This window comes from Mixophyes fleayi, chromosome 2 (assembly GCF_038048845.1).
Source record: "Mixophyes fleayi isolate aMixFle1 chromosome 2, aMixFle1.hap1, whole genome shotgun sequence".
NCBI lineage: Eukaryota > Metazoa > Chordata > Amphibia > Anura > Limnodynastidae > Mixophyes > Mixophyes fleayi.
In genome coordinates this window covers 37,344,080-37,413,068 of record NC_134403.1, presented here as the reverse complement: position 1 = coordinate 37,413,068, position 68,989 = coordinate 37,344,080, and the positions used below count along the sequence as shown (strand labels likewise).

At 40.0% G+C, this 68,989-nt stretch overlaps 2 protein-coding genes across 4 annotated transcripts; both read left to right on the top strand.

Moving 5' to 3' along the window:
* Positions 1–13,568: 13,568 nt before the first annotated feature.
* Positions 13,569–34,094, top strand: KBTBD3 (kelch repeat and BTB domain containing 3). Of its 3 annotated transcripts, none has more exons than XM_075198815.1 (4): positions 13,569–13,687; positions 27,028–27,144; positions 28,559–28,615; positions 31,172–34,094. In XM_075198815.1, exon 4 carries the CDS (start codon positions 31,176–31,178, stop codon positions 32,772–32,774), a length of 1,599 nt encoding a protein of 532 aa, XP_075054916.1. In that variant the 5' UTR covers positions 13,569–13,687; positions 27,028–27,144; positions 28,559–28,615; positions 31,172–31,175; the 3' UTR covers positions 32,775–34,094. The 3 variants fall into 3 exon arrangements, with proteins under 3 accessions (XP_075054916.1, XP_075054915.1, XP_075054917.1); XM_075198814.1 differs by having other exon boundaries at positions 28,559–28,806; XM_075198816.1 differs by lacking the exons at positions 27,028–27,144; positions 28,559–28,615.
* On the top strand, positions 17,128–20,057 carry LOC142140069 (uncharacterized). The gene is made up of 2 exons (XM_075197930.1): positions 17,128–18,062; positions 19,223–20,057. The coding sequence occupies exons 1-2, from the start codon at positions 17,366–17,368 to the stop codon at positions 19,999–20,001; spliced, it is 1,476 nt and encodes a 491-aa protein (XP_075054031.1). The 5' UTR covers positions 17,128–17,365; the 3' UTR covers positions 20,002–20,057.
* Positions 34,095–68,989: the final 34,895 nt, after the last annotated feature.

Below are 68,989 nucleotides of genomic sequence, written 5' to 3'. Positions count from 1 at the left end.
CTGGGGGTGCCACCTAAACTTTAAATTTTAACATTATAGAGAAGGAAAGAGAGAAAGTTGTATTGTAGGTGCACTAATACTTTCTAATGATCGTATTTTATTTATAAAATATAACTTTTATTAGTGTTGGTTAAAATGAAGCGAAATATATATTAAAAGGAATAAAAATACTCGCTATCTGTTTGTATATTCTCTGTTAATGTTTGGACTTATGCTGATCAAAATGGTAGTAGCATCACAGTAGTTAGTTTAGCAAGTATGCTTGTTGTTCATGGCCACTCCTTAATACCATTCCCTTAGTATTAGGTTAAGCTGTAGCGCTGCTTATAAATGCCAAATGTAATAATTAGCAAATAGGATTTGATAATCTTAGAGGAAATGCATAATACGGGGAGTGTATTGCTAACTACCTATGAATACCACCGAACTAGCTCTGGGTATATCGGGGTATAATTGCAGCTGCCAATTAAAGAGAAATCAGATAGACAGATAGCGAGGACGCCGACGCGCATTTCGCTGTGGTCTGCTTTGTCCAAGGCAAGCCTAAACGTAATTGCTCAGATGAAATGATGTATAAAGAACAATCACGCATTTACATTGAAAGATTTAAAGAAAGGTGTTACCCATATCAGGTTATTTCAGATGCTCTAAGTAAAACTGATGACATAGAAAGGAAAGATATGCTAACTCATAAAAATAATAATAGGAAGGAAAGAAAAGATATTGTCCCATTTATCACTGAGTTTAGCAGGGACGAAAAAAAGGTAAAATCCGTCCTGAATAAGCATTGGAAACTTATCCTTATGGAACCAGTTTTGGGATCGGTAGTTCAAAAAAAAAACGATATTGTTTTTAAGAAAACAAAAATCTGAAATCATTTCTAGCACCAAGACTTCTTAAAAAGAATAAGGATACCAATGTAACTTTTTTAGATACTATCAGAAAAGGTTCTTTTAGATGCAATAATTGCAATATGTGTAGATTATTATCCCCTACAAATAGAACATTTATGGACTCCTCACATCAAAAGGAATTTAAAATTAAAGATAGAATTGATTGTAAAACAACTTCAGTTATATATCTACTAGAGTGCCCTTGTGGCAAGATGTATATAGGGAAAACTAAAAGGGCCCTTAAATTACGTCTCCATGTGAGGGCCATTACAAATAAGTCTGAGTTGCATACTGTATCTAGACATTTTTTGTCGTGTCATAATGCCTGATCCAGGTGGTCTAAGGTTCAAGGGAATTAAGCACGTGGTGTTGGGTGCACGAGGGGGAGATTTGGCTAATAAACTCAGTAATAGAGAGATGTATTGGGTTTATCGTCTTGATACTTTGGCCCCAAGAGGCCTAAATGAAGCTTTTGAAATAACTTCATTTTTATTATTATTTATTATTATTTTTTATTTATAGGGCGCTACTAAGTGTCTGTAGCGCCGTACAGGGACAAACGAAATTACAATACGAGGAGAGACAGCACAGTACATTAAACAATAAGCACAATAACTCTGAGAGCTCAAAGCACAGCTAGGGGTGGGGGAAGGGAGAGGGGAAGGTCCGCATACGACAGAGCCCAAGAAGGAAGGCACGGATGACAGGGAGACCCCCAGGGGGGAGAGGAGGAAGTGAGAGGGCACAGGGGGGGGGGGAAGAGAGTCCAAGAGGAGGAGGGAAAGGTAGCTGGAGAGCAGAGTAAAAGTGGTGAAGACAGGAGGAGAGAGTGACCCTGCTCAAAGGAGCGTACAATCTAAGGGGTGGGGTAGGCAGACAAAGAGACACAGGGGAGAGAAGGAAGAACAGAGGATAAGGATAAGGGAAGGGGAATGAAGGAGGAAGAGGCATAAGAAAGGTAGGTAATTAGAAATTCATTTCTGATTTAATCTGATGTATGATGTGTCATTAACTATATTTCCTTTTGTTGTAGGCTACATCTGCAATCTAGATAGTTGGTGCATTGTATGATGTTATTACAAGTATTCCATTCAAATCGAGCACCATTTGTATTAGGGAGCTGTCTTACTTTTGTGGTTAGGTGGTGAGAATTTGTTATGTAGGGAGTTGATCTCTGTACTAGTTAGACTTAGGGCCATTTCAGATTTGTTTCATATATGGACTCTTCATTATCATATAGATATATGTCAAGATACTAAGATATTTTTTGGTGTTCACTCATGCTCCTATGAGGAGTAATTAAAAGTTAGTGTCACGGGCACTAGTTGTACCACTGAATATATACGTGAGGAAGGACACGAGGAGATAAATGCTATGCAGAGTCTACACGGGTACACTGAACTTGATCCCACGTTGAACTGCACACAATGATAATAATGAATGAACAGCACTGCACAGATAAACAAAGTCACTCAAATAGTCCAGCAAAAGGAAACACAGTCAATAATAGCAATAGTCTCAGAGGATGGAAACTCCGGAGGAGAACAACTTAGTCCAGATGGATATGCAATACACCAGCACAGTCAATGAGAAGTATGCATACCGTGGTTCAGATGAGCAGGCTGTTAGAGATAGCTGCAGGGATACCTGAGCGGCCGGGAACAGACGAGATGAGAAGTCCTTGCAGAATGGAAGCGGCAGGTAGGTGCAGCGCACCTGTAGGTAGGCCAGCAAGGATGACAAATACTCAGGAAGCAGTAGTATATTGAATAGAACAGCAGGAGACCACAGTAATCTGTAACTGTAGATACACGGAGGCAGCGGATAGGAATCAGCTGCTGAAGACACTAGGAACACGAGGAATAGAAGTGGTCTGGAAACCACAAACGGCAAACAGGAATCAGCATAAGCTGAACACACGAGCAGGCACTGGAACACCTTCAGAGACTCATGAGGAATGAGACTCCAAGATCAGGCAACGTGGTATTGACCACAGGTGCTTAATATAGGGAGTGTTGCCTGATCAGCCAATTAAGTTAAAGGAACAGAACTGAAGGTTAAAAGGGACTGCACATGCGCAGTACCTCATAATAATGGACGGACACGGTTCCTAGCTACCTTAGAAGTAGCACTCACAGTCCGGTGAGTGACAGTACCCCCCCTTTTAAAGGTGGGCACAGAACACCTGGAACCGGGTTTGTCCAGAAATTTGGTATAGAACTTTTTCAAGAGAGCTGGAGCGTTGAGATCTTCAGCTTTGATCCATGAACGCTCCTCAGGACCAAAGCCTTTCCAATGCACGAGGAAACGAAGAACTCCTCGCAAAATTTTAGCATCCAAAACCTGAGTAATCTCAAAGTCTTCCTCCTGATGAACTTGAAGTGGCCGTGGTGCTGAAGGAGGGACCGAGAAACGGTTGATGATGAGAGGTTTGAGCAAGGAAACATGGAAGGCGTTGGAAATACGAAGACTCTTGGGAAGTAAAAGTTTGAAGCAAACTGGATTTATAACTTGAATGATCCTATATGGACCAATAAAACGGGGGAGCAAATTTCATGGATGGAACCTTCAAACGAATATTCTTAGTAGTTAGCCACACCCGGTCTCCGACTTTCAATGGTGGAATAGCCCGTCTCTTTTTGTCCGCAAAAGACTTATATCTGGCAGATGTCTTCTTTAAACAGGTTTTTACCTGAACCCAAATATTTTTGAAGGTTTGACACAAAGTCTCAACAGCAGGAACTTGGGTGGGTGGGAGGGCAGGAAATTCCGGGAAAGACGGATGGTGACCGTAAACCACAAAGAATGGAGTTTTAGATGATGACTCATGGTACATGTTGTTATGAGCAAATTCAGCCCAAGGAAGTAATTCTACCCAGTTGTCTTGATTGGCTGACGAGAACATCCTTAAGAAAGTCTCAAGATCTTGGTTGACTCTTTCAGTTTGTCCGTTCGATTGGGGATGGTAGGAAGATGAGAGTGCCAATCGTATGCCCAAGGTCTTGCAAAGGGCCCGCCAGAATCTGGAAACGAATTGTACTCCTCTATCTGACACGATCTCGGACGGACATCCATGGATACGGAAAATTTCTCTAATGAAATGTTCAGCCAGGGTAGAAGAAGAAGGTAAACCAGACAAGGGAACGAAATCTTCGAAAATCTATCCACCACTACCCAAATGGTGTTGCAATTCTTACTAGGAGGAAGCTCAGTAACAAAGTCCATACTAATATGGGTCCAAGGCTTAGATGGAATGGGTAGTGGCTGAAGCAACCCCGCTGGAGTTCTGCGGGGGGTCTTGAACTGGGAGCATAAATCGCATGCCGCGATAAACTCTTTGACATCTCTCCTCATAGAAGGCCACCAATAACTTCGAGAGAGGATTTCAAAGGTCTTGCGTTCACCAGCGTGTCCAGAGAAACGAGAAGAGTGAAACCATGAAAGGATTTTTTTCCTAAGAGCAGGAGGCACGAGGGTCTTCCCAAATGGTAGCACTTTAGTGGAAGAAGCAGCCAGAGAAACACATTTGGGGTCTAAAATAAGGTGGTTAGGATTCTCTTCAACGTCTGAGGACGCCACGAAAGCTCGAGATAGAGCGTCTGCTTTTTTATTCTTTGCAGCTGGTTTGAAGGTTATGATTAGATCAAAACGGGAAAAGAAAAGAGACCATCTTGCCTGACTAGGATTTAAACATTGAGCAGACTGTAGGTATGACAAATTTTTATGATCCGTAAAAATTGTCACCGGATGACGAGCTCCCTCTAACAAATATCTCCACTCCTCCAATGCTACTTTAATAGCCAGCAACTCCTTGTCCCCGATGGTGTAAGTCTTCTCCGCAGGCAGAAGACCCGAGAGTAAAAGGCACAAGGATGGAATTTTTGTTGCTCCGATTTCTGGGAGAGAATGGCTCCTAAACCAACATTAGAGGCGTCTACTTCTAGGAAGAAGGGAAGCGTCACATCAGGCTGTCGAAGGATGGGAGCAGAGGAGAAGGACTCTTTAAGAAATTGAAAGGCTTGGAGAGCCTCAGATGACCATTGCTTAGTATTGGCCCCTTTGCGAGTTAGAGCCACAATGGGGGATGCAATTGAAGAGAAGTCTTGAATGAAGCGTCTATAGTAGTTGGCGAAGCCTAAAAAACGCTGAATGGCACGAAGAGTAGTTGGCTGAGGCCAAAGTAACACAGCATTCACCTTTTCTGGATCCATTTGTAGACCAACGCCGGAAACAATATAACCCAAAAATGGAATCTGGGGCAACTCAAATGAACATTTTTCTAATTTACAGAATAATGAATTTTTCCGGAGTCTGGAAAGAACTTCGGCCACTTGTTGGTGATGTGAAGGCAGGTCTTGGGAAAAGATGAGTATGTCGTCCAGATATACTACGACACATACATATAACAAGTCCCGAAAGATCTCATTAATGAAGCCCTGGAAAACAGCAGGGGCATTACATAACCCGAAGGGCATTACTAAGTATTCATAATGCCCATCTCTGGTGTTAAAAGCTGTTTTCCATTCGTCACCGGACCTGATTCTAATCAAATTGTAGGCACCACGAAGATCCAACTTAGTAAAAATCCGGGCTCCCTTGATCCGATCAAACAACTCAGTAATCAGAGGAATGGGATACCGATTTTTGATAGTGATAGCATTAAGTCCACGAAAATCTATGCAGGGGCGTAATGATCCATCTTTCTTCTTCACGAAAAAGAACCCAGCTCCAGCGGGAGAAGTAGAAGGTCGAATAAATCCTCGCTGGAGATTCTCTTGGATGTATTCAGCAGTAGCCTGAGTCTCAGGTAATGAAAGTGGATAAACACGACCCCTAGGTGGAATCTTGCCAGGTAACAGGTCAATCGGACAATCCCATGAACGATGAGGGGGAAGACGTTCAGACTGAGCTTTATCAAAGACGTCGGCAAATGAAGCAAACTGAGGAGGAAGTCCCGGTGAGGAAGGTGAAATGGAGGTTTGCTGTATTCTACGAGGAACAACACGAGAAAGACAATGTTGGTGACATTCAGGTCCCCAAGACGTAACTTGAGGAGTGCGCCAGTCAATCTGGGGAGAATGACATTGAAGCCATGGAAGGCCTAAAACAATCGGACTTGTAGTAACAGGAAGGATTAAAAACGAAATTTCTTCTCGGTGTAGAACACCAATCTGAAGGGTCACTGAAGACGTACTTTGGGTGATGAGACCGTTGATAATACGTGATCCATCGATAGCCGTCACCGTAATAGGAGTCTTCAGGGTAATCACTGGTAGGGACCATTAATTTACAAGGGATTCAGAAATGAAATTTCCCGCAGCTCCTGAATCAATTAGAGCTTGGGACTCAAAAGACTTAGTAGCAAATGAAATGGTAACGTCAAATGCACAGATTTTTGATTTCCTAGAAGATGGAGAGGACTCCAGGGACCCTAACTTCACCTCTCCAGAACTAGTTAGGGCCTGGCATTTCCCGATTTTTTGGGGCATGACTGGAGCATATGTGTGGCATTAGCACAATAGATACAAAGTCTATTCTTAATTCTTCGATTCCTCTCTGCAGAGGTTAGTTTGGAACGTCCAATCTCCATCGGTATTACTGGAGGTGAAGCAGGACGAATTTGAGAAGTGGGACGAAGAGATGTTTTAGCTGAAGTAGTTCTCTCAGAGTCCCTCTCACGAAATCTGAGATCCACACGATGACAAAGAGAAATCAAATCTTCTAAAGACGTAGGGAGTTCTTGAGTAGTCAGTGCATCTTTAATTTTGTCCGAGAGCCCCTGCCAGAAGGCGGCAATTAACGCTTCAGTGTTCCACTGAAGCTCAGAGGCTAAGATCCTAAATTGAATGACGTACTGTCCTACTGTACGTGAACCCTGTCGTAAACGTAGAATGCTGGAGGCAGCGGAAATAACACGACCTGGTTCATCGAATACCTTACGAAACATGGAAATAAATTTGGCACTATCCTGTAACAACGGATCATTTCTTTCCCACAGAGGGGAAGCCCATGCGAGAGCTTGTCCGGAGAATAATGAGATGAGATAGGCCACTCTGGAACGATGAGTCGAAAAGTTTTGAGGTTGGAGCTCAAAATGTACTGAGCATTGGTTGAGGAAACCTCTATATGTTTTGGGATCTCCATCATACTTTGATGGAGTTGGCAGGTGAAGCGTGGAAGCCGTAGACACCTGGGATGACACTGGGGAAACGGAGGAAAGCACAGGAGCATCAACAGAAGGTGTAATATTCTGCCCAGAAGACTAACGTCTGGTAACATTGTAGTAATAGTTGTTGACGAACATCCTGTTGTTCCACACGGGTGACCAGATGCTGCAGCATCTCTTTAGCTGTGGGTTCCGAATCTGGGTCTGTCATGGCCTGATCTTACTGTCACGGGCACTAGGAGTCTTTACCCAGTATCACCCGCTGATGGTCTTATCAGAGCAGTAGAGTTGGTATATGATACTCTGATGGCAGGGTGATAATGGAACTGGAAACAGCAGATGGTTAGAGAATGCTCAGAAAGTCTATGACTAGCAGCACTGGTAAACAATAGGTAACTGAACACGAGGATCTGGATGGACAAGGACACGTGAGGGTAGTCAGTGGTCTGCGCACGGCAAGTTGTACCACTGCTATAGTGAGAAGAATGTCCAGGAGTAATAAGGAGGTGGAAGTCAGCGGTCTGCGTATAGCAAGTTGTACCGCTGTCTGTAGTGAAGGAATGGAATCCAGGTGAAGGTAACGGGGAAGTCAGTGGTCTGCGAGTAGCAAGTTGTACCACTGCTTATGTGAGAGGATATATGCAACTGGTGACACAGGGAAACAGGAATCAGTGGTCTGCCTCTAGCAAGTTGTACCACTGAATATATATGTGAGGAAGGACACGAGGAGATAAATGCTATGCAGAGTCTACACGGGTACACTGAACTTGATCCCACGTTGAACTGCACACAATGATAATAATGAATGAACAGCACTGCACAGATAAACAAAGTCACTCAAATAGTCCAGCAAAAGGAAACACAGTCAATAATAGCAATAGTCTCAGAGGATGGAAACTCCGGAGGAGAACAACTCAGTCCAGATGGATATGCAATACACCAGCACAGTCAATGAGAAGTATGCATACCGTGGTTCAGATGAGCAGGCTGTTAGAGATAGCTGCAGGGATACCTGAGCGGCCGGGAACAGACGAGATGAGAAGTCCTTGCAGAATGGAAGCGGCAGGTAGGTGCAGCGCACTGTAGGTAGGCCAGCAAGGATGACAAATACTCAGGAAGCAGTAGTATATTGAATAGAACAGCAGGAGATCACGGGAGAGTTGAAGCGATGTAGCAAAGCTGGAAGCCGAGGAGCGTAGACTCGATGCAACAGGCAAGTTGACACAAATGGACACACTGTAGAAGCAGTAGGCAGCGGGTCAGCTGACGGCAGGTAGAATGCAGACTGGAGCGCTGAGACGAGCAGACTCTGTAGACACGCTGAAGTAGCGAACAGGAATCAGCTGCTGGAGTCACGATGAAACACAGGAGAGTTTGCAGTAATCTGTAACTGTAGATACACGGAGGCAGCGGATAGGAATCAGCTGCTGGAGTCACGATGAAACACAGGAGAGGTTGCAGTAATCTGTAACTGTAGATATATGGAGGCAGCGGATAGGAATCAGCTGCTGGAGTCACGATGAAACACAGGAGAGTTTGCAGTAATCTGTAACTGTAGATATACGGAGGCAGCGGATAGGAATCAGCTGCTGGAGTCACGATGAAACACAGGAGAGTTTGCAGTAATCTGTAACTGTAGATACACGGAGGCAGCGGATAGGAATCAGCTGCTGAAGACACTAGGAACACGAGGAATAGAAGTGGTCTGGAAACCACAAACGGCAAACAGGAATCAGCATAAGCTGAACACACGAGCAGGCACTGGAAAACCTTCAGAGACTCATGAGGAATGAGACTCCAAGATCAGGCAACGTGGTATTGACCACAGGTGCTTAATATAGGGAGTGTTGCCTGATCAGCCAATTAAGTTAAAGGAACAGAACTGAAGGTTAAAAGGGACTGCACATGCGCAGTACCTCATAATAATGGACGGACACGGTTCCTAGCTACCTTAGAAGTAGCACTCACAATCCGGTGAGTGACAGTTAGGTGGTGAGAACTTGACATCCTCTAAAGTCCATCTGTTTATGTGCTATATAGGGAGGAGATCTCTGTATTAGTTAGACTTATTTCACATACTGTATGGATATTTATGGGGTGGAGCTTCTGTGGCATATTTTCACATTGCCCGTTAGTGTTCCAATTTCATTTTTAGCTAGGTTCCATTGTTTTTATACATTTATACTTTTAATGACATGCATGTACTTATAAAACTTTTTCACGGCATTCCTGACCGGAAATGAGATACCGTAAGTGAGGTATCGTAACTTCCGTTAGTCTCCGCCCACTTTCCGGAGATGTACCGAGTGAGACCTTTTCAGCCAGGTTTCAGTGCTTTTGTATATCTACATCTCTGATGACATGTATGTACTTATAATTTAAACTTTTCCACAGCATTTCTGACCGGAAGTGATATACCGGAAGTGAGGTATCGTAACTTACGCTAGTCTCCGCCCACTTTCCGGAGATGCACCGAGCAGGACTGTATCTATTTAAGATCTGAGCACTTGCACTTTAGATGTGACCCCTTGAGAAAGTCTTACATTGGAGGACGAAACGCGTTGGAGATTTGTGTGCTTCCTGTCTAGGACCCGTGTCGTCAGTTTGGGCTTACTGGCCAGGATTAACCCACCTGATGTTATCAACACACGAGGAAAAGGACAGATTAGCTGTTTTTTATTTGGATTAATGTACGAGCATTTTATATTTGGAGCTGCAGTGTGAGGCTTGTGCCTCTTTTTAATAAATATTCCTTTGTATGTAGTCCTGCTTGGCGATATTACACTATTGTGCTTATTTGCGAGTTCCAGCCACCCTGGAGATATACTGTTGGGAAGATCCAAAATTGAATCATTGATTCCAGATGTCCATCTTAGACGGTACCTAGAGAAGATCATCATATGTATTCATTGAAGCTGATATTATCTGGATCTCTGGTACGGGAATTATACACATGTGGAAAATTCACTAAGAGTCACATTTAATAAACTATGTTTGGCGCCCTTTCTTGTGTTTTGGTCTAATAGGTTGACATCTGCAGATAGGTGTCGTATGTTGGGAGCTGCCATCCTATTGAAATTAAGTATATACTTCCATCACTTTGGTGTGTTCGCACTGTTAAGCGCCTGTCAGCTTTAAATTTGTTTGGGATATATATATATATATATATATATATATATATATATGTTTATATATATATATATATATATATATATATATATATATATGTATATATATATATATATATATATATATATATATATATATAAATATATATGTACATCTATTCATATATATACGTGTCAATATATATATGTGTATATCTAATATTTAAATGCTTAGTGGCGTCTGTGTGTGTGTGGGAAAAAAAATTCAAAAAGGGCTGAAATTTGGTAGGGCTCAAACTCATTTTCGTGAGGTAATTTTACCTCTTGAACACACATGTGTAGAGGCGTGCGTTAGTGTGTGTGTGTGTGTGTGTGTGTGGAAAAAACTATTTTCTCAGAAAGGGCTCATCCAATTGACCTGAAATTTGGTATACTGACATTATTTGACAAAAAAATTTGAATAGTCAAGTCAGTTAACTTCCATCATCCCCCCTTCCCCCCGTGGGAGGGGTAGTAAAGGCTAAATTTACGAGTTGAGGGGTCAAACTCATTTTCGTGAGGTAATTTTACCTCATGAACACACATTAAAAAGGCCGCTTGCGTCGGGAACTAACGCTCTTCCCCTGAGGAGGCCTGGGCTAGGCCCAAATGCATGACAAGAACCTTTTTAAGACCTTAAGTAGCTTGATTTGACTAGAATGCATGAGTATCATGCACGGGTTAACTTGTATATATATTTCTATATATGTATGTATATATATATATATATATATATATGTATATATATATATATATATATATATATATATATATATATATATATGTATATATGTGTATATATACCAATATATTTATATGTACGTATATATAAAAGCTGCAGATGTGGGCATTCTTCTTTTAGCTCTCGAAAACAAAGAAAATCAAAATAAATTCACCAGTTGCTAAGGAAGTGGGTTGGAGGGATAACATCTAAAGTAAAAATTCAAATAAATCTGTCACACCCAGCATGTGATTTTATCCATACTTGTCAACATTCCCAATAGGAAAGGCTGGATAATATAAGCCCTGACCAAACCACACAGAAATGCTTAAATCACGCCTGTTTTGCGCAATGACATCAATTATATCCATTTACAGCACCGTAGATTTATTAAATGTTCTATAACGGGGCTTGATTAATAAAATGGTGCAAAGTGCACAAATATACTGTAACCCTTAACAACCTGTTTGTTGGGCTGCCCACACAGCGATTCTGATGGCCAGTATCATAGTTTTGAACAAAATTGGCCACAAATCGCTGCATATGTGGGCCCATAACAACCCTCCTTTCCAATCAGATGTCAATCTAAGCTAGCAACGTCATTGGCGTAAATCTCATAGCGCTAATGCTTTCCTCACATATACTACTATCTACCACTCCTATTGAAGTGCTCTGGACACTGATAAACAAATATACTTCCAATCTCTCATCTCGGCTCAAGCTTCTAACCCCTAACTTTAACACATTTAAATGATTACTCCTATTCTGAAAAAAAAAATTCTGACTCAAACTCCCTCTTAAATTACTGTCCCAGATCCCATGTCCCTCCAAGCTTCTAGAGAGAAATGCTTACACTCACCTCACACACTTTCAATTTGTCCTCCAAATTGAGGTTCTGGGATGTGATCTGCCTTGCTAAATGCTGGTTTGCCAGAAGTGATGATGCTCCACATCTGCCTATGGTGTCTTTAAGAATCTCACCTACCAAAACTTTCATCATTTTGCCATAGCAGATAGGGAAAAGCTTTGCTTTTTTTTTTCCAAAACATTTTGCAGATTTTTGGAAATTAGTTTTTATTATGTTTAGAAATCTATTTTTAGAAGTTGCATTAGCTCTGTACATCCAATTTTAAATGGAAATATATCCATTTTTTTCCAATCCAGAAACAGCACTTGACAAAAACAAATTTATAAAATTGAACTAGATAAATGTAGGGTTAAGTACCAAACCATGGTAATATCATCATCATAATTTATTTATATAGCGCCACTGATTCCGCAGCACTGTACAGAGAAATCATTCACATCAGTCCCAGCTCCATTGGAGCTTACAGTCTAAATTCCCTAACATACACACACACAGACAGACAGAGACAGAGACTAGGGTCAATTTCGATTGCAGCCAATTAACCTACTAGTATGTTTTTGGAGAGTGGGAGGAAACCGCAGCACACGGAGGAAACCCACGCAAACACAGGGAGAACATACAAACCCCACACAGATAAGGCCATGGGCGAACATTGAACTCATGACCCCAGTGCTGTGAGGCAGAAGTGCTAACCACTTAGCCACCATGCTGCCCTACAATAATAACTATACCCCTACAATAATAACTATACTGCTTAAACATTAAATGGAATACAATCAGGGAGATGGAAAACAACTTTGAAATATTTGTTGACTGAATGCTAGGAGGCAGCACAGTGTCAGGCTGCAGTTGTAAAGGTGAATCAAATCCTGGGATGCAAAAAGATGGATAAATGCATTTGATATAACATAGTACCGTACTATAGAACACATCTTGAATACAGGGTATATCTTTGAGCACATTACTACAAAAAGGACGTAGGAGAACTGAAGAGCGTTCAGAGACAGACAACCACAGTAACAAGGGGAAGGGAAGGGTTAAATTATAATGCAATGGTTAGCAAGACTAGGTTAGTTAATTTGGAAAAAGGTAACTTTGGGTGACCTATTTAATATATATAAATATATTTGAGTTATATGCAAAGATTTATGTAACAAACTTTTCATACCAAAGGATCATCAGTTGCTATAGAAATGAATGGTTCACTATTAGCAAATGGAGATGTTCTTTAAGTAGATGACCCTATAGAGGTAAGTTTCCCTCTGACAATTTTCATAATTTGGGGGGGTCTTTCTATACAATTAGCTTTTATGGATACTTGTATCTGATGGATCTGTATCTTTTTATAAAACCTTGCTAACTATGTATCTATGAACTCGAGTCCACCTATGTCAGGATTATTTTATTTGGTGTATGTGACTTTAATATTAACTGTCATAATCAGCTGTTCTTAAATCGAATATATCCTGTCATTGTGTACTCTATCCAGCACAACCCCTTACTTCCATTCATTATAGTCATCAATTATTTACACTAATAGCAATCTATTGTTTTACTCTCTGCAAACACATTCATTATGTGCCAAGATTTTATTGTACAACTTGCAGCTTGCACTAGATGCTCCCTCTAGCCAATACTTTCCAATAGATTGTCCACCAATCCCAAAAGCTGAAATGTAGAACCAATAACAGTTAATATAACACTGTGCAGGACGTCAGTGCCGAGTGTAACGCGCGTCCTTATTGGATGCGACGCGAGTGATGCTCCTGTTACATTGTCGCTGTCGGGTAGTTGTTTTGCCTTTTAAATGTGACAGCTGTAGCGCAGCACTGAGGGCTCTGCATAGACCTGGCACTGCGGGGAGTGTATACCGGCTACACGAGATCGGCACAGGTAATTACTGTCTGTCCCTGTAGTGCAGCTGTGAGGGAGGCTTGGAAGTCAGACTGTACCTAAACAATATAGCACTAATCACACATATGAAGAGCTTGCACAGTTACATAAGCTATTCTTAGTATTATAATTTACAGACATCCGCTACTACTATGGATACTAGTGTGCGTAATATATATATATATATATATATATATATATATATATATATGTATATATATATATATATATATATATATATATATATTATACATATATACAGAGCCGTAACTTAGAATTCTAGTGCTCTGGGCGAGAAAGACAAATGCCGCCCCCATAGCCCTCAATTTTAACCAAATTAACCTAAAATATTCCTAAATTGCGCCCCCCTTCAGCGTTGCGCCCTGGGCAGTCGCCCCTGTCGCACAGCCCTAGTTACGGCCCTGCATATATATATATATATATATATATATATATATATATATATATATATATATACATATATATATAAATATATACATACATGCACACACAGACACACACACACATTTGCATAGATATTCTTTATATATATATATATATATATATATATATATATATATATATATATATATATATATAACCACAGAGTTACCCACTTTAATTCCTGGATTTATGTACTTTAAAAAGAAAAATGATTTCAAAATCCTCAGTTACACTCGCTGTCAGCTATAGCCACATGTACAGTCCCTCATTCTGATTGAGAAGTTTTCCTCCTGGTATGTTACCTGTATCTACATTCTTGTTTATATACTATATAGAAAATCTTCAGTTACTTATGTAGACAGAGTAACAAGTCTTTACCTAACTAATGGTTTATCTGTTATGACATTTTGGTACAGGAATTTTATTAAGGGAAAAAAAATGGAGATAGTCCATATCTCAATAACAGTGGTGAAATTCAGGGCAGCAACAGAGTAACAAAGTTTGATGGTCAAAATGTAAAGAGTCAAAGTACTTTATTTTCATGTTTATCAATGAGTTATTGAACATGGCACTGATTAGCATATCTCTTCATAACTTTATAAATGATTAAGGCTCTTTTTACTGAAACTGGATCATGGCAGCAAGAGCCCAGAGAGAATTTTATTGGGATAAAGTATCCCTTTTAATGCTCAGCATGTATACAGATATTGCACAGCAGCTATACATGTTATCTGTGTCCCTGTTACAGCCTCCTGCTCCTGTCCTATGGCACGAAAACATAACTGTTGTGAAAGTTTACATTTTCCTACAGTAAAATTTGATTAATGAGCGGTTCCACTGCTACTTCCCTTAGCTCTAAAATTACCTGCACATTATTTCACATGGGAATTAAATTGGTATTTTGTTTGTGTCTTTTAAGGTCAGTTTGTTTTTAAAAGCTTTGCTTTTCCAACCAGAAAACCACATCATTCTATAACGCTCCCTAAGAAAAGATGGATCCATAATAAAAGGAGTTCACTGATAAAGGCCAATCTTTTGTTTTAGTTTTTCGGGTAACATAATTGCCATTATCAAGGGGAGCACCTTAGATCAAGTACAATTCATTTATATATATATATATATATATATATATATATGTATGTATGTATGTATGTATGTATGTATGTATGTGGGTGGGTGTGGATCCTCTACAAACATTTTTTTTGGGTGATTTTTGACTTCAGAGGAAATATAATACTGTATATAATAAATATACTGTACTGCAGATTTATTTGTTTTTCTCTCAGTAATGTAAAATAATCACTTTAATTTATTTAAGTTATTGACCAGGTAGGGATCTTATACATTAATAACAATTACAGTATACTGGTGCTGAGGGTTCTTTCATTGTTCTTTTCATTGTTCATGAGCATTAACAATACAATAAGCACTCTATGAGGTATATATACTAAACTGCGGGTTTGAGAAAGTGCAGATGTTGCCTATAGCAACCAATCAGATTCTAGCTGTCATTTTGCAAAATGTACTAAATAAATGATAACTAAGGTGCCTGGTTCATTAAGGATCTTAAATGAGGAGGATTCTTATTTCAGTCTCTTGGACAAAACCATGTTACATTGCAAGGGGTGCAAATTAGTATTCTGTTTTGCACATAAGTTAAATACTGCCTGCTTTTTCATGTAGCACACACATATCAACTTTAAATTTCAGTGTACAAATAAGCTATCAAGTATTTGTGTGCTACATGAAAAAACAGTCAGTATTTAACTTATGTGCAAGACAGAATACTAATTTGCACCCCTTGCATTGTAACATGGTTTTGTCCAGGAGACTGAAATAAGAATCCTCTTCATTTAAGATCCTTAATGAATCAGGCCCTAAGATCTGATTGGTTGCTATAGGCAACATCTCCACTTTTTCAAACCCGCAGTTTAGTAAATATGCTCCTATGGGTGCTTTGATTATGTTATACATCCCAACTGTCCCAACTTAGACAGGACAGTCCTGATGTGAGGGCTCTGTCTCCCCCAGCTTTATCCTGTGAGTCAAGGATTAGGGAGTTATCTCCCATTCATCGCTGCTTTGACTCATGCATCCTGCCACTAGTGTGCGTGGCAATGATTGTGTGGATGGAGGCAGGAGGAAGGGCAACCAGATGTTTCATAAGTGCCAGGCACGCCCCTGGGAGTGTGGGTACACCACCAGCGGTTCACAGCGCTCCCAAGGTTGGCAGGTACTGTGTCAAGGGAGGACAAAATGTAATGTTTTCTTAGCTTTTAGCAGGTATTATTAATAAAAATGCCAGCATGATGAATTGCTGTCCCCAGATATTGATGTGTGTTTTTTACCCTGGATCCCTGGGAGTATCAGACCAGCCTCAGCCTCTGTTTAAAAAGTTAAAAAAAAATAAATATGCCAGTATGGACTTTCTGAGCTAAAATCCACAATGATGCGTTTCTCAGGTGCGCAGGGGGCGAATTGGAACTGGTTTTATAATTTCTCACACTGCCTGCACACTCAAAAAGCATCCATATAAAATAGCCTTAAATATAAGGTAACTGCTAGGAGTAGAAATCATGGACTGAGTGATCCTAAGATTTTGACTACCAGTCCTGGGACTCTGAAATGATCCTAAAAACCCTGAGACTTGGGTCCGGTCCCTAACAATGCTGTCAGCTTTTCCCATTCGCACCAATGAGCCCTGCAGTGGAAACATCACAGGTGTGCATATAATTCGCTGGTGACAGCTTAATGACACAAAGCACATGTGGAAGTCTCTGAAGAGCAGCCCAAGGGCCTGTATACAAAACACTGTTCCATTAGTTTTGAAGTACAGAAAACAAAGGCTACACAAAAACAGAATAGTGCATACAAGCAGCAGGAAAATAGGCACAGAAATAGTGGAAAATAAATAATGAGTGATCCAAAGACAGACCTTTGTGCCTAGGGCCTTATTTTTTGTTTGCTTGTTTTTTTTTATATCTTAAAGCTACATTTTAATTTTCTCATGTTTTTCCTGACTATTTAATTTGTAAGGTGATGTTCATATCATCTGTATACAATATTATAATCACAGCTAAATTGTTCTGATACCAGAGCTGCTTTCATTGGCTTTTATCCCTGCACATGTGACTCATGTAATCAGTTTCATTAGCCCAGCTGGGCTCAGGCAGGGAGAACTTTTTAAATATTGGCAGTGTCAGACCTTGCAGTCCTCCTGGTGTTTGAAAAAGGATGAGAGGACATAGGAGAAGAGGGTCTGGAAGATCCTTGAGTGCAAGGAGGGCTGTATGCACAGACAGTAAAGGCACGCAGAGTGTGAGTGGGACACAGTCCTACTCGCAGTGTGAGAGAAGAGGAAAGAGTTATAAATGGCATGCTAGACAAATGAGGCCAGATAATGGACAGGTGAGGGTGCATGGGTGGGAGGAGGAGAGAGGGGTAAGACAAAGGTGCAGATTGCAGAGCACCCACAAGAGCAGACAAGAAGTGGAAGCGCAGCCTAATCCTCCTCCAGTGTTAAATACACTTGGGAAAGGTCGCATGCGAAACTTTCGATTCTCCAATGCAGAAAATATGATCCTTATCTCCCGATTAGTGCTGGTTTATGAGCAGTTACTAGGTAAGCAGAAACCCACGATACCTCTGTTCCGGAGAACCCTGATGTGGCAGGAAATATGTGATGCTGTAAACCGTGTGGGTAACAGACAGCGGTTCGTGCACCACTGCAAGAAGCGGTTCAGTGACATAAAGCGACAGCTGAAAAATAAACTAAACCGAGAGAAAAGCAATGAATGTAACCAAGGTGGACTTGTCTTCTACACCCAGTACGAGGAGGAGCTTAAAAAAGTTCTGCCGGCTGAAATAATCGATGGCATAGAATTCTTTGATTCAGACTGTCCTCAAGATTCGTTCCTGCATGAAGATGCTGGTAAGTGTTGCAAATGTGTTTTAGTGCAATATTGACATAATTAAAGCACACCTGTCATCTACAGCGGTTATGGGGATTTATAGTCATGATAATCTAGACTATACTGCTATATCTTGGCAGTCTATTACCTTGGGGAATGAGGGAAAGAACAGTCATTCACAGCAACTGTGTGGGGGCAGGGCTTACTGTAATATGTATCAAATGTATTGCATTAAACCCCGTATATTACCAGTTTATGAAACAATGAGATTAACTTCTGCAAATATCACAGCAGCACTTATTAAAGTGTTTGTCTAGAGTCAAAGCACCCGCCTTTTTGTTATCATTCCGCACGTCCTGATTGTTAGTGTGTTCCCAGTTGGAAATTTAAGTAGAAAAAGATGTAGCCAATCAAGTAATTTTTATGAGCCCAGCAGCACAGAATATTTCAGCAGTTGTTTGTGTAAAACAATGATCCACAGACTCGTGATCACGATAGTGAGGACAGGGCTACATGTAGCAGTGTCATGATGTGTGAAGGGGAATGGAGAGGAGCTGGAAGCCTCAGACTGAGAGTTGGATAGTGGAAAGGGAAGAATCCCAGACAGCACAGAGTATTAAGTGCAGGGGGGGCAGACTGGTGTCAAATACCTTTATATAAAATGACTTTGCTCCTTTTTAGTCCACACCGTTTAAGGCCATAATTCCCATAAACTGTGCTTTTATGGCTACATATGTATCTCGGAAAACTTCTACAGTAGTTACTTATTTTTGCCCACAATTAGTAATTTTGTACTCCACAATGACCAGTATAATGTACCTAGAAACCTGCAAATGTTTTCACAACAAGAACGTTTCCTAGGATTTCCAGTATATACTGTTATGTTTCTTTATATTGGTAGAACAATCAGCACCCCAATAGAACACAGAATGGACTTTGCTGGGGGTATAATTTTGGAGGTGACAGAACCTTCACATGGGGACTGTCTGTAGGATAAGGGGACGTCTGGTATCCATACACTGTAAACTGTGCCAGACTTTGAAAAAAAGTACCCAGTGGCCTCATTTAAGTGCAACGTGCCTCTGACGTTGCTGGTTCCTAGTAAAGTCATAGGATGCATTGTCATGAATATTAGTTGAGAGCAAGTTCACTACAAAGTTCTTTGTTTTATTTTTTCCAGGTCCTTCATTGTGTTCACAACATCATGACCAAGAGTTGCAGTTGAAGGGGATCTCCTTGTCTGTGGCTGAACTGCAATATAACGCCACCTCTGAACCAGTGCAAACACAATTAAGTCTTGAGGATCTCCTAGAAGAACAATGGCATATGCTCCCAGATATCTGTCCTGCATTAACTGTGGAATCTAGGAACTTATCCACTGGTCCCATAGACCCACAGCTTAGATTTGACAATTCAACAACAAGAGAACAAAGTTCACCGCATACTTCGCCAAACACTACTCCTCCTCCTCGTTCTGTCCAGCCACCTTCCAAACATCTGAAGATCCTGAAAGCTACGCAGTGGCTATTTCGCAAGGGCATGATGCATAATCTAAATGTCCTGCGCTTGGATGTTCACCAGCTCACTGATGGCATCAATAAAAACAATGTTACATCTAAGAATATGCTAAAATTAGAAACCCAAAGGAACAGCATATTGCACCAGATGAACAACACCATCGAGGAGGTTGCTGAAAGCATACAGCTGCTGACCAATCAGCAGCAAGCTGAGCGCATCCTACTGAATGACTTCTTAGGAGTGCAGAGATCTAGAAGGAAGGAAAGGTTGTCCTCCATAAGGGGGTCTTCCGTAACTGCTCATACAGCGTCCTCGGCTCATCGGTCCTGTAAAGGGCGACGCTCCTTGCGGACAACCTCTTCATCCTTGATGCACAGATCGGATCCAGGATTTCTCTCTGCTGCAGAAAATATATTGAATGATGCAAGAAAGTTAACCTAGACAAATAGGTTATTTTGAGTGTTTTAAGATTCTGTCTCATAACGTACATATGTACAAAGAGCAATTTGTTTCCATTTTTTGTTGGATAGTTATGCATATTCTGTTTTCTTTGCATTATATCATCATACTATACATAGTGTGAAATATGTTTGGTATATTGTTATTGGCGCCAAGCCTGCAATTTGTTGCACAGTATTATTGTGCATGTTTAATAAATGTGTTCTTAGGTTTGTGAGTGTAACTAACATCCAGCGAAGATATGATTTTATTTTAAACCAAATACAGATGGTAGTTGCAGTAATCACAATTGTGATTGTTTTCAGATGTTTACAGTATATATGACTGTAAAGGGATTTTTCTTTTGCTCTTGACTTCTAAATACTATGTCCACAAGGAGGTGTGTTCCGCCCATAGCAACCAATCAGATTCTAGCGATCATTTTCTAGAATGTACTGGATAAAAGGTAGAATATGGTTGCTATGGGCAACACCTCCACTTCTCCTTCTTCGAAGGTTTAGCAAATCTACCTCTTAAACCACTACCAAAGTGCAGCAGAGAAGACTCTTCCAAAAGAAAGTGTATGGTGTTTCTTCTTTGGAAAGCTTGATTTATGACAATACATTGTCTGCAAACTTTAAAAATGTACATGTAGGTATTTTCTTTGTCAGCAATGTTTATTGTATGACTTTTTTTGAAATCACGGATTGTATCCAGTATACCTTGCCCTGTCTGTCTTGTTTTACTTTGTAAACTCAATAAAAAAAAATTGTTAACAAAAAATGCACATCTAGAGCCTAAGTCATTAAGGAGAGCAAGGCCAAAAAAAGGAAAACATTTGATTCTGGACAAACCATGTTACAATGCAAGGGCTGCAGATTGGTTTGTTAGTTTGCACATAGAGAAAATACTGACTTTTTTGTTATGTAACACAAATATTTGAAAACTTTACTTTTACACTGAAATTTAAAGTTGATCTATTACATGCCCTATGCCAAATTTACATTTTTTTGCTTTGCTCTCCTTAATGACTTGGTTCCTCTAGAGTTTAAAGGCCTACTTTATTGGGGGGAGGGATGGTTAAATACGCAGAATAGATCCAAAGGTCTATTGTGCAAATATAGCTCCTAGAGCAGCAGTGGGCAACAGGCAGCCTGTCAATCCTTCACCTCTGCCCCCCAGATGCTCCAAATCTCACCGGGGGAGGGGGGCAGCTGACCTCTGTGTCGTGTGCGCTCCTCTGCACAGTGTTGGGTATACACAATATTTTATCTACAACTGGCTGCCATTGGCACAAACTGTGACATCTGGTTTGAACTGACTTGTGCAGTGTTCCCCAAATCCAATCTTCAGGGAGTCCTATCACTGCATGTTTTCTTTATTTCCTTACTGATACATTAAAAGAGCCGGAGGCGGTAGTAATTTTACTTGTGACCTAGAAAACATGCACTGTTAGGGCTCTTGGGGACTGGATTTGGGGAACACTGGACTTGTATGAATAGCTTTCAGTTCAAAAGCCTGATGTTGGCCGAATGACATGGGGACTGTGTGTAGACAGAGGGCTGTATGCGTCTAGCCCCCTAAAAGATGGAAAATATAATCCGTATGGTTCTCCTTAGATGCACTCTATGTACAAGAGCATTTAATGTATTTATAAAAGTCTTTAGTGTAAACGTGTCTTATTTAGCACACTTCTTTTAAATCCTAAGACCTTTCTGTCTGGGACAAGTGTAATTTGGGTGTCATAGAACATAGTTGTGACGTTTATACTACATAACCAGCAATGTTGCAAAAACCGGTTCTGGTCATGATCGTGGTAGGCTGATATAAAAGCTGTGCTTTAAAGTTCCTTTGTGGCAGAACATGTAAGTTTGCCACTTTAGAATGGCTACATGAGTTGGAGTGTAAGTAGGATGACACCACCTTCTCTGCAGTGTTACACAACCCTGGCTTTCAGCCAGTGATGTGAGATGAATGGGGAGCCCTGGTAGAAAAACAGCTGCCTGGAGCAGCACCTAGACAGGGGCAGATCTAGAATATTATTTTACAGGGGGGGGGGTGATTTTTTAAGTGGGGGGTTGATTTAGTCCCTGCTCTGTTTTGACAGCTAAGGCTGCCTGCGGCTGCACACTATGTGCAGGTCCGTTCGGCAGAGCCAGGCAGGGAGAGTGTCCTGCACGGCCACTTTGATTGTGTTTAAAACTCAATCGGAGCAGCCGGACGTGACTCTGTCTGTCTGTCTCTCTACTGAACGGACCTGCTGACAGTGTGCAGCCGCAGGCAGCAAGCCCTTGCTGGGGGAGGGGGGTGACGATTGCCCCGATCACTCCCTCCTGGATCTGACACTGCCCACAGGGCTCTCAGGGGCATTTTAGCAATAAGCGGTGATGTATCTTAAAGTCTCTGAAGGTGGTTATCACCCAGTGAGCCAGATTTGTGCCTGCACCTTATTTAAGACTGGTCTGGTGATTTTTTTCTCTATATTTATTTTCTATTTAATTTTGTTACTATTTAAACAATATTAAATGATCTATTTTTTTTCCACAAAAGAAAACGTTTGTAAGTGTATCTAACAATGATCAGATGTACCATAGAGGTTATCCTCTAAATGATAGTAAGCTAGCAGTGTTATGTTACTAAAGTGGAGTGAGTACAAATAATGTTATGGGCCATAAAACCAGACTAGGCATTAATTGTATAAGGCAAAAAAAAAATCTGCTTTAATTTCACCACTATAAGCAATTGTAAAACATCTAAGCTCTAAGAGGACTTTTTATGACTCCGCATGGTAGTCATCAATATGTGACGCTGCAAATGGTATATAATGCAGGACCAATTTACTATGCTAGCTTAATAAGTTACCTAATACTGCTGTCCCCATAGAGGTCTATGGGGACAGACGTAAGTCCCGGTAATCAGTTTAATGCTGGAGAAAGTTGATGTCTTCTACTTTAACCCTTTGTTAAATAAGAAAAAGTGGGTAAAGAGCCTTGTGCCGGTGGTTATTTTGGGGCATATTCAATTGTCCGCGTTACACGCAAAAGTAACGCGTCTTGTGCACTATTACCGTTTATTACGGTAATAGTGCATGTTATTACCGTTATTACGGTACCTTTAATGCCGGCTTTCAGGGAGCTGCGACCTGAAATCCAGCTTAGAATTACCGTAATAACGGTAATACTTTCAACGCCACGTTGCTTTAGAGAGTAACCTGGACAATTGAATATGCCCCTTTAACTCTTGTTAGTGCAACAATGTGACTAAATGACTGCAGTTATAGCTGTTTGGAAAAAATTTTTGTAGTAAATACAGAAGGAAGGAATTGAATTGGTACATTTCAGATGATATCTCCAGCTCACAAGTAGTTCGGTTAGAAATGATGAAAAGGAGAAGTACCCACTGTTGGACTATTAGTCATTAATATATATAGTGTTAGATACTCTCTCTAGCAGAGTGGATATATCTAGCAAATGGTTACTGTAGGATGGGGGTTGTCTTTGCAAATAGACTCAAGTCTGCAAATGGACTACATGTGGAAAGTTATAGACAGTTTGTAGATGATCCTTTTATCAATTAATAGGTTTTTTTTTTAGTTCCATGGAGTTTCCCTTTTGCGTGCCAGCACCACGTCATAACGGGTATAGAAAGGGGAATATGGTTTCGGCACTTGTACCCACCATTAGATCGATCAGATGGATTTTTATTTTTCTCTTTGGTGCTTCAGTTACACTTCTAAAACCCCCATCTGTGCGTTTGGAAGGAACTCTTAAATAATAAAATGCTTATAAATACCCATGAGTGGGATTTTGATGTCGCATAGACCACTGTGTTTTGCTCGTTCCTGGATGTAGGTTTCAGAAGGCCCCAGGGCAATGTAGAAGAGACCTTTATAATGTATCCTCTTTATCCTGTCTGCTGCCACTTTAATATTCATATAAACTCTACTTCATATATACTCTACCTATTGTCCCACGTCTGTCTACTGTCTGACTCCCCCATATGTCCTGTCACATCTTTAAACACACTAGTAGGTTAATTGGCTGCTATCAAAATTGACCCTAGTCTCTGTCTGTGTGTGTGTATATTAGGGAATTTAGACTGTAAGCTCCAATGGGGCAGGGAGTGATGTGAATGAGTTCTCTGTACAGCGCTGCATAATCAGTGGCGCTATATAAATAAATGGTGATGATGATGATCTATTGCTGCAGTCTGTGTGAGTCCCCATAGCATTACTCACACTCATCTGTGCTACTTACATGTATTATCTCATCTATTTGTTACTTACTTCTGTATCCAGCGCTATAGAATCCGTGGTGCCTTATAAATAAATAAATCATCATAATAATAATATAATAGAAGCAGCTCTTTTGCATCAAATTGATACAAATCTCTTAGTTTTTGAAAAAAAAAATAAGGAGTCATTTAAGAGAGCAAGGCAAAAAAAAAAGAGTAAATTTGATCCTGGACAAACCATGTTACAATGCAAGGGGTGCAAATTAGTTTATTATTTTGCATGTAAAGAAAATATTGGCTGTTTTTTCATGTAGCACACAAAAGGGTATATAGGTGTATTGAGCAGGATGACAACATTTGCAGAGTAGCAGATGTTTGCACTAGCCGGTGGGAAGAGTTGAGCAGAATAAGGGAGTTACCTGCAAAGTATGGAGTAGATGTGATGGAGGGCCTGAGTAGTTAAGGAAAGTAAGGCAAAAAAAAGAGTAATACGACTTTCATATTGCCGCCCAAGCAATATGCCGGGTATATGAACCCGGGATATTGCCGGGGGGCAGAGGCTCCCTGGGAGTCAAAATAAAGTGTAGACCACGTTCATACTGAACACAGGTCCACCTGGGGTCTCCATGGCAACATAACAAGAGGAGCTCTGATTGGCTCCTCTTGTGATGTTTTTTTTTTTTTCTTTACATTGTGTCCTGTGAGACCCGGTCGCACCATTCATAGTGCAGGCTTCCCAGGGCAGACCCAGGAATTACCCCACCAAAAGACAGAGGTCTAATTCCCGTGTCTGATGACCCTGGAATTAGATCTGGGACCCTTCATACTGCACCTCAAACCGAGTGATATGAAAGTACAATATATTGTATCTTTGTATTGCTTACATAATCATGTAATTAGGGAGTTAGCTGATTGCATCTTTAGATAAATTAATGAGCTGATACTATGTAAAAGTACAAAAACCAGAATCTTGAAAGTGTATTTCCATTGGTAAACTAATAAAAGAAAAAAAGTTAGACCAAAGATAAAATCACAGAGCAGCTTCTCTGAGTGCAGATTGTGCAGGGAGACATCGGTTCCGTAGGACTTACACTACTCATATTAACCCCTGTGTGGATCCAAGTCTTGTTGTTCTTTAATATATAAATATTACACTCCTCCTCTGCACAGATTCCTTGAATCCATAAAGATTGGATTATTGGACGGATGCTGCTAACCTGCTGGAGGTCACAGTAACCGTGTTGGAGTTTCAGTACACTTCACCCTGATCTCGGAGAGCTAATGCTGTAATCCAGTGGTTCCCAAACTTTCTCAGTTCAAGGCCCCCTTAGGGTCTCCCATCATTTTTTTAAGGCAGCCCTAAGCCAAAATAGTTGCCGAGTAGTCCTGTTTAGTAAGTAGTTGAGTCAAAATAACGTAATAAGTATTTAGGTCAGGATAGATATACTTATTAAGTTATTTGCAAAAATAATACACATAAGTCCAAGGAAAATGAATATTTTTATATTTGTTATTTCAATTATATTTCTTTCAAAGAACAATTTATCCCAATGCAGCCTCCTTCACCATCCCTCGGCGCCCTTCAACCTGCCTTTGCTCCTCAATCACAGTTTCCCCTTCATCAGTTTCCCTTGTATTACACTGTGTCTTTATCACACTGCCTGTTTCAACACAGTGTTGCCCCTCCGTTGCTTTACGTACCTATCAGTTGGCCTCCTTACTTCTGCTTTATTCTCTTTCAGTGAGTGAGTCAGTGAGAAAGGAACAGGGAGGAAGAGGTCGGGTCCTGGGCGCAGTCAGGCTTTTTTATCCCGCTTACCGCTGGACCTGACTGTGGCTCCCCTGTGGGAGCGTCACGACGCACAGTTAGCACGCTTGTACCTCAATAACCCGACATAGGTTGGGCTCCCGAGAATTGATGAACTTTAGATCTTGTTTATCACTACTGATTTCTTATTTTTGGCTGCCACCATTTGTTGATATATATATATATATATATATATATATAGATATATATAGATATATATATAGATATATATGTATGTGTGTGTATATATATATATATATATATATATATATATATATATATATATCTATATATATATATCTAATATATAAATGCTTAGTGGCGTCTGTCTGTGTGTGTGTGGAAAAAAAAAACAAGTTACAGCGCCACCTGCTGGGCAGAGTTATACACTGACCTACTAAATTCTTAGTGTGTGTGGGGAAAAAAATTCAAAAAGGGCTGAAATTTGGTAGGGCTCAAACTCATTTTTGTGAGGTAATTTTACCTCATGAACACACATGTGTAGAGGCGTGCGTTAGTGTGTGTGTGTGTGTGTGGAAAAAACTATTTTCTCAGAAAGGGCTCATCCAATTGACCTGAAATTTGGTATACTGACATTATTTGACAAAAAAATTAGAATAGTCAAGTCAGTTAACTTCCATCATCCCCCCTTCCCCCCGTGGGAGGGGTAGTAAAGGCTAAATTTACGAGTTGAGGGGTCAAACTCATTTTCGTGAGGTAATTTTACCTCATGAACACACATTAAAAAGGCCGCTTGCGTCGGGAAGTAACGCTCTTCCCCTGAGGAGGCCTGGGCTAGGCCAAAATGCATGACAAGAACCTTTTTAAGACCTTAAGTATCTTGATTTGACTAGAATGCATGAGTATCATGCACGGGTTAACTTGTATATAATATATATATATAATATAATCTTTGCGATAGTGTTAATATAAATTTCTGGTTGACATACTGCTCTAATTGATTGTGTTCATGTTTCTTTTACCCGCAGTGTCGTGCACACAACATATATTGTTTTCGCTGTAATGGTGTGCTGGTGTAACTCGCAGGAATCCCACTGTAAAAAAATTATTTAAGGTGGCAGGTCTGAATATGTATTAAAGAGAAGGTAAGTAAAAGAGTACATTATCATATTCATTTTTCTCTGTTCATCTATTTAGCGAAACCTGAAGTAATTGATGTTTTGTTTTTATACAGACATGGGATCTTTTACCCATAATGCTCGGGACTTGGAATTTCCTGTAGCTTGGCACACTGTAAAATCTACTAAAACTCTTTCCCTTGTGTGACAGTGCTCCTCTCAGTGACTGTGGGCAGTGGATTCACTATGTAGCATCAATAGTTTACTCTGATTTTTGGAACATTGATGGATACAACATACCTCCCTTACAGCATTAGGCAGCCCTCTGGGGGCGTGGTTACACACCTGTTGTGCCGTGGCCACATCCCTATTGGGCCGTGGCCACCCCGCCCTGTCCCACTGTCGGGAACAGACTTGTTAGAAGGTGTGATACAAGGGGGTATATTTATTAAACTGCGGGTTTGAAAAAGTGGAGATGTTGCCTGTGCCAACCAATCAGATTCTAGCTGTCATTTTGTAGAATGCACTAGATAAATGACAGCTAGAATCTGATTGGTTGCTGTAGGCAACATCTCCACTTTTTCAAACCCGCAGTTCAGTAAATCTAGCCAAAGGTCTCTGTTTAAAAGATCCCACACCTGTATATGGTTTACAGCAGTGGTTTAAGTGGAAGTTTAGAAGTGGCGGAATGAAAAATTTAATGACCATGTAAGTCAATTGAATTTAATAGTTTTACAGTGAAAACAGTAGGAGAAGTGGCGGTATGGCATGCCACCGTACCACTGATTTGCAGGTAAAGATTTTAATGTTCTGTACCTAACTGAGGGCTCTCCCTGCACCTGTGAAATTTTCCCTGAGCTCTGTTCACCTCTTGGTGAATGAAGCTTAACCTGCACTGCAGATAGGATCCATTTAATCCTATGAAGAAATGCAGATGGTACACAAGAATGTTTCGAGTTAATGTAGGTTGGAACACGGACACAAGACAATACAACATTCCGTTTAGTGATCTCTCTAAACACTTGTCTTTACTTTTGGCATGATCAACAAAGAGTTTACTGAGCCCTATTTGCAGTGCTGGTTGAGCACCAGTCAATGTTTGGTAATATAATACATACAAAGCTCTTAAGGGCCGCTCTATAGATCAAAGGCAGCTTTGGACCCGCCATACGCTTAGATATCCGCCATTAGCTGCAAGCTGCGAGATTTATATTTCACTGTTTGTTGTATAAGGTGTAGAGTAGTATATTATAAAGTTATTTTGTAAGCTGCCAATAAAAGTCATAGTTCGAACTCAGCAATGTGTTCTACCTTAATGCTTCATTTAAATGTTTTTGTTTATTTGCTCTTTAATGTTAAGCTTAACCCTGTTTTATGTAATTAACACTTACATTATTTTAAATCTTTTTTTTTTATGAATGGTGTTTGTTTTTTGTCCAAGTGTTCCTGCATTCCTTATATCAATATGGACTGGCCGCGAGAGTCATTTGGAAGAGCGGTGAGCAATGGCTTTCCTTTTGTTGAGAAGAAAGCGATCTCTCTGGTGGCAGAAGGTCACGGGCAGCAAATTCTAAACGTGCTGCAGAATTTCAGAGAGCAGAACATATTCTTTGACTTTAATATCATTGTAAAAGCTAAATTAATTCCTTGCCATCGCTGTGTGCTGGCAGCCAGCAGTGACTTTTTCAGGTACAGTATATCCATCTTATAATCTGCTTATCCCCAAAAAATAATATAAGGTCTTATTTTTGCCACTTTTAAAGGAAAACCGCCATGTTACATTCTTCATATATGCGCCATGCGTGTAATACAAGCGCAAACATATGTATGGCAAAATACTAAGTATGTTTTCAGTCTACATTTAATCTGCCCCAGAACTATTTGACAGCTCAGTAACCGTATCAGGGTCTTAGTGCTGGAAGAATGGTTTGGCTGTGACCACAAGTGGCACTAAAGAAGCTGTACTATTTATTTTTTGTTTAAAATATGACACGTATAAAGCAATGTTTATTTGCTGGTGGAGTGTTTCCAGGCACAATCTTCCCACCCTCCTCAAAAAACCTAAAACGTATGCCAAACCTGAGCCATCTACAGCCCACCAAGGGGTTAAATGCAGTCGTCTTTACCAATGTAGTTACCCTTTGATCTTTATGTTTTGGATGGAGTTTAACCTACTACTTATGATGTGTAAATATTTAATGCCATTGTTTGGCTCTCGTCATGTAACATCATGCTTCTCCATAGAGGTGATGCGTGGCCCTCACGTGGAACCGTTAGCCATTTGTGAAGCCCATAAAATGTTACTCAGCTTTGACTTGTGTCTGTAAAGCAGAAACTATAACATCTAGGGTTGACACAGAACCTGTAACTTACTTGTTTAAGCAATTTAAAATGATGACCTGGCAAACTTGAAAGCTGCTGTGAGTCACCAAAACTTTTAATTTTTAATGGTATACCTTCTTACACCAAGGAATATCCCTAAAATACAGCCTCTTCACCCCTCTATCTAATTTTTTTTTTTTATAATTTTTTATTTTCAATGGTCAATCAAGAAAGCACAAACATAAAAACAATATTACCATGTAACAAACATAGTAAAGTCAAAACAGTAATTGCAAAGTATGGAATTCGAGGAAGACATTAGGCAAAACAATAAAAAAAATAGATAAAGAAAGAAAATGACCAGTTTTTATATTTTTTAAAGAGCGATATTAAAAGTAGAATACAAAAATAAAAAGGATTGTAGGGGGGGGGGGCGGGTTTGCCTTTACAAGCCATCGCCAGTTTAAATTTTAGCTGCAAAGTTGCCGATTTCCGGCAAGTTGAAAAAACCGGACTTTCATACATTTACCCCTTAGTGGGCTATCTTGGGCTGGGTCACTGGACTACCTGCATTTTTTCTCCTTTTAAAATGTTCCTAATAGGCTGCTGCGCTGTCTCTCGCCCCTGGGCTACAATTTGACAGCCAGCCCCTGATCTTGCTCCATAAACCTTTGCTGGAAATCTAGCTCAAATCAAGGCACAAGGCAGGACCACGGCTGATTTCTGCTCTGCTTCTCAGACGTTTTATGTAAATTAATATTTTCTGTTGACAAATACGGACAAATTAGACTATGCCATGAACTACCCAGAACACACAAATCTGCCCGGTTATTATGAGATTATGCCCACTCCATGCCCCTTTCGGCCATCAGTAATTGGAAGTGTCCTGTGAAACTTATGACTGTTTGTGGGGTATGGAACCACCACTTTTAGTCTGTACACACACGGCTGGAGAGTAAAGCAGAAAAAAAAAAAGGAGTAACTTTGCACTTTGGCAAAACCATGTTGCATTGGAGGGGGAGGTAAGTTTAAAATGTGGGGACAGATTTATAGTTGGGATAGGACGTGTCCTAGATCAACTTTAAATTTCAGTGTATAAATAAAGATATCAAGTATTTGTGGGCTAGATAAAAAGACAGCCAGTATTTAACTTGTGTGCAAAATAATAAACTAATTTGCACCCTTTGCATTGTAACATGGTTTGTCCAGGTGCAAACTTACTCGTTACCTTCCTTAATGACTCCATCGCACCTACTCCATACTTTGCAGGTAACTCCCCTATTCTGCCCAACTCTTCCCACGGGCTGTGCAAATTTCTGCTACTCTGCAAATGTTGTCATTCTGCTCAACACACCTAAATACCCTGACGCAAATCAAGGTGAACTTATGCACAACAAGGTGCACGGATCTTCTAATGGGGGTTTTACACTGCCCATTGTCCATCTGTGCTACTTGCCTACAATATATAAGCTCTTTACCATTATGGAGAGAGAGCATTTATAAAAGAATCAGGGAAAACATTTACTTAAGTAACATACTTCCAGCGTGAAGCTGATCTCTGCTTCAATGAGTCTGTTTCAATAGCTACCAAAATATTTCTCTAATATCTATTTATGGCACATTTAATTTGACATGTTAAGAACAAATACTATGCCCTGATGATCTGTTATGAATACTTCTTTCTGACATGATTAATGATATGAATAAACAGAATATTTTTTTGCATTTTCAGGGCTATGTTCGAAGTAAACATGAAAGAAAGAGACGGAGGAAGCGTCACCATTAGCAATTTATCACCAAAGGCTGTAAAAGCATTCCTTGATTACGCCTACTCTGGCAAAGCAGATATTACAGATGGGAATGTGGACATGCTCTTTCAGATGTCCTCATTTCTCCAGGTACCGCTACTTGCAAAGGCATGTAGTGATTTTTTAATAAAAACTATTGACATAAATAATTGTTTGCAACTGTTGTCGATATCAGACAGCTACGGTTCGACCCGTCTGTTTGAACACGCCTTGCAATTCACTCTTCGGCACTTTTCATTGCTAATACAATCTACAGACTTCTTGGACTTGAATGTTGGAGTACTAGAAAAATGTCTGCAAGATAACAACTTAAATGTCCCCGAAGAAGAATTTGTGCTGATGGCCGTTCTTGCCTGGACTAAGCATTGTTTGGAGAAGAGAGAGAGGTTTTTTAGTCCATTAATAAGTAAAGTTAGATTACATCAGTTATCGCCGTCCACGTTGCAAAATCTACTAGTTTCTGAGGAGCAATTATTGAACAGCACAAGCTGCTTATCGAAAGTCAAATCTGCCATAAAATGCATTGAACATTCGGGTGGGCTATTTCCAGATGCTCGTATTTCCACAACAGAAAAGTACATCATTGTCCATAAAACCGCAGAGGACGGAGAAACTCAATACACGTTTTGCTATAGCATCAAAACTGATAAATGGTCAGAGCTTCCACAGATACATGTAGTTGACCTCCCAGGCTCTAGCCTATCTAGCTTTGGAGAAAAGATATTTCTAACCGGAGGATGTACGGGTAGCTGTTGTCGAGCTGTGAGACTTCATATTGCTGAGTCCCACCACGAGGCCACTGATCAAACTTGGTGCTATTGTCCTGTAAGCAATAATTCTTTTTTAGTACCAGCCATGTCAAAGCCAAGAACCATGCATACATCTGTGGTGGCCCTCAACCAGTTGTTTGTCATTGGTGGCAAAACCAAAGGAGCTCAAGACATTCGGAGTCTTCTAGATGTAGAAGCTTATAACCCACTCACTAAAGAATGGAAGGCAGTCGGTCGATTACCAAGAGGAATATACTACCCAGAAGCCAGTGCATGCAAGTCCATCATTTATGTACTTGGGTCCGAAGTTGAGATTACCGATGCTTTCAATCCTTCCCTTGACTGTTTTTTTCAGTATAACGCAGACACGGATCAGTGGTGTGAGCTTGTTGCAGAATTTGGACAATTTTTCCACGCTACCTTGATCAAAGCAGTGCCCGTGAACAACACGCTGTATATCTGTGACCTTTCAACATACAAAGTTTACAGCTTCTGCCCAGAGACTTGTGTGTGGAAGGGGGAAGGGTCTTTTGAATGTGCTGGTTTTAATGCAGGGGCAGTGGGTATTGAAGATAAAATTTATATCCTGGGCGGTGATTACGCCCCTGATGAAATCACAGACGAAGTACAAGTCTACCACAGCAACAGGTCGGAGTGGGAGGAGGTCTCTCCGATGCCGCGGCCTTTAACTGAATTTTACTGTGAAATCATTCAGTTCAATAAGTGTAGAGATCCTTGGGGCATGAGTCACTTGTAAAGGCTATGCCCATGTGGGTGGTTTAAATATGTTTTAGCTGCATTCCATTCACCAAAGGAAGAATGACCTGCAAATGAAGCGTAATGCTTCTCCTCTGCATTTATACCCAAAGGAACACTTACGATAGATTATGAACTAAAGGAAAGCTAGTATATAATGTGTTCTGGTTCCATCATGTGTTTCTGTTCCTTCCATTGTAAGGACTCTCCACTCATCATAGGGATCCCTGTTTCATGTTCCGTTTCCACTCACCACTCACTTGCACATAAAATGCCCATGTGTATGATCCCAGTGGCATTATATACCATCTTAGCTAGTTTTGCTTACTTATATATAGCGGAGGCAGGCCTGTTTTGGACGCAACCATTGGGCAGCACGGTGGCCTAGTGGTTAGCACTTCTGCCTCACAGCGCTGGGGTCATGAGTTCAATTCCCGACCATGGCCTTATCTGTGTGGAGTTTGTATGTTCTCCCCGTGTTTGCGTGGGTTTCCTCCGGGTGCTCCGGTTTCCTCCCACACTCCAAAAATATACTAGTAGGTTAATTGGCTGCTATCAAAATTGACCCTAGTCTCTCTCTGTCTGTGTGTGTATTAGGGAATTTAGACTGTAAGCTCCAATGGGGCAGGGACTGATGTGAGTGAGCTCTCTGTACAGCTCTGCGGAATCAGTGGCGCTATATATAAATAAATGGTGATGAAATGGAGAACCATTATTTATGAAATATAATCTATCAATGCACTGAGATCAATAAGGCCCTTTGTGTGCTCATGAGAATAGTCTTACCAATTCAACGGTAGGAACCCGTTGCATCACTAAGGCAGCGTATTAATTATTTAATTGATAGGCTGCATTCTGTTGAATACTGTTACAACCCACAATTGGCTGCCTCCAACGTGTGCAGGCAAAAGGTATCCTTTAAAAAGTACATTGTACAGTACCAGTAGAAGAACCATTTACCTTTGCAACTCATGTTGGTATGAAATTAAATGAGGGCATATTCTATGACAATTACATAAGTAAAAGTGGAGCAGTATGCCAGGGAGCCGCTGCCATCTGAAGGATGGCTGCTGGTGGGAATTATTTTTGAGCATTAAAATATGAAATCATTATTTTAGGATCAATTTATAGCCTGAGTACATTTCAGCTACATAAATGAACAACTAAAATCTGCCTGTCACCTAAACACAGTGGAGGGGTTCATTTTGTGTATACAAATCTCCAACCAAACTGTATCATCATCATCAGCTATTTATATAGCGCCACTAATTCCGCAGCGCTGTACAGAGAACTCACATCAGTCCCTGCCCCATTGGAGCTTACAGTCTAAATTACCTAACACACACACACACAGACAGAGAGAGACTAAGGGCAATTTGATAGCAGCCAATTAACCTACTAGTATGTGTTTTGGAGTGTGGGAGTAAACTGGAGTGTCTGAAGGAAACCCACTCAAACACAGGGAGAACATACAAACTCCACACAGATAAGGCCATGGTCGGGAATTAAACTCATGACCCCAGTGCTGTGAGGCAGAAGTTCTAACCACTAAGCCATTGCTGTATATTTCATTATTTACTGTATAGAGGATAATTATGTAACCACACAAAAATCAAAAAATCAGCACTCTAAAGTCACCATTAATACGATGCCAGGACATACTAACCGGCTGCCCCACACACAATAGGCTGTAAAATATATATGGCGTGAAGTTACCCTTTGTATCACTAATCAGCGAAATTGTCTTCATCCTTCTTACCTCTAAAAATAGTTATTATGCGCTTCTTATTTTCTCAGCATTTGGATACCCCATTTGTAAATAGGGAAGAAGGTTTTTGTGTTAAAAAAAAATTAACCCTATTTATCCATGAACTGTTACAATGTTTTCTCAGTAGTTAATTGAAATAATTTTTGTCATAGATTAATTAAAAATGATTATTGGATTTGTAGGTTGGTGAGTATCTGTGCTCCCTGATATACATATGTGTGAATTGCTGCCATTGGGGATTGTAAGGTGATAGAGGGGGGGTCCTAACGCTCCAGAGTGTAACAAATAAAAAAATTCCCTTGGCGCAGAAAGTAGTGTGTGCAGGATAATTCAGAGTCACTAATAGCCATTTCACACTGCTGAAAAGACCCGGGTTATTGGCTTGGTCTAGGCTTGATGATAAAGGGGGTCCCTGCTGCTACCCAGGACGGATGACCTGAGAATCGAACCCGGGTCTTTTGCAGGATTATTCCCGAGTTCTACTCGGGTAGATGCCAGTGTGACTAGTGAGACCCGGGCTTTTCAAACCGGGTCTCACCGACACCATTTAAAAAGTAAAAAAAAAAAAAAAACATCACAAGAGGAGCCAATCAGAGCTCCTCTTGTGATGTTGCCAAGGAGACCCAGGCAGACCCGTGTTCAGTGTGAACACGATCTACCCGGGTATTTGACAGGTGGTAGGCTCTGTCCCCTGGCAATATCCCGCGTTCATATACCCGGGATATTGCCGGGGTGGCAGTATGAAAGTGGTATATCTTACTAATATACTGTGCTTTCCATTACATTTGCTTTTGCCTATATTTTGTGTTTGAACTCTGAATTGTCCTGCACACACTTCTCTCTGCACATAGGGAATTTTTGTATTTGATTAATGATTATACTATTCATGTTAGGACAACACAACATAAGTATAGCCTGGATATTTTCTTTACTTATGCACCAAAACGTTGACTCTTATTACTGCATGCAATTTATCTGTGTAAGCAAATACTTTAAGTTTAAAATGTTTTGTTTTATCAGCAGGGTAGTGTAAAAAGTCACTATTGTGTCATGCATCAAAGTGGGAGAACTGTAGTATTGTGAGAGGTAATGAAGATAAATGCATCATAGTGTTGCACTATGCATAGTTTATATATACATAAACACACATATACCACCAAACATCAATTTAATTTTGTATTTACTATGTGAAATATGTATGTGCATATCATTTTAAATCATCATTGCAATGCTGTGTTGTTATACTTTTTATTTTGTTAAAATCATTTACTTTTAAAGTTTATACAAATTGCACCTTTAACATATTGTTCAACTTGCCATTTGCCATCCACCCTTTGTCCCTTCCGCCTGAGCCGTGTTAATTCATATAATGAATGAAACATAAGCATCATTTGGGGTACGGCTCATTGATCCCTATAAGTAACATGCCCACACATGTGGAGCCTGATTCATTAAGGAAAAGAAAGCAAGAAAAAGGAGTAACTTTGCACCTTGGCAAAACCATGTTGCATTGGAGGGAGATGTAAATTTAAAATGTGATGGCAGATTTATATATGGGGTAGGGCATGTCCTAGATCAACTCTACATATCAGTGTACAAATAAATCTATCAAGTATTTGTGTGCTACATGAAAAAAACACAGTATTTAATTTATGTGCAAAATAATAAACTAATTTGCACCACTTGCATTGTAACATGGTTTTGTCCAGGAGAAAACTTACTCTTTTTTTTGTTTTCCTTTCCTTAATGAATAAGGCCCATGGTGTTGCAGAGTCGTGTTTTCTTCTGTTCATGGTTAAGTCCAGCGCTCACTAGAACACAGTAAAGGTATTTTTTTAAAATTACATGCAATGCATCTTTATGTAACCGTCCACATTCTGACCTTTTTCAGGACCGCATGTTGGAAAGGAAGTGTGTAAGGAGTAAAAATGTCTCTCTAGCCTGCTACCACTTTAATACCACCTCTTCATAAAATTAAACTTTTTGATTTTTCTCCTGTACCAACACCACATCCACTAGATACGCCCTGATTTGCGCAGCTCTTCCCTATCCTCTAGACGTACAGATACATGTAAATTCTGTAACTACTGGCACAATGCGCATATATAGGCTTATTGGGCCTGATTCATTAAGGATCTTAACTTAAGAAACTTCTTATTTAAGTCTCCTGGACAAAAACATGTTACAATGCAAGGGGTGCAAATTAGTTTTCTGTTTTGCACATAAGTAAAATACCGACTGTTTTTACATGTAGCACATAAATATCAACTTTAAATTTCAGTGTACAAATAAGCTATGAAGTATTTGTGTGTTACATGAAAAAACAGTCAGTATTTAACTTATGTACAAAACAGAATACTAATTTGCACCCCTTGCATTGTAACATGGTTTTGTCCAGGAGACTGAAATAAGAAGTTTCTTAATTTAAGATCCTTAATGAATCAGGCCCATTGTGTCACAAAAAGGACATACACTGCAAGACGATTTTTATACATTCATAAATGGCCCTTTATATGTACTGTTTATCCTGCATTCACCATGTAGCTCAGCGGTGGACAACAGCGGCCCGGCGAGCATTCACCCCCCCCCCCCTCCCCCAGCCATCTGTCCTGCTTTTCTCAGAACGGGACAGTCAAGTTCCACGTCACATGACCTCCTCTGCACAGTGTAGGGAGGTTTATGCGGGATACCCAGAGTGCATTGTCCTCTTCCTCCTTCCTTTGTGTGGCCCCTATGTAGGCCGGAGAGCCACAGATGTGGCCTCCATCTCTTTCATGTTGCCCCTCAAAGATGTAACTAAATACAAGTGATACTGAAACAGACTGCAGATGCATGATAAGCTTCATGTGTATTCGGCCTTACAGCCAGTAACACTGTTTATTAGCAATGAGATATTTATTACTACAATAGGAAAGTATATAATAATGTCCATGGACTGATATATCTATCTCACAACATACAAAATATGTTACATGTTTTTCTTCTTTTTAAGAATATGCAATATTACACTGTATGCTGTCATTTTGTTTGTGCTTTAAAGACTAAAGTCGTTATTTTTTTTAGATGTGCATCAACAGCAAAGTTATTGATGTCCAAATTTACATTTGCTTATGTTGTCTAACTTTAACCTAGCTTATTAATGTCTTATAGCACATTTAGTGCAAATGTTAGTTAATAACCATTATTAAAGATCAGATGCAGATCTGCTCTATTTGTATACACGTGTGATTTTTGTATGTTTTCACCGTGTTGGCGTGGGTTTCCTGCGGGTGCTGTGGTTTGCTCACACATTCCAAAAAAACAAACAAACCACATACTGGTAAGTTAATTGACTTCTGACAAAAATGCATCTTATCGTGTGTGAGTATGAGTGTGTGTGTGTGTGTGTGTGTGTGTGTGTGTGTTAGGGAATTTTACACTGTAAGCCTAAATAGCACACGGACTGAAGTGAATGATTAGTTATTCTCTGTACAGCGCTATATAACATGATCGGCACAATATAAATAAAAAATAATAATAGCACATTAATAGGTGCACTCCCAAATTCCATCTTCCTGCCCTACAAAATCAATTTGTACCTAGCTTTGTAAAAAATGCGCATGGTGAAAAGAGGGACAATGTAGGGGGTCACTTTAGGTGACCCCCTTCATTAAATGTACTTCCATGTATGTTTTAAATTAACCATGAGATTAAAATAGCATAAGGGCTCTTCTTTTTACATGTCATGATCAGCACTCACCCGAGCCTGCATGACGTGTGTGTCACAAAGGGTTAATCAAAAACAACCACCTGGTCTGTCTAAAATGATTAAATCCTACCCTATCTATGCCAAACACTAGCTTTGTCTTACCAGTTATGCCACCACAAAGGTTTTTTTTGAGAGTCGACACTCTTATTCAGGAAGCCTTAGGTTCTCCCTAAAAACTAATCTATCACAATTTACTTTAATCAGAGTTATTTCAACTATGTAGCGTTTTGGCCAAACTCGCGTGAATTTGTAAGAACACAGAGACTAGGGGCTAGATTTACTAAGCTGCTGGTTTGAAAAAGTGGGGATGTTGCCTATAGCAACCAATAAGATTCTAGCTTTCATTTATTTAGTACCTTCTACAAAATGACAGCTAGAATCTGATTGGTTGCTATAGGCAACATCCCCACTTTTTCAAACCCGCAGCTTAGTAAATCTAGCCCTTGAACTTATTAAGTGTAATTTAATATGAAAAATACATCCTCAGTGCTTGATAAAACAATAAAATGACATACAAATATAATGCAATGGTTTTTTATGAAATAAAAAGGATAAAATACAAAATTGATAACTCACTTACAATCAAGTTTCTGGTGCTGGGAGAAGGAGAAAAATGGGACACCCTTCAATATCAGATTGACTTTTCTTTATATTAGTCAAAATGCACCTGGGAGATGCAGAAGACGTTCCATTGACAGTATGGGCCAATGCCTGGTTGCCACCATCTCCAAGGCCAAGTCATATTCTTACCCTGTAATGGAGAGGAAAATGCTCTTTGGCCCCGTGCATGAGGGTCATTTATAGACCATAAGGGGGGTATTCAATTGTTAGCGAGATTTTCTCTTCCCCGCCGTGTTAAAAAGAAAAAAATATCCCGCAGGTTTTTGCCAGCTATAGCGACCGTTTTGAGTTTGCGCAGCGGGAAAACTCGCATAATTCAATTGAAAAAGAGGGAACGCTGCCTCTGCGTGTTAAAAATTGTGTTTGCGAGACTTTAGGGGAGTGAAGGGGAGTTTTAACGCTGTCATGTATAACACAAAAAAAAGGTTTTGCATATATTTCCATACCTTAGTATGCATTACACAATGATAATATCTACATTTAAGTACTTTAGCATATTTTTTAATTTAACTATTTTTTAACATACAATCATCGATACCATGTCAAAAAACATTACTACATTCATATTTGTACCAAAAACATACATAAATATAATAATTAGTGATTTTTAACAAAATGTATTTCATTATTTTTTCACAAGAAAATCAACTTACACAACTTAGGCATTAGTGATAAACATAAGTTTAACTTTCTTTCAAAATTTTTCAATTATACATGATTTCAAATACTTTTCAGAGGTTTTTTATTTTTAACACACCCCAAGGAGGTGCGAGATAAAACAGCATATTTGCCTGTTTTACCCGCTGCATTAAAAAACAATTGAATAACTTTTAACGCGGCTGCCTCTCGCACATCCTATACTTTCAATAGACCTTCTACTGGAGCGCGAGAGGACCTTTGATGAAAAAAACGTAGCGTTAAAAATGGAATTGAATAGCGGGTAAAGTTAACCCGCTCGAAAATTTATAAAAAAACAGCGTTAAAATGACTTAACACGCAAAAAAAAACAACTTGCTGGTAATTGAATACCCCCCTAAGAATTTGGCTCAGATGTGCATATCACACACAGGTGCATGCTCCTATTCTACTCTGTTCTTTGGGTTTTGGAAGTGTCTCCATTCAGACGATTTGAGAAGCCATTTGATGTAATAGATCCTATCCCTTTTGTATCACACCATAATTAATTACAATGTTCCCTCTTCTAAAACACTGCTCATTGGGCCTCATTTATGTGTTTAATAACTCATGGCCATAAGCGGACATTAAGGCTATATTACTTCTATGTGTTACTTTCATACATTTTAATCCATTTAATACATTGGTCTGTGAACATGAAGAAATGTGCTTTCATTGAAATGTACTTGGTGGTATGAAAGGCATAACATTGAAATAAATGGTACCTCGAACTATGTGTAAAAATCATTTTGTGAGGGATAAAAAGGTTCTGCAGTTACCTTAATATGATCCTCACTCCTGGAAGCTCATTTATATATCTTGTCCCGCAAACACAAAACCACATTTGCATTTGGTTGCAATATGAGGGTCATTATTGCTGCTAGCCGCATCCTTCAAGCAAATGTGACACTACTACAAGTAGTTTTCAAGGTCATTTAAAATCATGGCTTTTAATCTGCAGATTTATACTTTCCGCCACTAGCTTTGTTTCAGCACAGCCTTGCTTGATGACATGTTGTTATTATTACCTTCCGTTATTTATAAAGCCCAACATATTATGTAGCGCTGTACATTGAGGGAATTGTAATACAAACAGATTATATATACAAGCACTTGAAACCGATGGTAAAGGTGGCACTACCTCAATGATACATAGTGGAATAATAATTACAGCTGGCAGTAGAGAATGAGTGTGTGACCAGTGTAAGGCAGAAGTAGAATTATCCACCAATAGTAGAGCAGCTATTGGCGACTGCCATTTTTTGTCCGGCTACAGGTGGAGTGGTAGAGTTGCAATGAGGAGAGACAGTGGAATGTGGAGACACGAGTGATCAACTAGTAATGACTATCTTAAAGCAGTCAGCTGCTGGCAACCATAACCATCCTTCACAAGTTACATTAACCAAACCTCCTTCCTGTTGTGGGTCTGGTGAAGACTTTTGGTTTTGTGCTCCATGAATATTCTTGTGGTTATCTCCCAGCTCAGAGTAGCTGTGTGCCCAATATATTTGCTGCTGGACACTCGCTACTGAGTCAGTGATTTATGGCTTGAGAAAGTCTGAAGTTCAGACGAAACGCGTCGCCTTGTTCATGCTGCCTGTATTGTTTTGAGCCCATTGACGGCAGAAATATTCAAGTACCAAACGGAACCTTTTTCCTTGAATTTGGACTTGCCCGGATCATATTGGAGGTGCGCACCGAAGACCGTGAGTGTATTGCAATACTGCCTGAGTTATGCCTATGACGATATGACGATAATGTAAACTAGATGCCGTGATCCACCGGTGATAAGACTGTTTAATCAATCTTTGGAAGTACGTTGGTTTTAAATCACACTCAGCCGCTGCAGCGGTAAGAAGAACTACCAACTTGATGCTCTCCTATTTTGATTGTTACAACTGTGTGATACATTGGTACTTCAATAGTGTATATATTCACCGACTGTTCTAACGGCCAAGGATTTTATACTTTACTCACTGCAGTAGATGCATATACAAATCCTTAGGGATCTACATATACAAAGTCTCTTTTGCTGGCACATCTATATCTTGATGAGCAATTTATAAGAGACACCGTGCATAATAATATTTTTTTGCCTAAAAAGGCACCTGGATTTATTTTGATGTCCCTTTGCTCATGAGTTGGGGATTTATACATATTCCTTTTTTCCATTATTGAGATCTAGTGCATATATTTACCTGTATTAAATACCTAGGTGACATTGTGCCAAATATCCATTTATGTATGCTATATAGCTCATGTATTCAACAATTTCACTTGCTGATCTGTATTTGTATTTTTATCTGTGTCAATTCTGAACCTTTTTTAGGCATATATCTAATATACAGATTTTCTACGTGTGTACACCACACCCATTATTTGGGTTTTTACTGTCTGTTATTCTATACCATTTATTAAATTTTGAATTGGTGACTCTGCGCAACTCTCTATCTTTGTTTGCTATATATTATTTTTAGAGGCTTAACACTGCCTCTTTTTGAGTTTGCTGCATTCGATCCTGAAGCTATAATATACAGTACACACGGGATACATTAGCGCCAGAGATCTGAGTGTTTTTCTGCTGGACACTTGTACCCCAGGTTCTTAAAAGTTGTGCCGTTGTTGTCAAAATAATTATAAGAAGGCCTACCTATCTAGACATGTCTAGCTTTTTGCTGTAGTGGAGCTGTCTGATAGCAGCAGTATGGATAGCAGGTGGACACCCGTCACTTCAGTATGCGCCGTGGAACCAGAACATCACATCTGATTGCTCGGCAGCCTGACATAGAAGCAGGTAGCAGTCCCATAGAGGGGAGAGGGGGACAGCACCGGAGAGTCTACCACTTAAACCAAAACGTTTAATTTTCAGATATGAAAGGCAAAATACATTGTTCATTGTCAATCTGACATTCCACTGCAGTTCTGTGTAAAAGTAAAGTATTACTACAGACAAGCAAAGTTGCAGTGTAATTTCAGGGCGGAATGGGATGTTTCACGTGAAATTCTGACGATACAATCTTGATCTTGGAGTAGGGGTCTACCTGACACTGCTTTCCCTACGATGGTATATTTTTATGTATTACAGTTTTTAATTGTGTTTTCAATAAATAGTTTTTTTAAGTGTATATTGTGAAATATTTTTGTTGATTAATAATTCTGACATATTCTCTTAAAGATTTGGTTTTTGCATTTATTTCTTTGTAAGAAAAACTTTTTATATGTGGTTCTAAACTGCTTGGCGCTGTCTTTAATTGAGATTATCTACTGTGGTCTAGTGGTTCGCCATAATTTGGCAGACATATTTAGTAGACATCAGTTTGAACAACTACTCCTAAACCGGCCATATGACTGCCCGGTTGATCTTTTACCTGGGGCTCTCATCTTATTTGTGCCGGAAAAAAGATGGATCTTTACACCCCCTGCATTGATTACTGTGTCCTGAATGCAATCACAGTGTGGAATTGGTAGCTGTTTACTTTGATCCCAGTATTATTAGAACAATTTTGGACTGCTAGAATTTGTTCTGGGTCAAACCCTGCTCTGTGCAACTATCATATGCCCAGAGGTCCTCAGTGTTCACACACAGTGGTCACCTGTGTCATGGCATCTCATAGCTGGTCTATCGTGTTAAGTTGTGTAAGTTGACATCACTGATGCATCGGAAGAATCTGGTGCTGCTGGTTTTGAGATTTGAACTTTGAACTCTGGGTTACAGCAGTGCAGTGAACCACAGGATAACTCAACAACTTTCAGCAGGTCTATGTAATAATAATACATTGGAAGCACCTGATACTCATTATCCAGGCCAATATAAACTGCTTCCTGCAATTCACTCGCAGCTAGTTTATTGAGCTTGTCCCCTGTGAAACAGCATTCTGAATCCTGTACCTTCCTGGAGGCTCTCCCATGTTTTCACACTTGGATGACTAGTACATAAAAAGAGAAGTAGACTGCGCTCAAGAGTCAGGCTACACGGTTTACTACAGCAGCAGTGGGAACAAGGTATCCCTCCTTGATTTGACAGTACATAAATATTGATATCCCAACTTATAATAAACTTGGTGATTGAGAGTGAATGTCCTAAATACAATGTTCTATAAAAAGCTAAATATCTCATCTATCAACCTAATTGTCCAGCGGTAAATTCACAATGATAAATGAAACAAACCCTCTGAAGAGTATAATAATATTAATAGCAAATTAGCTGTAGACAGTATTGTTTTGATATAGTACCCTCTTTCAGGGAATATTGAGGCCACTATGGTCACTTACATATACCGTTAAAGTGTAAAAAATTGCAGATGGGTACACTTCTCTCATGATGAGGTGGGTGATAGCTGGAAACGAGTGAGTATCTGACTTATAAAAGTGGATATCAAGCCTCTAAATAGAATTTATCTATAAATCCCTATAACATGAGATTCCAGACCAAAAGCAGAACATACTTTTTACTAGAGATGGGCGGGTCCGGTTCTCCGAGAACCGAACCCACCCGAACTTTGGGTATCCGAGTACCGAGCTGAGCAGCTCGGTACTCTCCCGCCAATTCCGAATCCAAATCGAGGCCGAACGTCATTGTGACGTCGTCGGATCTCGGGACTCGGTTCTCGCGATACTTCAACTTTATAAATACACGCCTCCACAGCAATCCATCGCCATTTGACAGAGGGAGAGAGCAGGGTGTAGTCATAGGCTAATTAGAGCAGGGACAGAGAAAGAATACAATATTGTTCTTGCAATTGCTCTAACCAAAATCGCTAGTGCAGAGAGGAGGATAGAGGTTTATTATTTTTTCTTCATATTTGGCACTCCCCAGCGCTTTTGGGTTGTCCCCCATAATTGTGCATTAATATTTCTGGCTGTCAAAAGTCATATCTGTCAGCAGTATCTACTCAATAAATGTTAGCACTCCTCAGTGTTTTTGGGGTGTCCTCTCTAATTGTGCATTAATATTTCTGGCTGTCAAAAGTCATATCTGTCAGCAGTATCTACTCAATAATTTTAAGCACTCCTCAGTGTTTTTGGGGTGTCCTCTCTAATTGTGCATTAATATTTCTGGCTGTCAAAAGTCATATCTGTCAGCAGTATCTACTCAATAATTTTAAGCACTCCTCAGTGTTTTTGGGGTGTCCTCTCTAATTGTGCATTAATATTTCTGGCTGTCAAAAGTCATATCTGTCAGCAGTATCTACTCAATAAATTTTAGCACTCCTCTGTGTTTTTGGGGTGTCCTCCCTAATTGTGCATTAATATTTCTGGCTGTCAAAAGTCATATCTGTCAGCAGTATCTACTCAATAATTTTAAGCACTCCTCAGTGTTTTTGGGGTGTCCTCTCTAATTGTGCATTAATATTTCTGGCTGTCAAAAGTCATATCTGTCAGCAGTATCTACTCAATAAATTTTAGCACTCCTCTGTGTTTTTGGGGTGTCCTCCCTAATTGTGCATTAATATTTCTGGCTGTCAAAAGTCATATCTGTCAGCAGTATCTACTCAATAAATGTTAGCACTCCTCAGTGTTTTTGGGGTGTCCTCTCTAATTGTGCATTAATATTTCTGGCTGTCAAAAGTCATATCTGTCAGCAGTATCTACTCAATAATTTTAAGCACTCCTCAGTGTTTTTGGGGTGTCCTCTCTAATTGTGCATTAATATTTCTGGCTGTCAAAAGTCATATCTGTCAGCAGTATCTACTCAATAAATTTTAGCACTCCTCTGTGTTTTTGGGGTGTCCTCCCTAATTGTGCATTAATATTTCTGGCTGTCAAAAGTCATATCTGTCAGCAGTATCTACTCAATAAATGTTAGCACTCCTCAGTGTTTTTGGGGTGTCCTCTCTAATTGTGCATTAATATTTCTGGCTGTCAAAAGTCATATCTGTCAGCAGTATCTACTCAATAATTTTAAGCACTCCTCAGTGTTTTTGGGGTGTCCTCTCTAATTGTGCATTAATATTTCTGGCTGTCAAAAGTCATATCTGTCAGCAGTATCTACTCAATAATTTTAAGCACTCCTCAGTGTTTTTGGGGTGTCCTCTCTAATTGTGCATTAATATTTCTGGCTGTCAAAAGTCATATCTGTCAGCAGTATCTACTCAATAATTTTTAGCACTCCTCAGTGTTTTTGGGGTGTCCTCCCTAATTGTGCATTAATATTTCTGGCTGTCAAAAGTCATATCTGTCAGCAGTATCTACGCAATGGATTCAAAGCAGTCCACATATGATCTAAATGAGCAACCAGGTTCTGTCACCAGTCCTGATGTTAGTGTTCCCAGTACGTCATCTGGCCAAGGCGATGTCAAACAACAGAGTGTTTTCAAATTAGTGCAAAAAACAAAAACCAAAAAAAAATTTACTGTATTGAAGCGAAAACGAAGTGTAACTGAGCAAAAGTTAAGTGACGATAAAAAAAAAATTGCAAGCATGCCATTCTACACACGCAGTGGCAAAGAGAGAATGAGGCCTTCACCTTTGGCTATTAGTGGCAGATCCCAAAAAGTTACCCAGCCTACAATTGGTGCACAACTACTGTTACGCGTCAAAGCTGAGCTGCAAGATACCAGTGAGGCATTACAGGAGAATATTTGCTCTGATTCACAAATGACAACAATCCCTGTGGAGAGTCCATCCAACAGTGGGATGTCTAATCGTGAGCATTCTGCTGATGTGTGCCTTAATAGCCCGAGTGTAGCCGGTGATACCCAAATTGAGGATGCCACTTTGGAATTAGAAGAGGATGAGGGGGAGATTTGTGTAGGCGACGAGGGCGCTAATGAGGATGTTGATGAGGATGAGGTTGTTTGTGTAAGTCCTGCACCAGTGGCAGCAGTTCTGGCACGTGACAAGAAAAAGGCCATTGTCATGCCTGGGCATAAAACAAAAAAATCCACTTCTTATGTGTGGAATTATTTCTACCCAAATCCAGACAACAATTGTATAGCCATTTGTAGTGTATGTGAAGCCACAGTCAGTCGAGGGAGGGACCTTAACCATCTTGGAACCTCGTCTATGTTACGCCATTTAACGAGAGTTCATGGCAAAGTGTTGGGAAAAGCTGAAAGTTCTTCCCAAAAGAATACAAGCACTCCCTCATCAGCTAAGACCCTCCGCTCACCGACATACCGACGGCCACAAAATACACCCACCACACCATCCTCATCAATATCCTCAGTAGCGCTCGGAGTTAGCCCGGCATCCCACTTAAGGCTGGATGACTCCGGCACTATTATTGATTCCTCTGAAGAAAGCGTTAGTCCTGCTGCTGCTGTTGCTGCTGCTGGGGGTGAATCGTCATCCCAGAGGCAGGTGAATAAAATGAGCAGTCCTACATTTCAGCAATTAACTGTGAAACAATCCTTTGCGAGGGGAAGCAAATATGACAGCAGTCACCCAGTCGCCAAGCGAATCACAGACGCCATGGCTGCAATGTTAGTGTTAGATCTGCGTCCAATCTCCACCATAAACGCAGCTGGTTTTTCACAGTTAATTGAGGTTTTGTGTCCGCGTTACAGAATTCCATCGCGACACCATTTCTCCCGTAAAGCTATTCCACAACTATACCAAAAAGTGTGTAAAAATGTAGAGATTGCGCTGAAAAATGCCATTCTGCCCACTGTTCACTTAACCACAGATATGTGGACAAGTGGAAGTGGCCAAACCAAAGACTATATGACTGTGACAGCCCACTGGGTTGGTCATTCACCTTCACCAGCAGGAACAGCAGCAGCATGTACACCACTACGTAACATTTGTCACAGGCAGGCCACTCTTTGTATCACCGGCTTCACTAACAGGCATACGGCTGACAATTTGTTACGCAAACTGAGAGATGTGATTGATGCATGGCTTATACCACTCGGACTCTCCCCAGGGTATGTCATTTCAGATAACGCCAACAATATAGTGCGAGCATTACAGCTGGGTGATTTCCAACATATTCCCTGTTTTGCTCACACCATCAACTTGGTGGTGCAGAGCTTCCTACGAAACAACCGTGAGGTGCAGGAGATGCTTTCGGTGGCCCGTAAAATTTCAGGCCATTTCAGGCATTCAGCCACAGCATGTAGGAGATTACAGCAGCTCCAAGAGCAGTTTAACTTGCCCTGCCACCAACTTAAGCAAGAGGTGGTAACTCGGTGGAATTCCACCCTGTACATGCTTCAGAGGATGGAGGAACAGCGCAAAGCCATCCAAGCATATTGCACAAGTCATGACATTGGGAAAGGAGGGGGGATGTATTTCACTCTTGCACAGTGGGGAATCCTTTCAGTGCTGTGCAAGGTGCTGAAACCATTTGAAGTTGTGACATGTGAGGTCAGTGCAGACTCTGCTAGTTTGAGCCAAGTCATTCCTTTAATTAGACTATTGGAAAAGCAGCTTGAGAAAATGAAGGAGGAGCTGAAAGCAAGCAATTCAGCAAAGTATGTTGGCCTTGTCGATCAAGTACTTAATTCGCTTCACAATGATCCTCGAGTTATTAAGATCTTGAACTCGGATCAGTACGTTTTGGCCACTGTGCTTGATCCAAGGTTTAAAACCTACATTGAGTCTTTACTTGTAAATGAGCGAGATGTGAACTTTTGCAAGGAGCTATTGCTCAGCAAGTTGGCCGCTGAACTGGGCCTCGGCTTGACGACGTGTCCTCCTTCACTTTCTCAAGCTGTTGCTCGTAAAAAATTAAATTTCCAAAAAAGAAGCAGGGAAGACACAGGGGGCAGACGAGAACAATTTAACATCTGGGCTGGTTTGAAGGATTTTTCAAAAAAAAGTGTCACTTTGCCCATAAGTCCATCCAATATGAGTATAAACATGCAAAGGATGGTGGAGGATTACTTTCAAGAGGTAGTTGATATGGAAATGTCAGACAGTCCCTTTCCTTACTGGGAAGAAAAGCAAGCTATTTGGAAACCCATGTACAAACTTGCTTTGCAATACCTAAGCTGCCCACCCTCCAGTGTGTACTCTGAACGAGTGTTCAGCACAGCAGGGAACTTAGTCAGTGATCGCCGTAGAAGGTTACTTCCCAAAAATGTGGAGAAAATGATGTTTATAAAAATGAACTACATCTTCCACGAGGAAGGCCTTCACCATCCAAGACATGCAAGCACTGACTGTTCTCTAATGGCGGATTCAAGCGGCGATGAATTGATAGTCTGTGATGATGACGATAACACTGATGAGGGTGAGGATGAAGCTGAAGATGATGCCGATAACATCTTTTTAAAACTTTCTATGTAAGTGTAGGGTGCAATCTACCCCCAAAGAGGAAAGGGACTTGTGGCATTTCCATATCACATACCATCTTGAAAGGCTGCTGTTAGGGCAATTTATCCTTAAGGGTAGGGTGTCATAGACAGAGTGACCCTAAACTGGCTTTGTCCATTTTTCATAATATTGTACAGTCTATAATGGCTGAATTTTTTAGTATTTTATACAAGTGGAGGGGGGCCTAGAGAGACAGAAACCAAACTGTCTTTCTCCATGTCAATTAATATTGTACAGTCTATAATGGCTGAATTTTTTAGTATTTTATACAAGTGGAGGGGGGCCTAGAGAGACAGAAACCAAACTGGCTTTCTCCATGTCAATTAATATTGTACAGTCTATAATGGCTGAATTTTTTAGTATTTTATACAAGTGGAGGGGGGCCTAGAGAGACAGAAACCAAACTGTCTTTCTCCATGTCAATTAATATTGTACAGTCTATAATGGCTGAATTTTTTAGTATTTTATACAAGTGGAGGGGGGCCTAGAGAGACAGAAACCAAACTGGCTTTCTCCATGTCAATTAATATTGTACAGTCTATAATGGCTGAATTTTTTAGTATTTTATACAAGTGGAGGGGGGCCTAGAGAGACAGAAACCAAACTGGCTTTCTCCATGTCAATTAATATTGTACAGTCTATAATGGCTGAATTTTTTAGTATTTTATACAAGTGGAGGGGGGCCTAGAGAGACAGAAACCAAACTGGCTTTCTCCATGTCAATTAATATTGTACAGTCTATAATGGCTGAATTTTTGGGTATTTTATACAAGTGGAGGGGGGCCTTGAGAGACAGAAACCAAACTGGCTTTCTCCATGTCAATTAATATTGTACAGTCTATAATGGCTGAATTTTTTGGTATTTTATACAAGTGGAGGGGGGCCTTGAGAGACAGAAACCAAACTGGCTTTTTCCATTTCTTTACATATTTAACTATAAGTGTAGGGTGTAATATACATTCAAAGACGATGGCTGCATTGCCAATATGCATAGATGGAGAGGAAGACAATCTGTTTTGTGTGTAGAATAGGCCTACCAACGAAGAATTAAACTGTTTTTTGGGATGATTTATTACCTCAACAATTAGATTACTTGTCTCTAAAACAGTTGGAGCACTAAATTGGGTTAATTTAGGCCCAAAAACATGGATTTTCCCAAAAAATAGCAAAACAAAACCAAACAAAACCAAAACCAAAACCAAAACACGCAATGGAGGTTTTGCAAAACCAAAACCAAAACCAAAACACGACGGTAATCCAGATCCAAAACCGAATCCAAAACCAAAACACGGGGGTCAGTGACCATCTCTACTTTTTACACACATGTAAAGAGCACTGAGTTAACTTTATATAAAGCTTTATCTCTGCAAGCTATACATAACTTAACTATGTGATCTATATATAACTATGTTATCTATATATAAATCTGCAATCTATATTTAACATGTATTCAACGAGACTTAAAGTAGATAAAATGCGCAACTTTTGCCTTACTATAATTCTCCTACTTCACATGATTCCAAAAGCTAATGTTTTCTACTTCTTGTCCCAGTATGGTTTGTTGTGGTCCATATTCTGAATGATTCTAGATGTGTCTGTGTTACAATGGACTTTATCCGCCTTGATCACATGATTCTTCTCTTGCCCCTAAAACAGTAGCCTTGGTTCGCTGTGTCGCGGATCTTGTTGGTGTTTGTTCTCCATCACTCGTGATGCTTTCAGCCACATTGCCTGAGGATTTAAGCTTATCTCTGTTCTCATAGACAAAGACCATTTTATTTTATTAAATAACTCTATTTATAAAGTACCAACACTCAGTGTATACTTACAATGTAGAAAGCCAAAGTAGGCCAAAATAGGGGACAGTATATACATCTGGAGGGGGCTGTTTGACAGCACAGGTCCTTACACAACAAAAATAAGGTAACAAGGCATGGAACTCCCAGCGGCCAGCATTCCTTTATTTGAGGAAAACAGAATCCACATATGACATCAAATTTGACAGGCTATAAGAAGAGGGCTGAAGGATCCTTAGGGTGTGCGCTGGTGTCGTGTGAACTGGAGGGGCTATTATATATTAACCAATTGCACCAGATTTGGGAGAATTTGTGGAATTTATTGTTTAGGTATGCTGAAATTTTTTCCATTGATGCCAGGAACAATATTTTACTGATGAGATGTTGTCTAGACGTAGGATCCGATTTTGTCCAGTTCTTAGCCACTAGGCATCTGGCTGCATTAAGGATTTGCATGGATAGACTCTCTGCATGTCTATCAAGAGCCTTTAGTGGAGAGCCCAAAAGGAAGAACCAGGGACATTTGGTAACTTAAATCTGTGTAACTTCACTTATTATATAATTATTCCTATAGATTGTAAGCTTGCGAGCAGGGTTCTCTTACCTCTCTGTATGTATGTATTACCCAGTATTGTCTTATCAATGTTTGTTCCCAATTGTAAAGCGCTACGGAATTTGCTGGCGCTATATAAATAAATGATGATGATGTTGATGATTAGAGCAGCCACATCATCCCAAAATAAAGCAATCTTTTGGCAGGACCACCAGAAGTGGAGGAACGATCCTCGTTTGCCACACCCCCTGCCAACATAGATCAGTGTGTTTCCGTATTTTGTTTTCAACCTAGTTGGAACAAGATATCACCTAAAATAGATTTTGTAAGTGTTTTATTTCACAAGAGAGGAGATAGAGGTTCTGGAAAAGCACTCTCTGCTGACCAGGTGTCCTCATCTGGGGCCTGATTCAGTAAGGATCTTAACTTAAGAAACCTATTTAAGTCTCCTGGACAAAACCATGTTACAATGCAAGGGGTGCAAATTAGTATTCTGTTTTGCACATAAGTTAAATACTGACTGTTGTTTCATGTAGCACACAAATACTTGATAGCTTATTTGTACACTGAAATTTAAAGTTGATATTTGTGTGCTACATGAAAAAACAGTATCATCATCATCATTTATTTATATAGCACCAACATATTCCGTATCGCTTTACAATTGGGGACAAACATAGTAAACTAATAAACAAACTGGGTATAACAGACAAAGAGGTGAGAAGGCCCTGCCGCAAGCTTACAATCTATTGGACAATGGGAGTTTGACACATGAGGTTAAGTCTACATTTGCAGTCGGCCCAGCCAGACTGCAAGGGTAAAAGTGACTCATAAGCTAAATGATCCTGTCACACAACAATGTTGGTCAAGGGGTAGTTGTAGAACAGGTGGTAATAGGGTAATGTAGTGAGGTTAAGAGGGTGGTTGAGGAATATTATAAGCTTGTCTGAAGAGGTGGGGTTTCAGAGAACGCTTGAAAGCTTGTAGACTAGAGGAGAGTCTTATTGTGCGACGGAGATAATTCCATAGACTGGGTGCAGCCTGGAAAAAGTCCTGTAATCGGGAATGGGAGGATGTAATGAGTGTGGATGAGAGACGCAGATCTTGTGCAGAATGGAGTTGCCGAGTTGGGAGATATTTTGAGACAAGAGAGGAGATGTATGTTGGTGCAGCTTTGTTGATGGCCTTGTAGGTTAGTAAGAGTATTTTATATTGGATTTGGTAGAAAGCAGGCAACCAGTGTAGAGACATACAGAGTGATTCAACAGAGGAATAACGATTTGTAAGGAAAATCAATCTTGCCGCAGCATGCAAAATAGATTGTTGGGGTTTGAGTCTGTTTTTGGGAAGGCCAGTAAGGAGGGAATTGCAATAGTCAATGCGGGAGATGAAAAGTGCATGAATTAAGGTTTTTGCAGTGTCTTGTGTGAGATATGTGTGAATTCTGGAAATGTTTTTTAAATGTATGTAACATGATTTAGATTTAGGGGCATATTCAATTGTTGTTTTTCTGCGCCGCGGAAAAACAACTACAGTTAATACGGTAATTTGTAGCTGGATTTCAGCTCGCGGCTCAGGGAGCTGAAATCCAGCTACAGAAATCCGTAATAACGGTAATCGTGCGCGGACCGCGGGATTTTCGGCATTTCCACCGACAATTGAATACGCCCCATAGAGTCAATGTGGGGAACAAAGGATAGGTGGGAGTCAAGGATTACACCTAGGCAGCGAGCTTGTGGGGTGGTATTTATGGTCATGTTATCAACAGAGATAGAGATGTCAGGTATGCTCTTGTTGGTGGGTGGGAATATTATTAACTCTGTTTTAGAAAGATTAAGTTTGAGTTGGCGAGAGGACATCCAAGATGAAATGGCAGAAAGACAGTCAGTTACACGGGACAACACAGATGTCGAGAGACCAGGAGAGGATAGATAAAAAAACTTATTCGATTTCCAAGAGAAGCGGTATAGATAGAGAACAGCAGAGGACCTAGCACTGAGCCTTGTGGTACTCCAACTGATAAAGGAAGCAGAGCAGAGGTGGCCCCAGAGAAGTTAACAGGGAAAGAGCGATTAGAAAGGTAGGATGAGAACCAGGATAGAACAGTGTCTTGAAGCCCTAGGAATTGCAGCATTTGTATGAGAAGAGAGTGGTCAACGGTGTCAAATGCAGCCGAGAGATCCAGGAGAATTAGGAGGGAGTAATGGCGTTTAGTTTTAGCAGTGATCAGATCATTGACATCCTTAGTCAACGCAGTCTCTGTGGAGTGTTGAGAACGAAAGCCAGACTGAAGAGGATCCAACAGGTTGTTTGCAGAAAGGAAGCGTGTGAGGCCAGTGTAGGCAAGTCTCAGTATTTAACTTATGTGCAAAACAAAATACTAATTTGCACCCCTTGCATTGTAACATTTTTTTTTCCAGGATACTTAAATAAGAAGTTTCTTAAGTTAAGATCCTTAATGAATCAGGCCCCTGGTGGCTTGCCCAAGTCGGCCTCCCACTTAAATTCCTGGGCTGGGCAGTTGGTCTGTCTGGAGGTGACAAGGAGGTTATATAAGTTAGAAATAATACCTCTTTGGAGGGGCTCTTTGACACATACAGATTCCAGATTCTACTTTTTGATTAACCTGTGCAAAAAATAAATTTTGAATGAAACAATATTCTGTATCAACAGAGCTGGTTAGACCTCTCGTAACTTCAGATTTTGAGAGGGATTCAACATAATGTTTTACCTGAAGGTACGCAAAAGGGCTGATTGACGGGAAATCAATTTTTTTTTTGAGGCACGACAGTGAAATACTATGATCAGACTCAAGTACATCTTTAATCAGCTTTATGCCTCTCACGTGCCAAGATTGAAAACGAGAGTGGCAATGCCCTGGTGAGAAAGCAGGGTTATCCCAGAGCAAAACCATGGAGAGGGTATTGTGGTGGTCTTGAAATACAATCTACAATAGTCCCATATATGGGAAGTAAAGGAGATAACAGGATGGGCTTTCATAGTTCTAGGTCTATCGCTTTCTGACATCCCCAATGACGAGCCCAAAAAAGACATCTTACAAGAAGAAGGTTCCAGATCTATCCACCGTGGATCAATTGAAATTACTCTTAAGGAGATCCAGGGTAGGAGGTGGATGATGAAGTGCAAGGGACTCAGGAAGCAAGGACCTCAAATAAAATTGGGATAGAGGTGTGAGGTCAGTGTAAGCAAGATATCATCTGCAAATAAACTCAGTTTATACTCATCAGATTCAACTGTGACCCCTCTAATATCAAGTGAGAGATGTATCCTCATTGCCAAGGGCTCTATCACAAGAGCATAAATCAGTGGTGATAGTGGGCATTCCTGTAGGGTGCCGTTTAAAATCGGGAGTGAGGATGAGAGTACTCCATTCACCGAGACCCTCGCTGAGGGACCAGAATAAAGGGCCTGGATCCCATGCAGGAAATTACCACCAAATCCAATTTTTTAAAGAGTTTCCAGCATGAATGGTCAACTAATTCAATCAAAGGCCATTTCTGCATCCAATGAGAATACAATGGCCGGGGTCTTGGAGGTGTTAATACAGTGTATAAGATCGATGGTACGCCTAGTATTATCGCGTGCCTGTCTGCCCGGTATGAAACCGAGCTGATCTTCATGGATTAGCTGAGGTAACACTGCATTAAGACGCTCCGCCAGAACCTTCGCATATATTTTAACGTCTGCATTCAAAAGTGAGATGGGTATGTAATTGGCACAATCTGAAGGATCCTTGCCCTCCTTAGGAATGACAATAATTCTGGCTTCAAGAGCTTCCTTAGAGAAGGTTCCTCCCTTCAGCACACTATTGAACACATCGGTAAGATAAGGCGGAAGCAAAGCATTAAAAGTTTTATAGTACATGGCGGTAAAGATATCCAGACCAGGGACTTTATTTAGTTTTAGGCTTTTTATGACGGTGGACATTTCTTGTGGAGTGAAATCTGCACCCAGCACCTCAAGCGCAAAAGGTAGGAGACTAGGCATATGGCATTGAGACAAAAAGTCCCGACTAGATTCCACAGGCACAGTTTACTATAGAATTTCCGAAATTCCTCTGTAATTTGGTCAGGATCCTGTGTGGTGATACCTAATTATGATTTGATTCAAGTAACATTACTACGGGACATCTTGGCCCTCAGCCTGGACGCCAGCAACCTGTCCGCCTTATCACCCTTTTCATAACATGTCTGATTCAGGCATTTCAGTGTATTTTCAGTTTTGATAGCAAAAAGTTGAGCTCACCTCTAGCCGCCACTAGTTTATTATAGTCCTCTGGTTGACCTGTGGATTTGTGGACAGCATCCAAGTTGGCAACTCGCTCAGAGATCTCAAGAAATTTTTGAGTTCTCATTTTTTTAGCGAAGGAGGCCGCTCACAGTTTTATGGGCATCCCTGAGAAGCATAGGTGAAATTGATCAGCATATATAGAGTAATAATGTCAGATTTCATTGGCAATTTGTGATTTTAAGTGGGGGTTAAGCAGGGTACTGTCATTTAGGCGCTAGGTCTTGTTGTCCAGACCGAGGGCCCACAACATCCACCACAGCCAGTCCATGGTTCGATCAATTGCTCTGGAGTATATCAACACTGACAATATACTGTTTTAGCTCAACACACAGAAAGACCATGTCCAAGCGGTATACACACCATGAACTGTGGAAAAGAAGGTGTAATTTCTAGCAGTTAGTTCTTTAACCCTCCATGTGTCCAACAAAGGACCATGTTATTTTGGTAATCATTAGAATCTCTCAAAAGATTATTTTATTTCAATAATTCTGTTTTCATATTTGTCCAAATCAGAATTCATTTTTATTTCACTAAATTTTCTTTTTCTGCGTTTTTTTTAAAAAATACTTTAATACAGCATTATGTTTCTTAATCTGACCTTCTAACTTTGATAACATACGTTTCTGATATTTAATTAGTGATGTACTTAATGTCAATTCACTGTGTAGTGGCTGCAGTAACCCACATATCTAGATATTCTGGTTTAAATACATGATTAGCCAAATGAATTCTAATTCTCATGCCTCGTGTACCATGTTTTTGATTATGGTTTTATAACCAACATAATCTGAAAACCCTCATTCCACTAACTGACATGAAGACAACCACACTTTTTGATTAACAGGTGCAAAAAATAAAATTTGAATGAAACAATTTCCTGTATCAACAGAGCTGGTCTTCTAAAACTCTATTCACGCTGCAAGAGCATAACAAAACAAATATATATATATATATATATATATATATATATATATATATATATATGTATATAAAGTTGTTTTCTTATACCCATTTCCTATTTAGTTACTCTTATACGCATCAGGAGTCACACAAAGAAGTTTAAAAGAGTAGTAAATTATAACTCCAAATGAACTCTTTAAGCCTTATATTAAAATACACCTCATTCGATACTTGATCAGTCTTTGCATATTACCCAGCTTTAATTAAAATTAAATTCTAACACATAGCTTTTCATTGAGATATACTAGGTGTAGCTACTTTCTACAGAGTCAGTGACCAAGCTGAGTGGACAGAAATTCCAGTGACGATCAATAATTATCTGCAGACACACACCCTGTAATATCTAGAGCATATGTTACATATTATTTTAAGAATTATGCTGATTCTTTGGGTATGCTGAATTTGCCCTTTTTAGTGAGAAGTTAAATGTCATGTTAGGTGGTTGACTTGCTGTTTTCTATAAGCTTCCATATTATTGAAACTATACAAATATGGGGTAGTTGCTAGTTTTCAGACGAGAGAGATATTGAAACAGACCAGTGTCAGAATCCATTCTAAGCTTGTATGCTGCTTTATGTACCTTGCTGTCTCTGTCTTGGAAGCAAGCTTTGGGCAGGGGTGCAAGAAATACGAGGAGCTATGGTACATAGGAAAAATTGCCCTAAATCCTAGCCTCCTTAAATGGACAATGAAGACGAAAAAAGTCCTACACAGTGGAAGGAAAAAGTGGATTAACAGTTCATACCACTCATATAAAAAGGACTTAAAGATATCTCCCAAAGTGTCCATAAAAAAAAAATACTAGAGGATTGCCCTTTCCTCTTCCAACATATTAAGGAATGACGGTAGCTGGTTTTGGCTTTAAAGAGGTCATTTGGTTTTGTTGAGTTGGGAGTGGTCCAGGTGCAGCTACATCTGGGAAAAGAACCTTAAATACAAATGGTGAAATTCCAACTTAAGGGTTTGAGTATTAACTTTTACATAAGGTAATTGTTACACTAAGGCATAAGATACAGTATGGAGTGGATAAAGAAACAAGCACATAACTGTAAAAATTTGCATTATGGGGAACTAACCAGTGGTAGAAGTGGAAATTTAGAAGTGTCGCTATAGAAAATATGTGAATGGAATTTGATAGATTTACAATGAAAGCAGTAGAAGTGACTGAGTAGCATACCACCGTATATTGCCACATTCCCACTTCCACCACTGGGGCTGACTGTATAGTTATCTAGTCTGATTGTGCTAATTGTGTTTTATTATAATGTAAAACGATTACTAAAAATGTTTTTGATAGACTGCCAGAACAGGAGCAGTATGTAAATCTGTCCTCACATTTCCTAATCAGCTACAGCAGGTTGCAGGAAAAACCTGTTTTTAATCAAGGTGTGATTGATATGACTTATGTTGATCCTTCCCATTTACACAGCTACAATTTTTCTACACCTCGAGGCAAAGGTATTCCTCCCATCTTATCAACTGAACACTGGATGTTGGAAATGAGGGAATAAATCAGTTAAAGGAAATGTGTTGCTTTCTTGGTTACCTCCAGATATTTCTAAATATGCACCAAAGGCTTCAGAAATTGGCATGGATGAACTAAATACTGAGCAAGGCAGGTTATGTTATGTTATTAAAAGAGTAACTGCTTTGGGTAGGTCCAGTCCTAAGTTATACATATAAGATATTTTGAGGATTGGAAAGGAATATGATTTGCGCCTGGAAGCTTATAGATTTAATATAGCATGGTGTTTGATTTATGGAAAAGATAATTTGACTAAAGATGATAACATTTCTGTGATTGAACAATTTGTGCAGAAGATGTCTAGATTAGACAAATCAATAAAATTATATCTCAAGTTGTAGATGATTTCAAATCAAATTATTAATGGGGGACAGCTGCAAAAGCAGGAAACGCTGCAATAATGGAATTCTTTGCTTTTAATACTATTAAAATTAAGGCATCAGAGGGAGATGGCAGAGCATATACCAGGGACATAGCCAACCAATGTCTCAGAGCTGGTCAGTCAGAAGGTCCTGTTGGAGGTGACCGACCCTTCATCTGAAGAAAGGATGCCCAAAGTTTTTATTCAGATAAACAAGCAATTTACAAGAGGCAATTCGTAAAATGGTAAAGAAACCTGAAATTAAATGAAAACAAAATATCAACAGTTTAATGGTCCAAGTATGTAATTTGTGATACAAGAATCTCAAACACCTTCTGCCGCAGCTATGGAGAGTCTTACCCCAAAAAGACTTGTTAAATCAGATTATGATGAGTCTAGGGAACGCAAGTGCAGGACAGTACATAAAAATGTAGCTCCCATTTTCTGGAGAATCTGAGGACAGATGTTGTGTGCTGCCCTCCTCCCGAAGACAGCAGACCATGGGGTATATTTCCAACTGTGGGTTTGAAAAAGTGGAGATGTTGCCTATAGCAACCAATCAGATTCTAGTTAATGTTCATTTAGTACATTCTACAAAATGACAGCTAGAATCTGATTGGTTGCTAGAGGCAACATCTCCACTTTTTCAAACCCTCAGTTTAGTAAATACACCCCCATATGTCATATGGAGGGTGGTCAAAGGCGAAAAATGCCTAATGGTGCAGGTACTGTGTGAGTTACAGGAAGGACTCTGAGCCTACCTTCAGGAACAGAGCATACTACCATTTTGGTAGGATTTTAGTCTCTAAACTGAGCCTTCCTGTAAATTTGAAAGTCAAAGGTTTGGAAGGAGGGAAAGAAAAGGGTCTCCACTGCACTTTGGATTTAATCATAAAATCGACAGTCATCGAGACTGATATTTTAGCACCAATGGGTGTCATGGTGGGTCTTTTAAATTGAGTCATGACATGGAACAGCTACCATCCTCAGACAGGGAACAGCTTCAAGATAAATAGATAAACGTTTTTCCAAAACTTCGGGTTCATATGAAAACTGATTGTGGTAAAATGATTATTTGTATGGTATATATCACAAGTTGTAATCATCTTCCATATCAGAGACAAAATAAGTACCCAGATGAAACTGTCCCCTACGCGAGAGAAGCAATAAAAGAACTGGAATCTCAAGGTGTGATAATAAAAGGTAACTCACCTTGTATCAGCTGTTTTTAGTGTAAAGAAGCAGGATCGTACCTGGAGGCTGGTATTGAACCTTTGGATGGAGAATCAGTACACCCTACAACCTTCTCCCCTGGTTGCCATAGTCTCTGAGATAATGGCCCAGTTGAGTAGCTATACCAAAGAGTTTTTCGTGTCTGAATATTGCTAATAGTTTCTTTTTCTGTTCCACTAACCCTTGAATCAGCATTACTGTTTCATTTACCTTTGAATCAGCAATACTTGTTTACTAAGCTGCCTCAGGGCCTCCACAGCTCACCTGTTTACTTTTATCCAGCTTTAGCACATATTTTAGACTTAATTACACCTGCTTATACAGCGTTGCAATATGTAGATGATTTGTTCAGATTTTGGTCAATGTATTTCACAATTTGAACGTGGTATTAAAGTAATTTTATCGTTTTCCAATAAGCATTGTCTAAGCGATTTGTGTTTCCAAAGCACAAAATGATTTATTTTAGCAGATGCAAAATTTAGCAGTTCAATACATAATTGTAATACAGTACAGCCAATACCAAAAGATAAATACATACTTCTGCCCTCGCTGCGCTCCACTGGTACCAGCTTACAGTACTTCACTCCAGAATACTGTGGTCAGAAAAGACTGGGCTAATACCAGCTAGAGCTGTATTATATACACTCAGTGTTACAGAGAGAACAATGCAGATGACGTGGCTTGCTTCTATAGGTCCAAGCTTCAGGAGGGTCCAGTGTAAACAGGTCATAGGCTAGTTCAAACAACCCCCTCCAAGGGTGAGGGTCAACATTCCAGATGATTTTCCCGCCCAGAAACCAGTTTAAGCTAGTCTATTTACATATTACAGTCAGTATCACTTTAGAAATTTATTTCCCTAACATCGCTAACTAGAGTATGCAATGTGCGATCTCTTCGGCGAATGAACCGGACAACTACTGATGAATAGGGGATTAAAATGACACTATACATGACATGTTTCCTGTGACCTGAGCCTTAAATAACACATATAATCATAATATATAAACTAATTATAGACTAAATACTATCTGCTCATAAATCACTGTGGAATGGAACCAATATAAATATGAAATATATAAATAACTAAATGTTAAAGTGCCAGTGTGTGCGTGCGTATTTTACCGCGTGATGGCGCCATGCCAAGTGTTACGTGGCATACTGATCGCAATTGCACGGTAAAACAATATTAACCAATATACTTTCATTCATCCAATTATACGACTTTGACAGTGGACTTCAAATGAACGATGTCCATTGTTGACAAATCATGTCAGATTTTGGGGTTAAAACCTCTGCTGAAGGAGTGCATGAAAGTAAAAATAAAAATGATTAAAAAACGCCCCATTCCATAGAAAGTCACTGATTTAAGCAAGTTTTGGGAACTGGAAAATTTTTCTAGAGAATGTAGAGATAACTTTGCTGAAATTGTCAAACCTCTATATGAGTTGTTAAAAGGTACAGCAGAGAACCCTGACAATATGTCATCCTGGGTAAGGCTTTGCAAGCATTTGAAGAGTCAGCAAGGGCTTAGGCATATAGTAGTGACACTCATCAGCTCCGATAACTCACACTCTTTTTTTATATAAAATATACATGTAAAGTAATGCATTTCTGCTGTTCTGCTTCAAAAGTAGCATAAAAAGAGATGTTTGAATCTAAATGGAGACTTGCTGGTTTATTTTCTAGACCACTTTCTCCTGTTGAAAAAGAATATATTCCTTCTATAAAACATATGTTATGGGTACATTAGACAGTTAAACAGACAAATCACATTACAGGATGTTTACAAGTTATTTTGCAGACACCGCATCCCACAGTTAAACATCTGCTTACATGGACGTTTAGAGGAGTTAATTTGCTATTTTTTTGTATATTTAGAGGGAAAAAACTCCAGGTTACAGTAGGTGATGATTATCTTCTTGACCTGTTAATGCAGTACAAAGGTCTATAGTATGACTGCATCCTGGAACAGTCAAAAAATACTGACCATACCATTCTTCTCTACTTTGCAAGAAGATGTGCCCTATATGTATGTGGATGGAATACTGTATTAGGACAATGGACAGTATCTTGCCGGCTAAGCTATGAGGATTCCTGCTCAGGAACTTCTGTTTCAATATAAACTCCTAGGACACGTGTCTGCACACAGGGCAGAGCTTGAAGATTTCAATCACCTTATTGCATTATAGGATAGGCTACCAAATATCATCAGTGAAAGTGCTTTTGTTGTTGTCCTTAACTTTACATTGAACATGTTAATATTTTGACCTTTCTTTTTGATCGGCTTCCACTGATCCTTTTGTGGATTTAGCTCAGGCACATCTAAAAAAGTGGATGCGCCAGTACCTATGGGGGATGGTTCTGTTATAATCAAATGTAAAAACAATCCACATTGTACAAGGAAAATGGCTCCATGTATTCATCCGGTTATGGCAAAAGCAATTCCATTGTTGGTCATGTAGGTCCAGATGTACTGTTTAAAATTCTTAAAAAATAGATTTGGGTCCCAAATTTTCAAGCCCCATGTCATGAACTACAGGAGGCTTGTTTTATCTTTCTACAAAAGAATCCTAAAGACAAACCTCTTACAGCAGCTAAGGGAGGGTATGAATATGCTTTCACTGTGGTTGATGATTTTCACTAAATGAGTAGAAGCATTACCTGCTACCAACTGCACTGTGCTCACTGCTGGTAAATTTATGTAAAACTGTTTTCTCTCATTGGGGAGTTCTTAAAATGATCAAATCTGTCACACTCTGGTCCTGCAAATGGGCACCTGTCTCGTTACCCGCATCTCACTGATCTTGATACTGGCATGTTCTGGCGTCAGGCTCCCACCATTCATTATTTACTGTCATATCTGCGCAGATGCAAGGTCTGTTTCACTTCAGGACCTCCTCCCTCTTTCTCATTGGCTAAGTGTTATTGGAGCACTATTTAAACCTCCTGGATTCACCTGTCTGATGCCTGTTCTTCAAGCTCACTTCCTGCAGCCTGTGGTTCTGGTTCCTGTTCTCCTTGTGGATTGCGTGTACTTCAGTCTGCTCTCAGTTCGTGGCCTGTGTTGAACTATTGCTGCTCCAGTATCTCTTTTACCATCTCAAGAGTACTTCATTGGGACAGCCACGGTTCTCTCATCGCTACCTCTCAGAGCCGCTACTACTTCTGTGACTATTCAGCTGTTGTCCTGAGTTGCCTCCGCTACTTCAGTCTGCTCTCAGCTCGTGGCCTGTGTTGATCTATCGCTGCTCCAGTATCTCTATTACCATCTCCAGAGTACATCATCACGACGGCCTCGGATCCTCTCATCACTACCTCTCAGAGCCGCTACTACTTCTGTGACTCATCAGCTGTTTGTCCCGAGTTTCCTCCGCTACTTTATTCTGCTCTCAGCTCGTGGCCGGTGTTGAACTATTGCTGCTCCAGTATCTCTATTACCATCTCCAGAGTACTTCATTGTGACAAGCCTCGGTTCTCTCATCGCTACCTCTCAGAGCCACTACTACTTCTGTGACTCATCAGCTATTGCACCGAGTTACCTCCGCTACTTTCAGTCTGCTCTCAGCTCATGGCCTGTGTTGAAGTATCGCTGCTCCAGTATCTCTATTACCAACTCCTGAGTACACCATTGTGACAGCTTCGGTTCTCTCACCGCTACCTGGCAGAGCAGCTACTACTCCTGTGACTCATCAGTTGTTGCCCACTATTATCCCTATGTTGCTCTTTCCTCAGTGACCATCAGTATATATTACCACTGTTCCTGTGTCTCTACCACTTACCTGCTGGTACCAGTGTTACTTCCTGCATCACCTGGCTCTTTCACATCGTTCTGCTGTTCACTCACTGACGGGACAGCGACCTGCAGGTTCGGTGCCGCTAAGACCATACTTTCCTTGCGGGGGTTCCTGGTGAAAACCACCTTCCTGTTAGACCTCCGCGCCCGTGGGTGGACCTAGCCATTTCCAGCAGAGCCTAGGGATCCATTTCCATTATTGCCAACCCTGACAACATCTGATAACGGCCTTAATTTCATAGGGCAGGTTATAAAACACCTGTGTGATTTATTAGGCATACAGAGATTTCATGTGTCCTATAACCCTGGAATAATAGAGCATATGAATTGGAAACTTAAGAAACATAATGAAAAATAAAATATTCAAGGACAGATTAGGTCACACATCTTCCTGTTATATATCTGTCTATTAGAAACACAGCAAAAAGTGACTTGCAGGACAATGTTTTGTTTTTTCAACCAAAAGTATTGTAGCTGTCCAGCCCTTTCATTACAGCTGCTAGAAAAGATGAGTGGTTTCCACAATTTCAAAACCAGGTAGAAACCTTACAGGGTTTTTTCAACTAGAAATATGACAAGAACACTTCCAGATCTCAGAGGTGGAAAAAAAATACTCCGCCTCATTTCACAAAGGGAAACATGTTATGGTTAAGAATTTCATGAAGACAGATAGATGCATGGGATGCCAATTGGGCGGGACTATTTCTCATCCCTGACACTATTGGTTAGACTGTTCTACACCAACGACATTGGGCCTGATTCATTAAGGAAAGTAAGGCAAAGAAATGAATAAGTTTTCTCCCGGACAAAACCATGTTACAATGCAAGGGGTGCAAATTAGTTTATTATTTTGCACATAAGTTAAATATTGGCTGTTTTTTAATGTAGCACACAAATACTTGATAGTTTAATTTGTACACTGAAATTTAAAGTTGATCTAGGACATGCCCTATCCCAATTATAAATCTGCCATCACATTTTAAATGTGCCTCCCCCTCCAATGCAACATGGTTTTGCCAAGGTGCAGAGTTTCTAATTTTTTTCTTTACTTTCCTTAATGAATCCGGTCCATAGTCTTTCTAAAACTGTGCATATCAATCAGTGTAAATTGAATGAGAGACCTCCCTGAAATGTCTGATAAGAATTGATATTGGTGTCTGTTTTACAGTATGGGTTGGACATTTTCCATGAAAAGTGAAATCATGAATGCTATTGAACAATTCAATAGGAAATGCACTCCAGGCTATTCTTCATATGGCCAAGTCCTCTGGTATTAATATTTTTAGAGCACCTTTTTCTACAAATTGAACTGATCAAGACTTTATCATTCATATAATGACTCTAATCCACTTTTTCAAGAGGAGATGATCAATAGTCAAGATGTATCTGAGTAAAATAAGCTTATGTCTCCAAAATGTATGAGAGGGGGAAGAGCGTCACTGTTTGGATTAGCCTGACTGTACTTTTGTTTTTTTCTCCACTTTCCTATTCATTTTTCTATATGGTATTATTATACTTGGTTCATGATGACTAAGCAGTATTCTAATTTGACTATTGAAATCAATTGTTCAGTATGAGCACATATTCCTATCCATAGAAAGGGCGGATAGGGCAGCACAGTGGCTAAGTGGTTAGCACTTCTGCCTCATAGTGCTGGGGTCATGAGTTCAATTCCCAACCATGGCCTTATCGGTGTGGAGTTTGTATGTTCTCCCTGTGTTTGCGTGGGTTTCCTCCGGGTGCTCCAGTTTCCTCCCACACTCCAAAAACATACTAGTTGGTTAATTGGCTGCTAGTAAAATTGACTGTAGTCTGTGTCTCTGTCTGTGTGTCTGTGTGTCTGTGTGTGTGTGTGTATGTATGTTAGGGAATTTAGACTGTAAGCTCCAATGGGGCAGGGACTGATGTGAGTGAGTTCTCTGTACAGCGCTGCAGAAAAAGTGGCGCTATATAAATAACTGATGATGATTTCCTGTGGTAGCTATTCCTCATGTTCCTGAAATAGGTAAAGTAAAAGGTAACATTCTAAGTAAAAATTTAATATTTTGAGTGTTCTTGAAGAGAAGGCGTTAACTAATTGTAGGGATAAACTTTGGAGCAATACTGCTTACCTGTCTTTGTTAAATTCTTATCCAGGACATATTTGCCTAGAAAGGAAAGGGTCACTCTATGTAGGTAATAGTACGTGTAATTCCACTGTAAGATGGCAAGATAGTAGAACCTATTGGATTCTTAATAATGTTATAATTAGGAAATTTGCTTTTGAAATGGCAGAATTATTTGAACATTTCTCAGATCCATCAACAATTAATATTACTTTTTTTAGCTATGATTTATACATTCTACTTGATTAAAACCCCGATGTGTAAAACACTCCCAGTTATTTATTGTTGTGTCTGTAGCTTTCACAAGATTGGTCAGGAAGTTATCTAAGTAATGTTTTGCCAGCAATACGCCATTCTTCTACCTAACCTCAAGGAATGATTAGGAAGTACAAGGATTTGCTTGCATACCCTTAGAGCCTTAACCTAAAATTTTAGTGCCTAGGGCGGAAAAAAAAATGCAGCCCCATCAGTCCTCAATTTTAACCAAATGAACCTAAAATATTCATAAACTGAGCCCCCCTTCAGCATTGTGCTCTGGGTGATTGCCACTATCGCATAGCCCTAGTTACGGCCCTGCATACCCTACCTCTCCTAGACCCTTAAGTATATACACACCCTCTACCCGCGCTCATCCACCAAATCCACTTGTGTCTCTTTGCACCTATTTTCTCTCATTACCCCCTCCCTCTAGGTTGTAAGCTCTCACGTAGAGGGTCCTCACTACCCTAAGTGACTTGTTTGTCTACCTTGTACCAGCTTGACATCCAGTGTTACGCTGAATCTTCTGTTGTTTATTAACTCACACACATGGAATTCATACTTGTATTCATACTTACTGTTATTGCTAGTTCATGACTATCCATGCATGTGTTATTCTGCTTAACTGTATTCATGTGTCTGTTATGCTTATTGTAGTCATGTTATTATGTTTATTGCATTCATGTAGGAAAAATCAGAAGAAGCACTTAGGACACTTGTTCCTGCTGATAGCATTTGCCTAGTCGAGAAAGCAGTAAATGATAAGTCCAATATTTTAGATAAGTGAAAAATATGTCAGCATTGAGTTGATTAACAGAGGAAGTAAGGAAAGTAACATTACAAAATAGAATAGTTCTATGGTTATATTTACTATGCGGCAGTTCCGTAGATCCGCCATTTCACGGCCCATTGAAGTTATTATCTTCAAACGGATATTTTATTAAAAACAAAACTCGATTGGCTTTGTCTTTAATGAAAGTGCCGTTTTAAAAAACTGGAACTATTGGCGCTCAAATTATGCAGGGAGTACTTACTATAGCTTGTAATTTACTATGTAACTATGTGTTAATTCAGTTAGGAAAATACTGTATTTAGGGCTGTGCAATCTATAATATAAATGTTTAGTGGCGTGTGTTAGTCTGTCTGTGTGTGTGTGGAAAAAATAAAACCAAGCTGCAACGCCACCTGCTGGGCGGAGTGATACACTGACCTACTAAATTATTAGTGTGTGTGGGAAAAAAAATTCAGAAAGGGCTGAAATTTGGTATACTAAGATGTTTTTAATTTGTTAATTTAATTTGTTAATTGTTAAAAGTGTTTATAAAGATTTAGAAAAAATATATATATATTTCTTGAAGGAGAAGTGACAGTTGGGAGTGGTTGCTGGTTGCCGGGGGTGACAGTGGGGAGTGGTTGGTGGTTGAGGCCTGGGCTATGGCCCAAATGCATGACAAGAACCTTTTTAACACCTTAAGTAGCTTGATTTGACTAGAATGTATGAGTATCATGCACGGGTTAACTTGTCTATAATATAAATGTCTAGTGGCGTGTGTTAGTCTGTCTGTGTGTATGTGGAAAAAAAAACAAGCTGCAGCGCCACCTGCTGGGCAGAGTTATACACTGACCTATATATTTCTTGAATTAGAAGTGACAGTTGGGAGTGGTTGGTGGTTGCCGGGGATGACAGTGGGGAGTTTTTAACACCTTAAGTAGCTTGATTTGACTAGAATGCATGAGTATCATGCACAGGTTAACTGACCTACTAAATTCTTAGTGTGTGTGGAAAAAAACCCTCAAAAAGGGCTGAAATTTGGTATACTGACATTATTGACGAGTTGAGGGGTCAAACTCATTTTCGTGAGGTAATTTTACCTCATGAACACACATGTGTACAGTGGCGGATCCAGGGGGGTGCGATCGGGGCAATCGCCCCCCCCTAGCATGGGTTTGCTGACGACGGCTGCACAGTATGTGCAGGTCCGTTTGGCAGTGACAGTGTGCTGCCCGGCTGCTCTGATTGTGTTTTAAACACACTGTCGCTGCCTGTCACTGCCGAGCGGACCTGCACATACTGTGCAGCCCCCGGCAGCCTCAGAAGTCGGAAAGGGGGCGGGGCCTAAATCGCCCCGCCCTAACATCCCCACCGGGGAACAAACATTTTCTAGATCCGCCCCTGCACGTGTAGCGGCGTGTGTTAGTGTGTGTGTGTGTCTGTGGAAAAAAACTATTTTCTCAGAAAGGGCTCATCCGTATGACCTGAAATTTGGTATACTGACATTATTTGACAAAAAAATGCATGAGTATCATGCACGGGTTAACTTGTAAGACATAAGTGTCTAAGCAGGTTTGAGAAAGTAATTAAAAGGTTCATATTAATCATAATAAAAATGGTTTTACAAATTTTAAAAGAGGAACAGGTGATATATATTTATTAATACTTCAGTATATTAAGAAATGCTATACGGCTTGGTCGTAATATCAAGTGTATTGGATGTATAAATTGTGGCTTTTCAGTGAGATATATTGGATGTAGAGCTACTCTACTTTCAGTATAGTAACTGAAAAAACTGAGTTGACAGAAACTAACACAACTGGACCAAGCCTACGGGGTGATACAAGCAGGGTGGCCAATCTGGGAGAGGGGTTAGACTGCACTGAGCCACCCAATCAGGATTAATTTTGATTGGGCCTGTGTATAAGGACTTTCTGTTAATGTGCAGTTCATTTCTTCTGTCGTCAGCCATGAGGACAGACATTTCAATACAAGTACAGTATTTCCAAAACAGAGCTTATCATCTCCCCTCCTCTAAGAGTAACCAGTTCCCCTCAAATCTCCGTCACAATCAATCAATAACACCACAATTTCTTCCAAGCCCGCTGCCTTGGTGTTACACTTGACTTCACCATATGCTTTGTCACATCCAGTCTCTCTCCCAGTCCTTTTGCATAACAAAGACGCAACCAAAACGCTTATCCATTCTTTCATCTCCAGCTTTGACTAGTGAAGCCTCCTCCTCCAACACCCTAACTCATCTAGCCCTGCATCCATCCATCTTAATAGTCACAGAAATACTGATCTTCCTCTCTCGCAGCTCCAAATCAACCACTATGCAAAGCCTTACACTGGCTCTGTGTGTCCTACAGAATTACCTACAAAGCACTCGACAAGACCCCTTCATGCATTTCAAATATTATATTTAAATACTCTCCCTCATGCCCCCTTAGATTTACCTCTGATGTGTCTCACC

Coding starts and splice junctions, on each gene's coding strand:
- KBTBD3 (XM_075198814.1), top strand. CDS start 28,583: ATGGACTGGCCGCGAGAGTCATTTGGAAGAGCGGTGAGCAATGGCTTT. Junction 28,807..31,171: donor GCCAGCAGTGACTTTTTCAG/GTACAGTATATC, acceptor TTGCATTTTCAG/GGCTATGTTCGAAGTAAACA.
- LOC142140069 (XM_075197930.1), top strand. CDS start 17,366: ATGAGAGGACATAGGAGAAGAGGGTCTGGAAGATCCTTGAGTGCAAGG. Junction 18,063..19,222: donor GTTCCTGCATGAAGATGCTG/GTAAGTGTTGCA, acceptor TATTTTTTCCAG/GTCCTTCATTGTGTTCACAA.